The sequence below is a fragment of the Lontra canadensis genome, unplaced genomic scaffold (assembly GCF_010015895.1).
Source record: "Lontra canadensis isolate GAN:19392208 unplaced genomic scaffold, GSC_riverotter_1.0 scaffold88, whole genome shotgun sequence".
Taxonomy (NCBI): Eukaryota; Metazoa; Chordata; class Mammalia; order Carnivora; family Mustelidae; genus Lontra; species Lontra canadensis.
Window position 1 is genome coordinate 816,206 of NW_022631082.1, and position 68,912 is coordinate 885,117.

A 68,912-nucleotide genomic window follows, 5' to 3' on the forward strand; every position below is an offset into this window, starting at 1 on the left:
GGGCCTCCCCGGCCCCCTCCATCTGCTGGCCCTGCCCGCCCACCCCCCATGTAAATCTATGTACTTAGTGCGAGCTAGTCTGAACTCTGAGGTTATGGCTCCCGGGGCCCCTGAGCCCCCAGGCCCTGACCCGTCCTGCGCCAGCCGCCCCTCCAGGAAGGCTGCTTCCTCAGCTTAAATAACTTTTTAAAATAAAACTGCAAATATAAATATCTTTCTTTCTCAAAAAATAGGATTTTTGCTTTTTTTGTTGGTTTTAAATTTTTTTGTCCTGCTTTGCCTTTCACTTTGTCTGGCCTCCTACAATCCCGGCTGCCTGGACTGCCTCGGTCCTGGGGTGGGGTGGGGTGCTCCCCGGGCCCCAACCCCTGCCTGGGTGCCACCCTGTGCCACACATCCGCCACTGCCCCCCCACCCCAACCCCGCACTCCCGCCACCATCACTGGGTCTCAGTAGTGCAGAGATGCCCCAGAGGGCCCTGGAAGGGACTGGGGTCTCTCCCCTCCCACCTGAGACCCCCTTCCCCTCTGGAAGGAAGCAAAGGGACAGCCATGTACAAACGGAACGGGATGAGATGGCCGCATGGGGTCTCCTGGGCAAGCCACCCAACGGGGCAGACTTTGGTACGGCCTGCTGAGCCCGGCTGGGTGCAGGCCCACACCCGTGCCAGGCTGGGCCTGCTCCGGCACTTTACATTCACTGGGTTTTAAGGTTTTTTTCTTTTCTCTCTCTTTTTTTTTTTTTTTTTTTGCCCCTTTTTTTTTTTTTTTTTTTTTTCCTTAATCTCAGAAGGCAGGGTCAGGGTTGGGGTGGGGGCCTAGGCAGGGAGCAGTAGCAAGAGTGTTAACCTCTCTCTCCAGGTCCCATAGGCTGGTGGACAGCTGGGGGTGGGGGGCTCCGGCTCCCCCACCCCGAGCGCCCCCCGGAGCGCTCCCCACCCAGAGCCCCAGGCCAGGACCTCACTCTTACACACGCGCGCACAACACACAGCCACACAACTTCACCAAGATGATGGAAATAACAATTTCGCTTTGTTTTTCTTTCTTTTTTTTTTTTTTTTTTTCCCGGGCATTTAAAAAAAAAAAAAAAAAAACACCCCAAAAAAAGAAAACACCAAAAAAAAACCCAAACAACCAAACAAAAAAACATTTTGCTGTGTCCCTTTTGACCAGTCAGCACGTTCCCCCTCAAATTTTTGTTTGTTTGTTTGTTTCCTGAAACGCGAGGATTCAGCAGTATCTTTGGCAACACTTTATCACGACCTTAATTTAAAGAATAAAAATAAAATCGATCCACGTCTATATACAGTATGTGATTGCGCAGAGTTGGGGGGGCTGGGGTCCCGGCGCTGGGCCCATGCAGACCCTGCGGCCCCTAGGACGGGCTGGCGGGCAGCAGGAGAGGGTTAAGGCGGAATGGGTGGGCAGGGCTGTCAGAAGCTGAGCTCAGAGCTAGGGGCAGGGGTTTAGTGCAATTCCCGAGGAAGTTTGTTAAAAGTGTGCTCGGCGGGGGTTCAGCCCTTGCCCCCCCCCCCGCCATAGTCCCAGAGGCCTTGATCCCCCAAGTCCAGTCGCCCCCATTGGCCAGGACGACAGCTGATTTTTCAGTTGGTTTTATTGCAAGGGGGGGTATACGGGTAGGGGGAGGGGGAGAGGGCTGTTCCCTCAGGGAACCTCTCGGCTGGGGGGGGGGGGGGGGGTCCCTGGCCTGGGTGCTCGAGCTCTCTGCTTGGCCTCCACAGATGGTTCTCCAAAAGAGCTCACTCCATGACACGGGGGTGTGAGTGAGGCCACCCTGGGCTCCCTGCCACCCCCCTCGGGGTGGGGGGCAGTCCTGAGACATTTGGGGGGGCTGATGGGCTTGGGGGTGCGAGACACAAAAACTATCCTGTAGAAACGATGATGAAAGTTGCCTTCTTAAAAAGCTTCCCTTTAAAAAAAAAAAAAAAAGAAAGAAAGAAAAAAGACGAGAAGACGGGGGTCTGTGTCACAGAGCCAAGGGGCATGGGGAGATAGGCCAGCAGCTGGGGGGGAGCAGGGGCCCCTCACCTTGGGCTTCGATGGGGAAGGGTCTCGGCTTGGCAGAGGGTCTATTTACAGGGTCCCACGCTAGGCATTGCATATGCGAGAGGGCGTTGGGGTGAGGGTGCCCTGGCCTCTGGCAACACAGTCCCCCCAGCCCTGGCCCCTGTCCGTGGCCTGTGGCTCGGTCGGTACCGGGCCTTTGGGGAGCCAGGGGCTGGGGGGAGGCAGGTGCCAGCCCCCAGATTACAGTCAGTGCCTTTGAATAAAAAGAGGGGTGCCTGGGGGGGTGTAAGGCCCTGGAGGTGGGGCCCCGTCACCCACCTCGACGGGGATGGCATGTCCAAGATGGCAGCTCCTTGGTGGCCACAAGGAAGGGCGGCCATGCTGGAGGGCGGGGAGCCCCGAAGTGGGCGAGAGGCAAGGGCAGGGGCCGGTGGGGGAGGAGGGGGGCTGGGGGGGGCTGGGCTGCTCTGGCTGGTCGGAAGGCCAGCCCTCTCTCGGGCCCATCCCTGAGCTGGGGAGTCAGTAAGGAGGGTCCCCGCGGACACGGGTTGGCCATCATATGGCTGGCGGGTGACGAGACATCTCCAAATCAGAACCAAAAAGGGACAGAAGGGGGGGGGGGCCGGGGGGGGGGGACACGGCAGAAACACAAAAACCCACGGTCCTGCCTGCAGCACAGGCCCCCGTGGCGAAGCACGAAGACGGCCTCAGCCCCGGCCCGTGCCTTCCTGACCCCCTCCTCACCTCGGGGAACAGAAGTGGATTCTGCATCTGTGGTGGGTTTTTTTTTTTATTATTTTGTACAAAAATAAATTGACTTTTAGGAATTTTCTTTTTGCTCTCTCGCTCTCTCTCTCTCTCGCTCGCTCTCTTTTATTTTTTATTTTTTTTGTCTTTTCGACTTTTCATAGAAGTTGGTTGCGACTTGTAAACATGTTTTTAAATTAAGAATTAAGATAAAGTGTAGTACCCGTTCTGTTACAAAGTGCCGAGACTTCTATTTGTGGTTGGTTGTCTTTTTTTTTTTTTATGTTTTTTTGGTTTTTTTTTTTTTGTTTTTTTTTGTTTTTTTTTTTTCCTTTCATTTTGTAAAATCTTGTTTTTATTGCTTTTGTGACACCGGAACTTCTGGACTCTCTCCCCTCCTCCCTGCCACCACGAGACCCTGGGCTCCCTCTGCTCTGGGCTGGTCTGCCCCACACTGTTGTCTGCTCCTCTGAGGAAAGTATATTTTATATATATATATCTATATATATCTATATATAAATTTTGTTTTTAAGGAGGAAAAGAAAAAAAAATCTAAAAAGTGCTTTAAAAACTTGGGGAGAGGGCAGGGGCGGGGAGGGTGAAGACAAAAAAGTTTCAAATCTCCAAACGTCGTCTCGTGGGGTCTGGGCGGCCTGGTCAGGGAGTGCAGGTGGGGCGGGGGGGAGGGGGGCGCCCTGAGCGGAGGTCCGGGGGGGGGGGGGGGGTCCGCCGGGGTGTAAGTGCCGAGAAGGGAGGCGGCGGGAGCCCCTGGGAGCCGCCCTGGTGCCCCCCGCCCCCCCCCACCCCCCGGGGCTCCCCTCTCTCCAGGCCTGGAAATAAATAGATTTGTGTCACAGCGGCCAGGAGACACAGAGGACCACAGGCAGGAACGGGAGGCGGGGAGGCCATTGGGGAGACGGAGGCGGGGAGACCCCCACTTAGTAAGTGCCCTGAGGAAGGAGGGTGGGGGGTGGGGACAGGGTACATTTTAACGTCCACTCACAGCGGACAGAGAGCGTTTAAGGTCCTGTCTGAAAGACTCGTAGAAACCAGCGAGGGGAGGAAAACAAAAGCCCACCCCCCCGTCCCCAGCCCCCCACGGCCACCCTCACCCCCACCTGGGGCCTAGGGCCCTGACCAGGCCTCAGATGGGACCCCAGACGCCGTGCTGGGGGACATCGGGGGCCTCCGCATCTGTGTCCCACAAAAACCCCAAAGTGAGCCCCGAAACCCATCGACGGGGTGGGGGGATGGGGAGCCGGAGCGGGGGCGAGGGTCCCCGTGGAGGGAGAGAACATCATGAAGGAGAAAAATCTGAGAAAAGCACTACCCTAGATTCTGTGACGTTTCATATATATATATCTGTATATATATATATAGATATAGATATCTGTATATAGATAGATTTTCTTTTTTTGTGTTTTTGGGGGGGTGGTGGGTGATTTTCTCTTTCTCTCTCTCTCTCTCTCTCTCTGTCTCTCTCTCTCTCTCTCTCTCGGGTTTCTGTTTTCTCTTTTTGGTTTTCAGGCAAGTCCGGCCGCAAAGCTGCCGTCGGCGGTGGGCCCGGTGCCCCCGTCGCCTCCCCCTGCGCCGGCACCCGCTACATTCAACCTGCTCAGGCCCTCGGGGCTGGCCGCCTCCTCGTCCTCCTCCTCGTCCTTAAAGTGCTTCTCCTGGCCGTTGCGCCGGGCATCAGGGGAGCCGGGCGGGGCTGGGGCGCCGGGCTGGGCGGCGGCCCCCGGGGAGGGGTCGGGCCCCCCGAGCCCCCCGCCCCGGACGCGGGGCTTGCGGCCGCGGCGCGAGGGGACGCCGTTGCAGCCGTCCTTCTTGAGGTGTCTGTGCAGGTGGTCGGAGCGGACGAAGGTCTTGCAGCAGCTGTCACACTGGTAGGGACGCAGGCCCGTGTGCACGCGCATGTGGTTCTTCAGGTCGTAGTTGTGGGCGAAGGCCGCCCCGCACTGCTGGCACAGGTACGGCTTCTCGCCTGTGTGCTTCCTCATGTGCACCTTGAGCTTGTCCTGCCTGTGGACGGGGCGACGGGTCAGTGGGCACCGCCTGGGGGCACCCCCGCCGCCCGCCCCCCACCCGCGGGCCTGGCTGGGGACGTGAGACATCGGCACTGGAGCAGGGGCAGTGCTGGGCGTTCTGGGGCGAGGGGGGCGCCGAGGGCCCAGAGGAATGGAAACGGGCCTCGGACCCCACTCGCTGTGTGGCCTCATGACAATGGCTGAACCTCTCTGAACACCTTTTCTCAGCCACAGAAGGAGGAATATAAGGGGCTTCCCCCCAGGACTTTTATGGAGTGCCTGCTGAGTACCAGGCCCTATTCCAGGGTCTGAAATATACCGCAGGGCACAAGGCAGAATGTCGGGGTGTTTGGTAACAGATGAGGGGGGGGCAGCTGTCCTGGTTTTTAACACCGGCAGTCCTGCATCCCGGGACCATGAGTCTCCACCCTATGGCCCCTAGGCCCCATCAACTCTCCCAGCACCTCTGCTTCTCTTGGCTGGCTCCGGCCACCCCGGCTTCCTGGCTGTCACAGCAACACGCTAAGCACGTGCCTACCTCAGGACCTTTGCATGTGCTCTTCCTGATGCCTGGAGCACTTTCTTCCCAGATCTTCCCATCTAAATTCCAGCTCAAATGTCACTTCCTCAAAGAGGCCCCTCCACCCCCTACAGTCGACCCCACCCCATGTCCCTCATACCACCACCATCTGACTCTCATGCCAGTTTCCTTGTTCCTCATCTGTCTGCCTAACTGGACCATGAGTCCCAAGACAGCAGGATCGGGGTGATTCCGGGATCTCTGCCTGCCCATCTTGCCCCACAGGGAACAGTGTGGACCTAGCTCAACCTGGGGCCTTTCGGCCCCCAAAGCTGGTCAGCATGTCAGCCTTAAGCAACTTCAGGCCAGCTGCGGCTCTGTCCCCCAGCAGCCACTGCTCGCACGTGGCCCCTGAGCCCTTGAAAACATGTCCTGTCCAAACTGAGAGGTGCTAGAAGTGCAAAATGCATCCCAGATTCTGAAGACTTTATCTGGTTAATGTAATGTAAAAAAAACCTCATTTATGATTTGGCACACTGGTTACATGTTAGATGTATTAAAAAAAAGGATACAAAGTATGATTCAAATTACTTTCACCCGTTCCTTTAACTTTTTTAAAATGTGGCTATCAGAAAATGTAAAATCACAGCAGTGACTCACATGATGCTTTCCCGCACTGTGTTGGTCTGCAGTCACAGGACAGGGCTCCTGCTTGGACCCATGCGGCAGGGGCAGAGACCTGGGTCTCGGGAGCCCTGGCCAGCAACGTCTGAGATACACTGGGTCTCTCACTTTTCACATGTGGCCAGCCTGGTCAGAGCCAGGAGTGACAAACTCCTATTCATCCTTCAAAGCCCCATCTCAAATGCCCTCCTCCTCCAGGAAGGCTTTCCCACCCCTCAGTCAGAGAGTTGGTCTCCCCGAGGTTCCTCTAGCCCCAGGTCCCTCCCTCTGGAATCACCCACAGAGCTGGTGTCCTTACTTGATCTAACCCTTTCTTGACTCTTTACTGCTCTGAGGGTCAAGGCCTGGCCCTCTGCAACCACACTCCTGCTTATTCTCCAGCCTTATTACTTCTAGATGCATCAATGGAACTCAGGCCACAGTGAACTCATCGTTCCCTGGGCTGACCGGGTCTGTCAGCAGTGAGGGGATGCAGCCTCCAAGTTCCCTTCCTCTCACCCCGCCCAAAGTCCGCTAACATAGTCCTCCAGCTGCCTCGTCTGGATCCTAGCATGGGGCCAGGTCCAGATGGGACAGCAGCCCCTCGGACTATACAAGAAGCAGTGCACAGAGATTTCCCCACGTGAGGCCCAGAGAGGGAAAGTGACCTGCCCCAAGTTGCACAGCAGGTCAGGGGCCGCACAGTGGTGGGGTGGGGGTGGAAGCAGCCTGTTTCGTCACCCCCAGCCCTGGTCCGGGTAATTATAGCCCCGGCTGCCACAGGCCCCGCTTACTCAACTCTCTAGTGTGACTCAGAGGGGCCCCTGGGCTCCCTGGCCTGGAGGAAGGCGTGGGGGCTGGGGCCCTGGGATGGGGGCAAAGAGGAGCCAGGTGGGCACATGGGGGAAGAGGCACAGCCCAGGGACCTTCTCCCTGCCTCAGCTTCCCTGAATGACAAACAGGATCAGCCCAAGTCAGGGTGGGGTAACCACGAGTACAGCAGGTCAGAATGAAACTGTGCCAGGCCTGTGGTTAGGGGAGCTAGGGGAGTGGGGCAGGGGTGCTCCAGGCCTCTGCTCAGCCTGGTCACCTCTCCAGACCCTGGCTTGCTGGGCCTCTATCAGGCTGCTCCTGGGCCCAGAGACCCCTGAGGGCAGGGCCCACAGACGCCTTAGGTCTCCTGTCTGGAGAAAGAGGGAGGCCCCAAGACTCTGAGCACCCCAAGCTCACCAAAGGGGTGGGAGCTGGGCCACCAACTAGACTGCCTCCCTCCCACCTAGCACCCTTGGCCCCTCGAAGGGGATGCCGGGCCCTGCAGTCTGGGACACACCCTCTTCTCCTGGCCTGCTGGGGAGGGGGCCAGGGGTCAGCCCCTCTGTCCTGTCCCCATGGGGCAGGGCCGGGAAGCTGGGACAATGGCCTCTTTCTTTAGCCTGGGTGGGCGTGGCTGGGGGAACCCCAGGGCGGGTGGGGGTAGGGGGTGATGCTGAGTCACCCAGCCTGGCCAGGCCCCTGCACGCCAGCCCCCCACCCCCACTAGGCTGGTCCACAAGGCCCAACCAGCCAGCTCTGGACTCTTAAGATCCAATCACAAATTCCCCTAGCCTGGCCTCAGACTCCTCCTGCCTGGGGACCAAGCCCAGTGGCTCGTGGGCCCATTTCCCTCCACAGGTAGCTGCAACCCCCAAGTCCACTGTTGCCTTTCCCTTGCCTCCTTGGGATATTGGCTCTGTTTAAAACAGCTGCCGCCCCCCACTCTGTTCTCTGTAGCTCTGCCAACTCACGTTACCAATTCTGTGGTTTCATCTCAGATGCGCCCCCTCGCCCACACAGGGCCTCTAGCGTGTCTCTGCACTCCTGGGTCCCCACCGCCTAGGACCGGGCCCAGCACCCGGCAGGTGTGCCATAAATGTTGGCCAAGGACAGCGAGGCCCCCAGGGCTCCCAGGAAACTCAAGGAGATAACACGGCTCCCCATGCCCTATGGGGCAGCCACCCCCTCCCAAGGCAAACATCCGCCTCCAGCACAGCGGAGAAGAACTACCCCTGGGAAAAGAAGAAGAGCGACTCCCTGTGCCTTCCCCTTGAGCCTCCTGTGGTTCAGCCCCAGCGCCCGCACACTCCCCGTGGTGAGCACCCAAGCTCCCCCCGCACCCGAAGGCTGTTCCCCGAGGGCCGTAGGGGAGGCAAGGTGCCCAAAAGCGGAAGAAGTGCCCTTCCAGGCAGGACCACGCCACCCCTGCGTGCGCCCGCGCTGTGTGCATGCGTGCGTGCATGCGTGCGTGCGCGTGGCTGGGTCCACACGTCGGGTAGGGGTCCACGCATGCCTGCAGTGGAGGCAAAGGGCCCTAGCAACACCCTCTGGCCACGCCCCCGCAGCAACCCCGCCCCCGGCCACGCCTCCACAGCTGGCTCACCTGGTGAAGCGGACCTTGCAGATGTTGCACTCGTAGGGCTTCTCCCCGGTGTGGGTCCGGATGTGCCGTGGCAGCTTGCCCGCGCCCTGGATGACCTTCTCGCAGATGGGGCACTTCTGGAAGGCCTTGGCCCGGATCTTCTTTTCCACCTTCTGCGACCAGGCCGGGTAAACATCCCCATCGTGGGCGCCGCTGAAGTACTTCAGGTAGTAGTCCACGACGCCCTTGTCGTCCGCCCGCGACTCGTCGTCACTGTCCCCCGCCGCCGCCGCCCCCGCCCGGCCCACCGATGACATCATCTGCTGCAGCAGCGTGCTGGCCGCCAGCCCGTCCGCTTCGGGCCCGTCCCCATCCCCATCCTCGGCCGCACCTGACAGGAAGCCCGGAGAGTCGCCGGGCTCCGGGGCCGCCTCCGACAGCGAGGCCGCCTCCTCCTCCCCACTCCGGCCGTAGTGGCCGTTCTGCGTGGTGGTGGCCGGCGGGGCCACAGGGGGTGGGAAGAGGCCCCCAGTGGGGGCATCCTCGTCCCGCTCGGGCCACAGACCTGGGTTGCTGTCGCCCTCATCCCCGTCCCCGGCTGAGGGCCGATCGCCCGGTGGTCCCGGCCCGTAGAAGTCCAAGCCGTTGCAGTCGCCAGCAGCCACAGCAGCCACAGCCGCGGCCACGGCCTCCTTGGTGGCATCCAGGTCGTCGTCGGACGCGCCGAAGGCAGACCAGGGGAAGGCGGCGGCGGCGGCAGCAGCGGCGGGGGGCAGGCTGTTCATGGGGTTGCTCTGGAAGAACTCGAGGTACTCCTTGGCCCGGAGCAGGTTCCGCTGGTCGGTCTGATCGACGAGGTCCAGCTGCCCGGAGTCGGCGCCCGCATCGGCCGCCAGGATCTGCCGGTCGAGGAGGTCAGCGCAGACGTGGCTCACGGCGGGGATCTCGAGCAGGCGGGCGGCACTGAGGATGTCGCCCACGTTGGCCGTGCTGACGGTGAGCGTGGCCGTGTAGGCGAAGTCCATGAGGGCCGTGAGCGCCTCGGCGCTGACGAAGTCGATCTCGTACACGTTCTGCTGGTCCACCACGGCGCCGGACGTGAACAGCTTCTTGAAGTACTGGCTGCAGGCCGCCAGCACCGAGCGGTGCGTGGGGAACTCCCGGCCCTCCACCAGGATCACCACGTCGCACAGCAGGCCCTGCGTCCGCTGCTCGTTGAGCCCGCTCAGGATGTCGCTGCTGTGGTCAGGGAACGGGATCCCGATGGGGCCGTCCACGCCGCCGGCCATCTTCCGCGCCGAGACCTACAGCGCCGGGGAGGGAGGGGTGCTCGTGAGGGTGCCAGCTGGGGACCCTGGGAAAGGAGCACCCCGCCCCGACCCCCAGCCTCAGTTGCCCAAGGCGGGGGGTGGGGGGGTTGCAGTTCAGCACCATCAAGGTGAGATGACATCGGCAAAACCCACGCTGGATGCTTCAGGGGGCGGACCCTGGTGCCCTGTCCTCCACTAGAGGGCCCACCAGACGACCCATCCAAGAGGTGATCTGCGGTGGGACGAGAGCACACAGTAGGTGCCCAACGAATGCCTCCCGGGACTTGCTTCCTCATGAAGCTGAGCACTGGCTTCTGCCCCTGCCCCCGCCTCTCTAGGAGGCAGTGACACAAGCCACCCACCAGGTGCCAGCACACCCGAGCCCCTAGCCATCCCCCCGGGGCAGCACCATCTCTGCCAGGGAGGTAAGAAACCAGGCCTTGGGGAGGAGACCAGTGCCCATGGCCCCAAAGCTGCAACCATCTCAAACCTAGGGTGCATGACCCGAGGGTCCATGTCCGCCTGGCCACTTGGCCTCCCGGACCCTCCCTCCCACCTCCCAGTGAGGCCCAGTTCACTTGGGGGGCTCTGAGTCAGGGAAAGAAGAGGCTGAGACCCAGAGACCAGGCTGGGGTCACCAGGCCGTAGGCGTGCCCTGGGAGCGCGGAGCCAGGGACGTCACAACAAACCCTGGTGGCCCGGGGAGCCCCCATGGAGCAGTCTGGCCCTGGGACCACTTTCCCCTGCCCGCCACGGATGAACCCCGCAGAGGCGGAGCAGGGGGCTGGGGGCTTCCTGTCCACGTCAGGCCCACCCAGCCCTCCCGAACTCTTGGCCACCCTGGCCACTGCTGTTCAGCCTGGGACTCAGTCTCCCCATCCGTTAAATGGACAGAGGGCTCTGGAAGAGCTGGCCACGGCGGGGGCGGCACTCAGTCCGTCCTGCCCCTCTTCCCCACTCCTTTTTTCCGCCTTCCCCTGGGCTGTGACTCATCCAACTACTCGGGCGCTTGTGCAACCCTCTGGCTCCTGTCCTCACCCCTCCGCCCTCTCTGGGGAGCCCCCAGCTGCCCTGAGCCACCCAACACAACCCACAGTACTCTGGCCAGTCGGCTCCAGGGACAGAGCCCCCCAGACGTCTCCCAGGAGAAGGACGCAGCCGTGCCTTCCTCGGCTTCCTCGGGACCTCCGGAGCGCCACCCAGCTCCAAGCAGCCCAGCACGGCTCGAACCCAGATCCCTCCCACCTCAAGGGGCCAGCCTGGCGGGCCACGGAGCCCAGGGTCGGTGGGGCCGGCCCCAAGGCCGTGGCGGAATGGTCCCAAGCCTGGGCCGCCCTGGGGATGGGGTCCAGGCCTTGGGGCCGACACAGAGGCCTTCGTGTGGCCACACAGGCACAAACTACACTTCCCAGGATGCCTCTCTCTGCGGCCTGCCCTCTTTCCCGCTGACCGCACCAGCTGCTTGGTTCCCCCCTCAGTTCCGCCAGCCGTTGGCAGGGGGGGAGGCTGACAAGTGGCTGCTGGGAGCACGAAGATGGGGCGCTGACCCCTTCTGAGAGGCTCAGCCCCGGAAAGCCTCGGAGGAGCCCCCATGGCGGCTTCCACCCCCTGCCACCATCTGCTGTCTGGCCCCAGGCCCCCGGGAGCAAGTAGGCAGATGGGCCCCGGATCAGACTGGCCTTGGCCCTCCTCACCCCCTCTGATCCGCCTCAAGATGGCCACCCTGGCTGATCTGTCCCCTGCACTGTGGTGCCCCAGCGTCCCCTCGGACCCTGAGGTGTCTCTGGGGGCCTCGAGGTCGGGCCTTGAGATGGTTCGGATGATTCACCGGCCCCCCTTCCCCGGCCACTCCGCCCCCGCCTTCCCACGGGCACTGAGCCCGCAGGGCAAGGGGGCCCGCACAGCCCTACTTCAAGGGTGAGGAGGCCCAGGTTCTCATTTGCTGGAAATCACCCGGCTGGGAAGCAGCAAGCCTGGGCCTCGGAACTGGTGTGGGGCACCAGGCCAAGTCCTGGGGTCTGCGCCGGGTCCGAGAGCATCTCTTTCCCCACGTAACCATAAGAGGTCCTCTGGAGGGCCTGGCCTGGGAGGATGGATACAAGCCAAAGAACCCCCCTGCCCCATAAGAGCAGCATGACTCCCACTGACAGAGGAGAACACAAGAGCCCAGACACACCTGGACCCCTAGCCTGGGGTGCCCGGCGACCCTAACCCTCTGGGTCTGGCCTCCCACGTCCCTGCTCCTGCCACCAGCCCAACAAGCCGTCACCTCGTCGCTCACCCTGGAAACTAAACTGGCTTTGCGGACACCTGGCCCACACCCTCTCTCCAGGAACACAGGCCACCTGCCCGCCACACCCTGGGCCATGGCCCCCACCCAGGCCTCCTGGGGCCCTCCCTCTAAGAAAGAGTTAGAAGACGGTGTAAGCCAGGAGAGGGGAGGCAGCTGAGGCCCTCGCTGGGTCAGGTGGGCTCCTGGCAGCAAAGAGCCGCGTCTGCTCCACACCCACTGTGCCCTGCGTCTTCTCCCGGGAGAGCCTCACGGCTTCCTGCACTCCAACAGGCCTGGCTCACACCTGACGCCTAGTAGGTGCCCCCACACCAGGCGGTTTCCTTGGCAATGACAATCCAATGAAACGCCTCTCCTCCGGGAAGCCCCACCCCCATGCCGGCCAGGCCGGGAGGTGGGGGGGGTCCCTAAACTCAGGCCCACACCCACCAGGCCCATCTTTCATCAGAGCTCCGCCCCCACGCTCGCCTCTGTGGGATTTCCGGGGTGCTGGGTGCTGACTCGGCGGCAGAGGGGCAGGCCTCAGCAGGCTCCTCCCGGGCTAGAGGTGGGGCACCCCTTCTCTCTATGCTCCCCGCCCACCCCCCTCCCGCCACCGCCGCGGGCGCACAGTAGGGGCGCAGCAAACCGGATGAACCGAAGACCACAGAGCCAGGCGCTGGAGAAAGCCCACACCCAGCCCCACCCACCTTGCCACCGGGCTCCCCAGTCCCACCTCCCATCTAACCCGGGGTCGCTTGCCGCACTTCTTCCAAGGCGGCAGAACCCGGGCCAGTTTCGGCCCTTCTGGGGCCTCCTCTGTGCCCTGGACATTTCAGGAACTAATTCAGGCACTAACCCGGCATCTTGACTTCATCCTTCCCGCTGTAACCCTGGGCTTTGCAGACGAAGAGAGGCTCAGAGCAGTGAGGAGACCCGGGCAAGGTGACACAGCAGACCAGCGGCTGGGCTGGGACTCAGACTAGCAGACCCGAGCCGCTGCCACGCAACGGCTAGGGCCCCAGGGTGAGGTCAGAGGTTCATTCCCCTGGTCCCAGGAGGGGCAGGTGCCACCAGGAAGGACCCCAGGACTGTGGGAAGGGCGTCCCAAGCATGGGGGACAGCAGAGGCCCAGGCCCAGAGGTGGCGCCTGGGAGAGGGACAGGGAGAGGAGGCTGCATCTACCAGGCTTCCCAAGGTCAAGGGTGCAAAGTGAGGGCTGGGGCAGGCCTCCTCCTTCTCCCCCACCCCTCAGGAAGGAGAGGGGGCGGGCAGCCCAAGGTGGGCAGGTTAATGGCCATGTGACGTCTTCCTGGAGTCCTGGGGGGGTGCTGGAGACAGCTTAGTGAGGGGTCAAGGCCTCTCCACCCCTCAGCCGCAGAAGAGAATGACAGGAAACCAAAGGGAACTCTAACACCTACTAAGTGCCACACAGAGCAGCAGGGCCCACCCCGGCTCTTCCACTTCCAAGCGGTAGGACTCTGGGCAAAACGCAGAGTCTCTGTGCCCCGGTCTCCTCAGAGGTCACGACAGTGGCAAGGGGACTGCAGCTGCTCTAGGCCCAGGGTCCCGTTCTCACCCACTGGGCAAATTCTGCCTGAGGACCTACTGTGTGCCAACACTGGTCCCCAGAGGCCCAATGGGGCTGTTTGTTGACCCTCTCCTGTGCAGGGGGCGGGGAGGGGGCTTGGAACTTAATCTCTGAACGTTACTGCAGGAATTTAGCCCCTCCCCACCTACTGTGTGTCACAGGAGTGTGTGGGGGCGGGCCCAGGAGGAAGCCAGGGGAGAGGAGCTGTCACCTGGAGGGGAAAACCAGGCCCAGGCCCAGAGAGGGTGGGTGGCCCGCCCAAGGTCACACAGCAAGTCTGGTGCCCAGGTGTGGCTGCCAGGCCCACACCCAGCCACCCCCGCCCCCTCCCAGGCCAGCGGCCTGTGTTGCAAGGTTGGTCCCAATGGGTAACCCCGCCCTGACCTGGTGCCAATCCCTGCCTGGCCCGGTCCCCGGCCTGGGGTTTAATGGGACAGGAATGCAGCGTCCCGATTAGGGAGTGGGGGGCACCAAGGGCCTGGCGTGGCTGCCGGACTCCTAGCCTGCCTGTCCTCATAGGCCTCCCTCCAGGCCAGACACCAGCAAACAGGCCCTCGGCCATTTTATGTGTCCATTATTGCCCTAAATGGGGAGGGGCTTCCTGCCCAGGTCTTAAAGGGCCAGAGGCAGGAAGGCTGCGGGCCCAGTGGGAAGTGTAGGGGGGAAGGGTGACGAGAAGGTCATGGGGATCCCATCTGACCCCCAACTCATGGGTGGGACTGAGGCTCACCCTATTCCCACGCTCTTGAGTGCCGTCACAGGTCAGGAAGTGACAGCCCTGACACCAGTACTGGGTTCCAAAAGGAAGCCCCAGGAAGAGAGAGGCCATTCATGGTGTTAGAAGGAACGAGCTTCCCATCACCTGGGGTAAGTAAAGCCAAGCCTCACAAAATCCCATCCCTGCCTACCCCACCCCTGCTCAGGCTGCACCTGCTTGTACAAAAAGCCGGGAAGAGGCCTGGGGAGCCTCTAGGAGCCAGACTCCTCTGTACCTCCAGCCTCTTCCTCCCTCCCTGGAGGCCTGCTTGTTACCAAGAGGTGCCTGCACCAGCCCCACATCCGCCCCCAGACTGGGCAGGAGGAGGGCTCCCCGCCTCCAAGACCCAAAAGGGAGCACGGCCTATCGGGGCCTATTGGGGGGCCCTAGTGTCCCGTGCCCACAAAGCCGCCAAGTTCCCTCCCATCAAACACATCCTGATGGGAGGTGGGACCAGGCCTTGTTTTCCAGTTAAACCAGAAAGGCGTGGGTGGGGACACTTCCACTGAGTGGCCGTTCACAGCCTGCTGGGGGGACAGATGGAGGGGCTGGTCCTTTGGCCACGCTCCTCACAAGTGCCGGATTCTCCGCGGGTATCTTTCCCGCTTTGGTACTCTGGACTCGGGCCTCGGGCTCCAAGGGCAGGAGCTGCTCCTCCACAGCTTTGTGGGCGGGGGTGGGGGGCCTGATCTCAATCATCTCGACATCAAGCATCACAGGGTCTGTAATCACTGCCCCACTTTACAGGTCAGGAAACTGAGGCTCAAGAGAGGGGAAGGGACTTGCCCAGGGTCACAGGACAGAGCTGACTTTGAGCTCTGCACTGTCTAACTGGTCCTGCCAGGGCTCCTTCCCCCCCCCTCCTCCACACTGCCCCGGGGGCACCAGCAAGGGACTAAATCCCCCTCCCCTGGGGGCCTTGGGGCCGAGGACAGCTTATTCTCACGCCCCCTCAGCACTGCCTTGTGATAGCCCAGGAGAGGGATAGGTTTGCCTGAGGTCACACGGGGAGCCTGGGGCAGGCCTGGAGTCCGGAGCCCTGGTCCTCAGAAGGATGCAGGAGGGGTTCTCCCAGGCCTTGACGCTCCCTGGGAATCACTGACCAAACCCGCAGGCCCAGAGACTCGGGCTGACAGCAACACTGAGGTGGACAGAGGGGTAATGACCTCCCCAGGTAGACCTTGGGTGAGGCAAGGGGTAGGCTGGGACTGGGCCGCCCTGGCCCCCACCCAAGCCTGTTCCTCTAGTCCCCACCGCCCAGGGCTGTGGCAGGGTGGTTTATGGCCCATCAGGTGCCTGGAGCACAAGGTGACAGGTGGGGGCTGCCACACATCTCAAGGCGCTGGGCTGGCTACACACTCCAGCAGAATCCAGGTGGTGCCGTGAACTGACCTAGGGGCTCCCTCAACGGGGGAGGGAAGGAGCGAGAACACAGGTAGACCTGCAGCCACCAACCGTAGAATACCCTATAACACCACTTTACAGGGGGGGGGTGGGGGGGGACTTCCAGACTCCGAAAGGCTGAGGGGCTTGTCCGACGTCACAGAGCGGCCTGTAGGGCGTCATTCGAAACCCCCGCAGACCTGGGCCAGCTCTGCTGCAGAGCAGCCGGCCCCGAGACTCGGCTTTTTCGAGGTCACCTCAGTCATCTTGGGTATAATGGGTCATAAAACCCAGAGCCCTGCCCGTCTTCAGGGGCCAAGGTGCCAAGGTGCGGGACTGTGGCTCCAAGGGGGTGGGAAAGGCCTCAGCAAGTCGTAAAAGGGCCGGCCAGAAAAGACTGGGAGGTGAGAGGCCAGGGGTTTGTGCTGTGTGACCTTGGGCACCTCGCTGGCCCTCTCTGAGTCTCACTGTCCTCCTTGTGCAAAGGGGTTCGAGAGTCCCAGGAAAGCTCCATTTGGCCTCCAGACGCCTGCTCTCAACTCCCAGGCCCTCTGGAAGACAGGGGTGTGGGCGCCCCTCTGCTGAGAGGAAGGAAGATTGGGCCTCATCCTGAGCTGGGAGGCAGGACCACAGTGGACAGACCCTGCTCCAGCGAGGTGACCTTGGGCTGCGCTCTGCTTGCCCCTGAGCCCTGATCCCCACCCACCTCACCACGACACAGGCTCCCACAGGCTCCCAAGGCTGCTGTAAGCCCCCCTCGCCAGGGTCCTTTCCCTGCCTTGGTTTCCTCCTAAGGCAACGGCGGCCGGCCAGGGTGTGGGGGGGAGGGTTGCCACCAGCCTGAAGCAGCCGTGGGTCGGAGGGCCCCGAGGAAGAGAAAGCAAGGAAAAAAGCAAACACAGGTGCTTGCTACTGCCTCGGGAGCCTGCCCTGCTGGACGGAAGCTGAGCTCTGCGGGCCTCAGTATCCCACACGGAGAAAAGGGCACACCAGCTCCCCACCGCAGCCCTAACACTGCTTCTCCCAGGGCCCGCGAGCGTGGAGAGTTTCGTGGCTCCCGGCCCGGGCCAGGGTGCTGACTGGCCACCACGCAGCCAATCAGAGCTAAATAATAAATACCCCCCCAAAGTGACCCACGAATTAAAATTTCAGTGTCCCCGTTGGCTCCTCTTTCCTTCATTAGGCATGCGGATCCCAGGGCTTCGCTCTCCCAGTCACCGGCTCCTGCCCCCCCTTCTCCCCTAGGCTCCGTCGCCACAGCGATGGCTGGCAGTAAACAGAGCCCCGAGCCCAGCCGACAAGTGCCAGGCCCGGTGTGCTCCAGGGGCCCCACTGGGGGGTGGCCCCAGGGGAAATGCCCCCTGCCTGGAGCCCTCAGCCGGCATCAGGAGGGCCCAGCCTGGACTCCCCGGACCTCTCCCAAGACCAGCTCTGCCAATAGGAAGTGATCGGCGGGTCGTGCGGAGGGCCCCCCCAGTGAGGGAGCGGCACACTCAGGGTTACGCCCTGGCCCTGTTGGGGGGGGGGGCTGACATGGAATCCCGGATGCCCTCTCCAGCCAGCCCTGCTCCCGGAGGCAGCTGGCAGTAAGGAGGGGGGAGTAAGCCAAGCCTGCCACCCATGGGTGAACCAGGTGGGCACAGCCGGGGAAGGGGCACCAACACCTCTCTCACTTCCGCCGCCTGGCTAGGGGGAGAGAGAGAGAGGCTAGTTGTCGACCTCCCCCTGCCACTCACTCCACTGTTAGCTGCATTTCCCAAACATTTCGTGGGCGTCCACTAGGTGCCCCGGCCTGGTTGGACGGCAGTCTCTTGCTGCGGTCCACCGGGCTCCCCCGCAGCCAGCCAGCGCGGGCAGTGCCTCCCAGAACCCGCAAAGGCCTGTGCCTGGGGGTGCACCGTCCCCAGCGCTCAGCTCAGGCCCCTGCCTGGTTCCCAGGCCTGGGGCCGGGGGAGGGAGCTGGTTCCCAAGCCAGGGGGGGAGGAAGAGCGAGGGAGGGGGCCGGATCCCACCAGCTCACCCCCTCCTCTGCCGGGGCTCAGCGTTCGCACGTGGTGGTGGCGTCAAGGGGAAGGAGGGGGGTCCGGGCCAGAGGAGACGGGGTCACGCGCTTTGGGGGCGCGGGCGGGGGACCAGGGGTGCTCTCCGCCCCCTCCTCGGGGGCCGGAGCCGCGCGGCCGCGCGCGGGCGGGGCAAGGGGCCAAGCCGGTCCCCCCACCCAAGGCTGAGTCAGGCCCGGGCGGGGGCAGGAAGCGGCCCCCTCCCCCGCCCCGGCCGCAGCGCGCGGCCCCCGCCCCGGCCCGCGGGCCCCCGCCGCGCCGCCCGCGCGGGGGGCTCCTACCTCCTTCCCGGGGCAGCGGCGAGGGGGCCCGGCCCCGGCGGCGGCGGTGGCGGCGGCTGCGGCTGGGCTGGCTCCCTCCGAGGGGCCGGGAGGCGGCAGTGAGCCTGGCCCCGCGCCACCCCCCGCCGCCGGCGGCCAATCCCCACCCGGGCTGGGGGGAGGGCGATGCAAATTACCCCGGATCTGGGTCCGCCCGCCCGCCTCCCCCACGCCCGAGCCCGGCCTGCACTAGGCCGCACATCCCCGGGCTCGCTTGCGCCGCGCGGCCGCTCGGGCCGCCGCCCTCCCCCGGGAGCGCCGGGTGGGTGACCCCCCCCCCCGGGGGCGGGGGGCCGAGGGGAGGGGGGCTGGGGACGGTTACACAACCAGGCTGGGAGGGGCCCCGGGGCGGGGAGGGGGCCGGCCCGTGGGCCGCGCAGCCGGAAGCCGGGGACCGCCACCGGCCCCCGGCGAGGGGAGCCCGGCTTCAGGCCCCGCCCCCAGGCCGCCTCGGCCCGCCCCCGCGCCGCGCCGCGCGATCGGCCCGCGCCCATTGGTTCGCTGGCCCGCCGCTCACCGCCCCTCCTCCGCACCGCCCCTACCCGCGGACCGCGGCTGGCCGCCGGCGCGAAGCACCCTGGGACGTGTAGTCCGAGCCGCCTGCCACCTGCCAGCCGCTAGCGGCGTGGAGACTACGACGTCCAGAAGGCCCCGCGGCCGCTCCCGCCCACCGGGACACTCCACCCCTTCCCCCTCCTTTGCAAAGCCCCCCTCCCTGTTTTTTCAGCCCCCTCCCCCCCATCCCCCATGGAGCTCAATCCTGGCCAACTCCAACGTATGCACGCAGCACCGAATAGGCCCCCGGGGGGCGAGAGCACCCCCAGTACCTAGCTGCAAACTTAGCACGCGACGCGCCCCCCTATCTCCCCACGCCGGTTTCTCCCACCCTCAATGCGGTCCCGCTTCCCCTCCCCCGCTCCCCGCGCGCCTGGGATCCCCGAAAAGCCATGCACTCGCGGGTGGGGGGGCGCTGGGGCACAAGTCCATGCACTTCGCCCCCAATCCCCCTTCCCGGGCGGCGCCCCCTCCCCGCGCTCGGGATCCAGGGTGCCTCCAGCCTCCGGGCAGCTGCCAACCAACCCCTCCTCTGAAACTTGCGGAACGTCCGCGGCTCCGTGATCTCCCCTTCCCGGGAGGGCAGAGGTGGGCGCAGCGCCCCCGGCCCGTCCCCGCCCTGCACCCCGTGCGGGGGGCCGCGCCGGGCGCTGACTTACCTCGCGCGGCCGGGCCGGGGCCGGGCCGGGCCGGGGCGCGAGGGGCCGGGGCCCGGAGTTGGGACTGGGCTCCTCGGCCGCTCGCCTCCGGGGTCCGCGTCTCTCGCTCTCCGCCTCTCGCGCTCTCCCCTCGTCGCTCCCTCGCTCCGGCGGCGGCGGCGGCGTCACTGCCCCTACAGTAACTGTACAGTACAGCCAAAGCCCCGTATGATGCTCGCGACTCCCTTCCTGGTTTCTCCGAGGGCAAGAGGGGTCCTCCCTTGTCTTAAAGGTGCCGCAGCCGCCGGCCCCCCCCCACGCCCAGCCCGCCCCCCCCACCCCGGCCTCGGAGGCCAGAACAGGCTCGGCAGGTCCCCTCTTGCCACGTCTCTGCCCTCCCGTGGGGCTTCGCCCGCTGCGCCGGGGAGACCGGGCTGTTATTAGGTTTTGTCAAGTTGGGGGGGGGGTCCAGCCCGCCCCCGGCGCGCCCCCCCTCCTCTGACCTCTCCGCCCCGCTGCGCGGCGCCGTGCCAGCTTGCCAGCTTATCTGGCCCCAGAGCTCCCCGGGGCGCGGGGGGAGCGGGCCCCCCGGGGTGGAGGGGGGGTGGGGGCCTCCAGATAAACAGGCCCCCAGCCTCTGCGCAGAGGCGGGCGCGGGGGGGCGCGGGCTTTGCCCCCGACGCCCGGGGCGTGGCAGGATGGCAGCGGGGGCGGGGAGGGCTGTGCGCACTGCGAGGACCGACGCGGGCGTGGGTCGCGGCGGCCGGGGCTGCTGGGGGTGGGTGGGGGCGCGAGGGAGTGGGGACCCTGGGCCAGGCGCCGGCCCTCCTGGGGCCTCAGTTTGCCCAGCCGCAGAAGGGACCCGGGGGCGGGCTTTCGAATGACGGCTTGGGTCCGCTGGGCTCCTGGGTCCCTAAATGAAGCAGCCAACCTGCCTGCCCGCGATTATATAAAAGAGTCGCCTCCGCCCGCTGCGCCAGGGGCGTAGCGGGGGAAGGGGTTGGCGAGGGGCGGGCTGGGCGGTTGTTTTCCAGGCTTTCCGAGTTCCCCCACCAAACTGCGGGCCGCGGGGCTGGACGGGGACCGGGCCCCGGACGTCTGGGTCCTGCGGGCCGCTCGCGCCAGGGTCTGCGTAGCTCCGGAGAGGCAGAGATGGGGAGTGGGGAGGCGTTGGCTTAACCCAACTTTTTTCCCTGTCCATTTCTCCCACTTCCTCCCCGGTCGTGGGAGAGGTCCGGCGGGGGACGGGGGAGGGGACGAGCGGTGAGAACAGCCTGACCCGGCCCGGCCGGCTGCCCGCTGCACACAGTAGGCGCCTGGGGAGGGCTGGCGGGTGCGGTCCGCCGCGTGGGGGGCTCAGGGCCGCAGTTTTCCCTTCCTCCTTCCCTTGCACGGAGAGGGCCGGCACCTGCTTGATAGTTGCCTTTTCCAGAGGGCTTCTCGAGTGGCTGGCTCTGTCCGGGGTCCTGTTTACCTCCATTCTAACATCTAATCGCATTATACTCATTTATTGCTATTATCATTACCACATTACCTTCCAGGCAGGAAACTTGCGCTGCCATGGGTAAGGCGAAGTCAGTCTGTCCTTCTCTGACTTCAAAGCTTCCCACCGCCCCTTGTACTTTATTACTTCTACGCACAACATATTAAAGGCGCCTTTCAACACCCAAACGGGTTGAATCGGCTTTTGTAATAATAATTTGGCTTTAAGGGGAAACCCGGGAGGCCCCCAGAGGGGAAGTGACAGCCCCAGGACTTGCAGCGTGAAACCAGCCCCTAGTAGGTGGGAAGGGACTGAGGGAGGGGCCACGTGGGTCCCGGCTGAGGGTGGAACCCAGGGACTTTGCTCTAACGACCCTGCCTGGGACATAAGCCCTTCTTCCTTCCTTAAACCACCCTGCCATCAGCCTTGGGATTAGAAGGGCCAAGCAGAAAGACAATTTGCAGGTCTCAGGGTTGGGTCTGGTCTCCCGCAGATAACTAGCTCGGTCCTTATTCCCCGGTGGTCTCACCGCCCCTCACCCCAAGCTCCACCCACTCGGCCAGTACAGGGGTAACTCCGTTTTCCCTCCTGTACCACCTAACCTCGAATATCCGGCACCCTTTCTCTTCCGTTGATAACCTGATTCAGAATGGGAAGGGAATGCATATAGAAGGTTGGCATTGGATCTTATTCTCAACACTCCCTGAAAAGAGGCAGGAGTTATATAATTTCCATCTCCCGTATGAGCAAACTGAGGCCAGAGGGGGAACCCCAGTCTAAAGCTAATAGGGTTATAAAAGACTGTTACTGTGTGACCTTGCACAGGTCTCCTTCTGACTGTTACTGTGTGACCCTGCGCAGACTAGTTAACCTCTCTGATCCTCAGAGTCCTTTCCAGAGAATAATGATAGAGACTTCCTAGGGTTCTAACAAGGGAGGTACAGGATGGTACCTGTAACATTTTTTTTTTAAAGATTTTATTTATTTGAGAGAAAGAGACAGAGACAGTGAGAGAGAGAGCATGAACAAGGAGGAGAGGGAGAAGCAGGCTCCCCAAACATGGGACTCAGTCCCAGGACCCTGAGATCATGACCCGAGCTGAAGGCAGACACTCAACCGACCGAGCCCCCCAGGCGCCCTATATGTGACATTCTTAAACAGCACAGGAGGGCAGGGCAGGAGAGAAGTGTTCCATACGAGAGAGATGTTACTCTATCGATGTTACTACTACCGTTTGGGCCATACCCCAGCTCCTATTCCTGGCAGGCCAGTGACGAAACCCACATTTCTAAGACGACTAGTTCACACACACACACTCGATGCATTTCTTACGTCATCGACAGACCCCCATAAGGTGCTCACCGAAAAGGTTCTCGGGGTATGTCTAGACCAGCTCCGTCTTAGCAATAAAATGACACGAAAATCAACAAATGCTTGGCACTTGCCTCAGAACAAATTTGTTCCAGGATAGGCAGGAACATCGGCTCTGGATTTCTGAATTCCACCTTTGAATGCAACAGGATGATGGTGCAGAGACCCAGAGAAGGCAAGTAATTTGCCAAAGACACACAGCGAGTGGATGGACGGACTTGAATTCGAGGTATGTTGGCCAGGCTCCCAACCGATATATTTTGAGCAGCTAATCCTTGTCGCCATAAGCAGGGGTTGCTGCTGGGATGGGGGATGACCCCCCCAGAAGGGGATGGGACCAGGGTTAGAGACCCTGTGTTTACTCTCTTTGATCTTTTGAATTTTGCATCATGATTTTTTTTTTAAAGTCATCTCTACACCCAACGTGGGGCTTGAACTCAGAACCCTGAGATCAAGAGTCACACGCTCTCCTGACTGAGCCAGCCAGGTGCCCCGACGCACATATTGTTTATAATGAAATTTAAAATAAAGTCACATTTCTTGACTTCTGCGCTTCAGAGAATACCATCAAGAAAGTGAAAGAAAAACCCACAGAAGGGGAGAGCATATTTGCGAATCATAGCTATGGTCAGGGTCTGCTGCTCAGAATAGGTGAAGAAATCTTAAACCTACCCATAAAAACAAAATAACCAATTGTTTTAAATGGGAAAAGGATTTTAACAGACATCTCTCCAAAAAAGATATACCAAAAAGAAAAAAAGATACACACCAAAAACTTGCCCAACATCACTAGTCATTAGGGAAATGCAAATCAAAACCACGATGAGACACCACCTCACCCCTGCCGGTGTGGGCTGAGTTAAAAAGGCAGAAGACAGCAAGTGTTGGTGGGTATGGGGAGAGACTGGAGCTCTCCTGTCCCCACAGGGGGAGTCCACGATGTTGCAGCTGCGGTGGCCGGGCCGGCACTTCTTCCCAAAGTTAAACAGAAGTTAACTTCCCCAAGTCAAACCTCTAGCCCGGCAAGGTGTGTACCCAAGACAAATGGCATCTAGTCCATGGCGAAACGTGCAGAGGCAAACCCACGGCAGCATTATTCCTAAGAGCCGCAAATGAAAACCAGTCCTAACGTCCATCCACCGATGGATAAATGCATACAGCGCGTCCGTCCACACTGGGGAGTATCAGCCGCGAGCAGGGCGAGGCCTCCACGCGCCGCCTCTGGACGGACCTGAGCCCACGACGCGCAGGGAGGGAACCAGACACAGAAGGCCCCACGGGGTGTGAGTCCACGCGTGTGACACGCCCAGACCAGGCTCCTCCATGGACGGGAAGGGGCTTGTGGGGCAGTGTGTGTGGGTGATTGCTAAAGGGGACACGTTTCCTTTAGGGGTGATAAAAATGTCCCAAGATTAGATCATGGTGATGGTTGTACAACTTTTGAGTACACTGAAAACCACTGAATCATAAACTTTAAAGAGTGGATGTTTTGGTACATGGATGACATAAATTTTTAAAAAGCAAAGCAACACCCGTATTCACAGCAGCATTTTCCCCAATAGCTGAAATGTAGACACAGCCCAAATGCCCATCAACAAATGGACAAGGGGCACCTGGGTAGCTCGGTTGGTTGGGCATCTGCCTCCGGCTCAGGTCACGATCTCAGGTTCCTGAGATCAAGCCCCCGGTCGGGCTCTCCGCTCAGCGGGGGTCTACTTCCCCCTCTCCCTCGGCCTCTGTGCTCTTTCTCTCTCTCTGTCGCTCTCTCTCTCTCTCTCTCTCAAATTAATAAATAAAAATCTTAAAAAAAAATCCCACACGAATGGAGAAACACAATTCGGCCTCATTCATACACTGGAATATTACTCGGCCTAAAAAAGGAAGGGACCCTGATCCCTGCCATGGTGTGGAGGGACTCGGAGGACACGGGGCTCAGCAAGAGGAGCCAGACCCAGAAAGACCCATCCCACAGGACCCCACTCCCAGGAGGGCCCCAGAGGAGTCCTGTCTGCACAGACAGAGAGGAGAGGGTGGGAGCTGGGCCTGGGGCAGAGGGTGGGGAGTCCGTGCTTCGTGGGGACAGAGTCTGTGTGGGGGGATGGAAAGTTCTGGAGACAGAAGGTGGGCATGGTGGCATGAGAACATGAATGTGCAATGCCATGGACTTATATACTTATAGACTTATAAAAAAGTAAAAAGAAAAAGAAGTGTCCCTGTAGGAGGCTATGAGGGTGGCCGTGTTCGATCTGGTTCCAAAGTCTGGGAACTTGTGCGGTCCCTGCTGGATGGCACATTCCGTTAGTATCTACGCGTGGTTATTGAGGAATAAAATTTTTTCTTCCAAAAAATTAAAATTAAAGGGGCGCCTGGGTGGCTCAGTCGTTAGGCGTCTGCCTTCGGCTCAGGTCATGATTCCAGGGTCCTGGAATCGAGCCCCACGTCGGGCTCCCTGCTCAGCCGGAAGCCTGCTTCTCCCTCTCCCACTCCCCCTGCTTGTGTTCCCTCGCTTGCTGCCTCTCTCTGTCCAATAAATAAATAAAATATTTTTTAAAAATTAAAATTAAAAAATGGAAAGGTGCCCCAAAATGGTGTGAGGGGAAGGCGTTAGCACTATTTTAAGCAGATGATGGCCCGCCTTCATGCTCCCTTCGTCAGACCCGTGGCTGAGTGAGAACCCTTGAGCAGGGCGTGGAACTGCCCGCTAGGGACCTGGCGTGGGCATCTGGGGAGCACAGATGGAAATAGCGGTGGCAGAATGAAGAATGGGTCTACTTTGAAGGTCAAGTCGAGAAGATCTGATGCTGCATTGGATGTCGGCGGGGGGCAGGGGATGGGAGGCAAAGAACCCCAAGGGCTTCTGGGTTTCACAGGGCGTGTGGCAGGCCGGGACACACGGGTTTGGGAAGACAATGAGCGCGAGGTATGAGCCGTGACCCCGTTTTTCCTCTTCACCATGGAGACGTGTCCATCGGGGGTCTAGAGGCAGTGGACAGATGAATCAGGAGTGTCAGGGAGAGGGTGGGCTTGGTGCTAGGGGCGCGGGGGTTGGTCTTCCCTAGCTTGAAGGCTGCGTGGCACCCCCAAGGGGGCATGGACAGAGAGGGCGTCCCCGGGCACCCTGATGCCAGAGTCCAGCAAAGGGGGCAGAGAAGGAGGCCAGCGGGAGACTAGAAGCGGGTCAGGTCCCAGCCAGCAGTTTCCAGGGAACAGGCCTGGCCACTCACTGCCTAATCCCCGGGGCTCAGGATACAGTTCTGCCGAGCGAGCCGTGCCGCTAAACCCTTGCTTGAAGAATGAGCAATTGTCTTTAAACACACAGACGACAAAAATGGCAAGCATCAGGAACCCTCCCGCAGTCAGCAAGGACAAGTCACAGCCAAGGGGACGTCTTCGTTGGCTTCTTAGATCAAAGCATAGAAGGAGACAGGCGGAGGGTACCCCGAACTCCAGCAAGGTCAGGAGCCGGATGGTGCCCAAGAGGGAGGAGGAGTGTGGGGAGGGCAGCAAACGGAACGGGGTACACATGGCCTGTTCCTGGACCCTCCTTTGTGTGTGTGTGTGTGTGTGTGCGTGCGCATGTAAACATTTATTTTTACTCTTGATCTCAATTATATATAAATAATATATAGACGATTATTTTTTTAAAAGGCTCATGATCTCTTTCTTCCATCTTCAGAACCATCAGCATGATGTTCTTCCAAGATCTCACTGACCCTCCCACCCTCCTCTTGGAATGGACCCCATAAAATATATCAGCCGCTTTTTTAGGGCTGCCGTGATGGGCTCCCCAGACCCGGTAGCCCAGATCTCGGTTCTGGGGCCGGAAGTCCCAAGTCAAGTTGTTGGCGGGGCCATGCTCCCTCCCAAGCCTCCACGTCCTGACCTCTCTCTCCTGGCTTCCAGGAACCACGTAGTCCTGGATGGCTTCCTTGCGCCCTTCCTCCTTGTAGGTCTGCCTCTCCGTGTCCAGATGTCCCCTTCTTATAAAGCCAGCAGTCCTGTTGGATTAGGGAGCCCACCCTCCTCCAGCATCACCTCGCGTTAACGAACCAGATCGTCTTCCATAACCGTCTCTCCAGAGAAGGTCACATTCTAGGGTCCCGGATGGAGGTCGGGACTTGAACGTGACGTGGTGTCTATGAATGCGTGCGCGTGTCCCCATGTGAACACATCTACCTATCCGGCCAGCTATCTACCCATCACCTGTCAGTTTTACCAGTGGCTTGAGCGAGGTGTTGAAGGCGAGCTTATCGGCCGTTTGGGAGTTGCGTTTGGAGGAACAGAGCGATGTCTGAGATTGAGGGGGACCACACACAAAAAACCACCCGCGTGAACACCAAGTTTTCTGGAAGGGCCGTAAAGATTCCGTGCAGGCTCTCAAAAGCCAGCTCGCTGCATGGGGATGGAGGTCCAATCTGGGAGGACGAGAAAGTTCTGGAGAAGGGTGGTGAGCGGGGCCGAGCCCCAGCGTGACACTGTTCAAGGCCACTAATCTGCACACCCAGAAAGGGTTAAAATGGTAATAGCTGTGCAATGTATACTTTACTGCAATTATTTTTTAAGATTTTATTTATTTATTGGACACAGAGAGAGAAAGACCACAAGTAGGCAGAGAGGCAGGCACAGGGTGAGGGGGAAGCAGGCTCCCCAACACAGGGCTCAATCCTAGGACCCTGAGACCATGACCTGGGCCGAAGGCAGAGGCTTAACCCAGTGAGCCACCCAGGTGCCCCAAGGACACTATTTTTTAAATTCACCTTCTAGGGGTGTCTGGATGGGTCAGTGGGTTAAAGCCTCTGCCTTCGGCTCAGGTCATGATCTCAGGGTCCTGGGATCGAGCCCCGCATCGGGCTCTCTGCTCGGAGGGAGCCTGCTTCTCCCTCTCTCTCTGCCTGCCTGTCTGCCTACTTGTGATCTCTGTCTGTCAAATAAATGAATAAAATCTTTTTTTTTTTTTAAGACTGAAAAGAAGGAAAGCAAAGAACATCAGGGTCCAACTCCACAGAGGCCGGCCTTTTTGGTCTGACAAGTAAGGACATTAGGAAAAAAGAAGGGGCACCTTGTTGCCCCCAAGTACAGAGACAAGCCCCCCGCCCCCACGGCCCGCCAGCCCCAGACTCTGAGTCCCGCTGGGGCCGCAGCGCTGAATCTGTGGGCCGGGACGTTGCAGGCCACGGGTGCCCGTGGATCCCAGGATTGTGTGCGGGCACGAGGAAGGCGGGCTGCCGCCGGGAGCCCCCCACCACGCTCCCCTCCGAGGGTGAAGCCGCCTCCTGCCCGGGCTGCTCCCAGGTCCCCGGGCTTCACCCGCTCGCACTCCGGGGCAGAGCTAACATTTAACCAGCAGCCCAGGGTGGTCAAACCAGGTGTGCATGTCTGAAGGCGCTACCTGCTCGGCAGACACAGCTGTCGGAAGCGCCCGGAAGCCTCTCACTAGGACAGCACCCTGTAGCCTCCTAGCCGCCCGCCAGCCCCTGGACCCACGGAGGTCCCACGGGGAGAAGCCTGGCCTCAGTGTGCCTGGGGGGCTAGGGCGCCCCACACAGGCTGTTTAGACTTGGCCCACGAGGTGGAGGAGGGGGGCTTTCCAGGCACCGCTGCGGTCCTGACTGGACTCTGCAGCTCAGGATTCCTATCTGTGCAATGGGCCTTGCGGCCCGCCACTCCCCGAGGATGCCTCCCACTGGCCCCTCTCTCTGCCTGCGGCCTGGATGCCCCCGCACTCCCAGGCTGGACGAGGACCCTGGGGGCTCTCAGAACCTGGACGGGAGCTCCAAAGCCGGGGGGCCGGCTGGCTGGGAGCTCTATGCCTGCCCCTCTCTCCCCAACCTGGCTTCACATTGTAAGAATTTGCTGAGGGCCATGGGTTACATGAGAGAGGCTGATTCCCCCCCTCCCCGGGCTCCCTCCCGGGACAGAGGCTGCCATCTGGGGACATCAATAGGGGTGACACTAGGGGGTGTTCCTGGCATCAAGGGGTTGGGGCAAGGATGCTGCTAGAGCCCCCATATGCCCAGGACGCCCCCCCACCCCGCCCAATGATCAGGCCCCAAATGGCCACACTGCCAATGGGGAGAAAGTCTGGCCTGGGTCTAAGGTCAGTCCTGCGCGCAGCTGAGCGTGGTCCTAGCTTCTCCCTCTCTGCGCCTCTGCAGGGAAGGAAGACTTGCCCCGTGGCCCAGGACAACCCAGGTCTTGAGCCTCCCTCTGCCCCCTACCCACTGTCCTGCGCCCCCAGGCAGCCGGTCTCCACTCAGGGCCTCAGAGATGGTCCCGGGGGATCCGCTTCGCCTGGGGGGACCCCAAAAGGAGCGGGTGGGTCCTGGTCCCGGGGCCGCAGCCCAGCTGGAGGCAGCAAGCAGAGGAGACCAGGCCGGGGGGCGGGACGGGGGCGCTGGGAGAACGCGGCTGCATTTCTGGTCCCGGTTCTTTATTTAAAAATCACCGCAGTTCGCGTAGCCACTCCTCCCTCCGTCCTGCGCCTGCCACGTGGGCCGCCGGCAGCCGCCGCTGTCCCCGACCCTCCCTGGGCTGGGCCAGCGGCAGGCGCTTTGGTTTCACTTTCCAGCAGAAGAAAAGAGAGGCAGAGCGAGGGACGGAGGGCGCACCGGAGGCTCAGTCAGCCACGGGGCCGCTGGCAGCCGCCGCCCCCGCCGCAGCCCGGTCCCAGGCCCCGCCCTCCTCCTGGCCTGGGGATTCTCCTCTCTCCTGGAGTCAAGGTCAAGGGGTCAAGGTCAAGTATGCTACTTGACTGTGGGCGGGGCCAGCCACCTCCTTCCTCTGAGCTCCTTTTGGCAAGCCCACCCCCCGTGAGCCAGGCTGAGAGTCCCTCCGCAGGCTGACATCAAGGACAGTCCCACCGCATTCCCAGTGGGAGCGGGTGGGGCAAGGTGCAGGGCAGAACGGGATGTCGGGTCAGCTGACCTTCCCCGGCAGGGGACCCTTTGGCCCAGAAACCACTAGGAAGTTGGTTCCGTGTGGTCTGAGTCAGGGCCTGGATGTGCGTGTGTCGGTGGGGGACAGGACAGTGTCCCCGAGGCCACCTGCGTGGCATCTCTCTGGCAGACCCAGGCTGGAAGCCCAGCTGCTCCGCCGGCTTTCTGGCACACCTGCCCCACTCTGGGACTCGGTGTTTTCATCTGTGAAATGGGCGTGGCCTTGTTCCTTGCCCCAAGTGCTCCCCCAGCCCTGGGGCAGCGGTGGGTGGGGGGCGGTGCGCGTCCCTGCTGCCCTTGTGCGGACAGGGGATCCACAGCCTTCCGAGCCTGGCTGAGAGCCACGCCAGGGCAGGACCCCGGGGGCCTTTCCCCTCTCTCCGCAGCACAGGCTCATGGCCTGAAAAGGACCTGCCAGACAGGACTGGGGAGTCATGCGCGGCCTATGTTAATATCGTGGCGCGGGCAACACAGGCAGCGTGTGTGCTGATGGGACAGGGTGGCTCGTTGTTTTTAAGAACAGCTTTATTGAGATATAATTCACTTACTCAACCACGTCAAGTGTCTAGTTCACTAGTTGCTAGTACATTCACTCAACTGTGCGACCACTACCACTACCAATTCTGGAACATTCCATTGCCCCAGCACAAGGCCCTGTCCCCATCTTCAGTCCCACCCTAGCCCCAACCCCCACGAGCCCCCTTCCCGTCCATGGGGGAGCCTGGTCTGGGCGTGTCACACGCATGGACTCACACCCCGTGGGGCCGTCTGTGTCTGGGTCCCTCCCTCCCTGAGCTTCATGGGCTTGGGGTCTGTCCCCAGGGCAGCGTGTGGCGGGGGTGGGGGGGAGGACACACTGTGTGCCTGCTGCTCAGTCGGTGGGCATCTGGCCTGTTTCCACTCTGGGCTCCCGTGAGTCACGCTGCTGTGAACGAGGGTAGGCATTAAGGTGCCACCGCAGGTTCTGGCCAGTGTGTCCACCTGCAGTAAGTGATGCTTGGGGACCTTGTGTTTTGGGGGGTAACAAGCATCACCAAGTACAGGGAGAGGAGCGCCTGCGGGGGACTCTGGCACCCAGGCTCTCCAGGTCTCTGCTGGGCTCTGGAACCCCTTCCCCAGCCCCTAGGTTGTGAACCCGGAGCCCCCAGGGCTCCCCGACACTCAAGGGCAGCCCTCAGTGCTGGCTGACAGGGCAGGGGCCGGGCACACTGGGAACACAGGTCTGCAAAGTGGTCCCTTCCCTTTAAAGGGGAGGACCCCTGGGCTGCTGTGGGCAGGGAAGGGAGGGGAGAGGCAGGGAGGGGAAGGAAGATGGGGGAGTCGGAGTCACACAGGGAGTCACTTCCTACTCTTCAGTGTGGGGTGAAGACGGGAGACAGCACACCTAGGGCTTCATTCAAGCATCCCTCCTGACCCTCCCTCCAGGACCCTGGGCCTGGGCCTTGCCAACACACCTCCCAGGTCCTGGGGCCGGGACCCTGCCCCTCTGTGGACCGGCCAGAAATCCAGCCCAGATCTGGGTGTCCCCTTGGGGAATGAGGTCCAGTGTCCCCGTCCAAACCCTTGCTTGCTTTGTAACGGGGGCGACTGTCTTTGGGTTGCTGAGCTGTAAGGGTTCTTTATGCACCCTGGACGCCAGACCGGTCTCCCCCTGTGGCTTGTCTCTTGGTGGGGCCCTTTCATGCACCTGGGTTTTTTGTTTTTTTTTAAAAGATTTTATTTATTTATTTGAGAGAGAGGTAGTGAGAGAGAGCATGAGCGAGGAGAAGGTCAGAGGGAGAAGCGGACTCCCCATGGAGCTGGGAGCCCGATGCGGGACTCGATCCCGGGACTCCGGGATCATAACCTGAGCCGAAAGCAGTTGTCCAACCAACTGAGCCACCCAGGCGTCCCGCACCCGGGTTTTTGATCAGTCCGAGCGCACCTGTGTTTTCATCTCCTATCCTGCTGCAGAGGCCACTGCCAAGTCCAAGAGCACGGAGATGGGGGGGGGGGGGGGGGGAGAATCCAACAATCAGTGATGCTGAAGGTCCCTGGAAGGTCTGGTGGCCCTTGTGGGGGGGTGGAAGGGGAGGAGCAGGCTGCCCTGAGTTGGGGGGATGTCTGTCCTGAGCCTGAAGTTTGAAGAGAAGTTGGGGGTGGAGAGGGGCAATGACAGAGAGAAGCTTCCAGAACAGGGAGCAGCAGGTGCACAGACAGGGAAGGTAGCAAGCGTGAGACATTTGCATTTCCCCTGTACCCCTCCCCTTTCTCCCCTCTCCTCCCCCAACCCCATGACCCCTGGGTAGGCCCTAGGTCTGCACCCTGGGTCCTGGGGCCAGTGGGCACGGGGGTGATTTGACTGTGTTTAGAAACACGGGTCCCTGTGAAAAAATCCAAGCCTGTCCCTGGAAGGAGATGGGGGTCAGGGCAGGGGGATGGCCAGTGCCCCCCGCGTGAGCTTGTACGTGAACGGAGGGGGTGACTGCAGCCACACAGGACGGTTACAGGGGTGAAGGAAGTGGAGGTGGCCTCCCTGAGAAGGCAAATCCTGAGCAGATGCCCACCTATCAGCGAGCAGGAGCTCGGCAGGCGCAGAGGGAACAGAGTGTGCAAAGGCTCAGAGGCAAGCAGAATGGGACATGCGCAGGGAGAGGACAGCCAAGTCAGGTGCGCTTGGTCCTTTGGGGGAAGAGGGGGCCCAGGACGGCTTCTCAGGGGCTAGCCTTTACCTCCACAAGAGGCAGGCCCCCCAGCTAGGGTCTCTGTGGCTCTAAGGGCTGGACCCCAGAACAGGCCATGCGGGGGTCACCATGGGGTCTCCAGGCCAAGGCCTCGCTCTGCCCTTTAGGACCCAGCTCTGTGACGTTCTTTGCAATCTGAGGTCTGCTTCCCCGGGGCTCCCTCTTGAACCTGGACATGTGCTCCTGCATCACCGGTGTGGCCCCAAAAGAGGACAGCCACGGTATGGGCTGGACCCCCGTGCGGGGTAATCTGTGCGTCCTGCTCCGTATGAACTCAGCTTCCTAAACCTGTTTGTCTGAGATTACTGCCTGGCTCGTGGTCGGCAGCTGTCCCTGGCACAAACGACTAGTTTCTTAGCCAGACGCCCAACTGACCTGGCTCCCAGCGCGGCCACCACCCAGTCCTGCACCTAAGACCGGTGGGGGGTTGCAGCATTAATAGGCTTCTGTTTCCCCTGCTGGCCAATGTCCTGTCCTGTTTCCCACTGTGACACTTGAAAGGGTCGGTCGACACAGGGCACAGTGGGGGGGGAGCCGGCCCCCTTCTGAGCCCAGGTCCCTTCCCACGTCCAGGGGAGCGCTGACTGCTCTGCGGGACGCCTGGTAAATATTTTGAGCCCCATCCCGCCTCCCCAGCCCGGCAGATCTCCTGCTGGGGACGCCCTCTGCCAGGCACCCTCGGCGCGGCCCTCCGAGCCCAGGCCTATGCGAGTTCCGCTGCTGGGGTGCGCTCTGCCCGGCCCTCGGGACCCCCTTCACGGTTCCTGTTGCTTTGCCTTTAGCTTCAAGGGCTCTGTGAGCTGTGTTCAGACTCAGGCCGGGCTGCGGGCCCCGCCATAGGGCACCAGGGGACAGAAAAGACAGTGGGTGACAGAGTCAAGAGGAAGCATGGCTCAGGCGAGGGCAGGATGACCGGCGTTTGTCCTGGGGGAGGCGGGACCCTCTGGGGTCAGAGAACTGTGCTGCCCACATTCCGGGCTGTGGCTAGGGTGGAGGGAGAAGGGATTCGGGCTGCCCCAGAGGGTCTGCTCCTTCCGGGGGGAGTGGCTGGCGCCATCTCTGGGCTCCAGGGAGGACCCCCTCCTGCTGGCGGGGGGCGGGGAGGGAATGGGGCCACAGACCCAGGGGGACTGTGATGTGGGTGTCCCAGGGGAAGGGGCAGGGCTGTGGGCCCGAGTCCCTCCCTCACCTGAGGCCCCTGGTTCTCCAAGGGCTGCTCTTCGGCCTCCCTCTGTCCCCTGGGAAGCCCGAGCAGAAACCCGAGACAGCCGGGCCTCTGTTCATGCTGCCGCGGTGGGGCCCAGGCCTCTCCCTCCAGCCCTCCTTCCTCCTCCTCGGTTGTCATGGGGACGGCCGACCAGGCCGGTCCTCCTCTGTGCACCTGGCTGGGCAGCCCCTGGGCTCACACACCTGGGCAGCTCCGGCCCCGAGAGGGGTGGCGCCTGGAGGGCCCTCTATGCTTTCGTTTTGAGGGGGCCCCCTCCCCACCCCACTCCTGCTTGGACCCTGCGTTCTGGGAAACCCTGTGGCAGTTTCCTCTGACCTCTGTTAACCCGGAGTCCGTGGCCCACAGAGAGAGGCCGGCTTCCGCCTCTGACCTGAGGCTTCCTGCCCAGCACATACCTCCGCCCCGAGGGCTGGCTGAGCACACTGCTCTGGACTCCCCACCTTCCAGAAGGTTCCGGGGCCCCTCTGCCCACATCCCTCCTGCCGCACCGGGCCCCAGGCTCCGGCCACCAGAAGTCCACTGGCTGGGGCACAGAGGCCTCTGCCTCTTGGGGCATTGAACTGGGGTGGGGTTTAGAGCTGGATTGTCCTTGGGGCGCTGTGGGGGCGGGGAAGCACCCCTGGCCCCACCCCCTCAACACCAGGAGCTCTCCAGTGCAACCACCACAGAGGTCCCCAGACAGGACTGTGTCCCCTGCGGGGCAAGTCGGCCCCAGGTGAGACCCTGGATTGGGGGTTCCAGCAACCCCCCAGGTCACTGCCTTCCACGGTCATCTGACTGCAGAGGTCCTGGGAGCTGCACACATTTAAAGGCGAACACTGGGGGCGTCTGGAGCACGGGGCTCTTGACCTCCAGAGCTCGAGCCCCATGTGGAGCTTAAACACACACACTGAGTCGGGGAGAGGGGGTGACTCACAGACACCAGGGTCACCTGGGCTGTACCCCCGACCCCTGGGGATTTACTCCGGTGTCTAGTGTGTACAGAGTTCCCCCCACCCCACTGCCGCCACGGGGAATCCTTCTCTGCGGGGCCACCCAGGATGCGGTGGGGGCTGAGTAGCACCCCTGGCCCCCATCCACCACAGGCCAGGAGCCCCCATGGTGACCACCACAGATGTCCCGGACATGGCCCTGCGTCCCCAGGTAAGGCCCAGCGGGCGGACAGCCCGAGCGGACACAGAGCGGAGCAGAGCTGGGCCTGTACTGTGCAGTCCTGGCCACGCGTGGCCCCTGGGCCCCGAGGTGTGACCACGCCGGCCTGAGAGGTGCTGTGAGGACAAAAAACACGCCCGATTCCAAAGGCTCCGTGGAAGAAGAAACACAAAAGAACCTACAAGACCACACCGCTCATCTCTCGTGTCGGTTACAAAATAAAAGCGTGGTAATTTGCTGCTACCGGGGCGAATAAAACATACCATCAGGTTACGTTCCCCGATCGTTCCCTGGCCTAGACGTGGCTGCCGGGAGGTCAGGCTGGGGCTGGCACGGCGTGCTGTGACCTTGCCCGGGTCTGCAGGCCTGTGCCCTGCGGAAAGGGAGCGCGGGCCCACACAGTGCAGGTGGGCTTTCCTGGGAGGGCCAGGGGCCCCAGCGGGCCATCCGGATCCTGCCCTCCGGGGACGCAGGGAGCAGGATGAGAAAGGCTGGTGCAGACGGAGAACCCATCCGCTGCACAAGACTGCGGGGCTCTAACGCCTTCGCTGGTTGGTTGCTTGGACAGAGGGCAGAAAGGGGGGGTGCCCTGGGTCACAGGTGTGTTTGCAGGGGCCCCCGAACGTGGAGGCAGGGGGGCTCCCTTGGGGCTCTCATACTTGATGGTGTCATGATTCTTCAAGAAGAGCCGAGAAACCTCAACGTGGCCACACAAAACGCTCCCTCTCTCCCAAGGGCCACCTTGTGCCCTGACCCCCAGGTCAGGAGACCTCAAAACCACCAGCTCCTACAGGACTCCCGAGAAGCCTTGCCCCCTCGCCGAGGAGTCCCCGCCATCAAGTCTGGCCGGCGGAGAGCCCGGCGTGTGCAGGAGATGGCAGTGGGGAGGAGACCCCGGGAGGCACTGGCCTTGGTCCCCGAGGCTCTCCCAAGCCCCTGGCTTCCCAGGAGCCTGGTCTGGGGCAGACATGGAAGAGAAAGACCCACTCTCTGCAGTCCGGCCCTGCAGCAGCGCGGAGCGGAAGCCTTAGGGTGGCACCCAGACCTTTCTGGGGTCCTGAGCCTGGAGATATCCTGCTTTGGGATTGGCCTCCCCATCGATTCCCAATCTTCCCCGAGCCCTCAGGACCCAGCCACCATGGTCTCTCACTCCTTGAAAATGGCAGCCCGTTACTGGAGGCTCAGCGGCTGTGGCTAGGCGTGGGTGGGACAGGCCCCAACATGTGGCCCATCCTGGTGGCTCGCGCTGGACCCCACCGCCCAGATGCTGACCCACCTTCCCGGCCCCACAGAGGGACAGCGGCAGACTTCAGGATCTTCTTTATTCTCCTCTCAACCAGGTGAGACTTTGGGGACTAGCAGTGGTGGAAACCTGGGAAGCTGCCGCAAGGAGCCAGCAACTTGTCTCTTCTTTGGCGTCCACAGGAAACAAGGCAGGAGACTAGAAGGGCCGCCTCCAGAAACAGAGCAGCTGGACCCCGTGACCTGTCACGGTGTCCAGGGAGTGGCTCCCCCGTCTCCAGAGGTGGCCCTGCTTTCCAGCCGCAGTGGCCCAGCCCTGGGTCCTGGGCCATGTGCATGACCCGATGGACACAGGAACCGGGACCACCACACCCTCACCGTTTCCCTGCCCGGCAGCTGTGGCTGGACGGCTGGAGGGCCTGAGGGATGCGTCCTGGGCGAGCAGAGGGGGCGTGAAGAGCCACGGCCTGCAGGCGCGGGGACGGCGCAGGCTCACTGGTGGGTCTGCGGGGCTTCTCCACCACACGGACAGCCTGGAAGCCCGCTGCTTCCTTTCTGCCAAGTGCCAGCTCAGCACCTGCCACTGAGAGCCAGGAGGGTGGCCCGGGCAGCAGAGGAGGTGGTGAGCAGGTCCCTCCTGGGGGCACGTGACAGGCGGGTCAGTGGCGTGACAAGACGGGGTCAGGGAGTGGACCCCATGACCAGCAATGGGCGCTAGGGCCCACCTGCAGGGGCGGGCGCCGGCGAGGGGGGCGACACAGGAGTGCGGGGCTGCGGCACCTCCCTTTCTCTGGTGAAAGACAGACACCGAGGTCTAGAGGGCCCCCCTGACGCTGCATCCCTTGGAAACAGAGCGAAGCCAGTTCCCGGCGCCTCCCTTACCCCATGATGCTGCCCCAGGTGGGCAGGGGGCTCATGGGGAGCTCTCCCGGCCTGGGGCTAAGCCAGAGGCTCATCCCCCGTCCCCCCGCGACAAACGGAACAAAGAGTACACTGGGCACGGTTTGCATTTTCTTTCCCTGTTTTGTTTTAACCCTAAGAAGCAGGTCTGAGAAGACCCCGCAAGCAGCGTCACCCGTCACCCTTCCCCGGGGACCAGAGGCCACACCAGCTGGGACAGGCGGGAGCAAGGCTCAGTGTCCCTGTGGCTGTGCGGGTGGCTCCGCAGACGGTGGAGGGAGAGGCGGGCCGGGGAGGGGAGGCACTGGCCTGGCCTGGGCGGGAGGGGCGGGGCGCGGGTGGGACGGCGGGCAGGTCACCCGCAGGACCCCATCAGACGGCCGTGCGCGTGGGCGTGCTGGGCTGCTTCAGCCGCAGCGTTTTACACAACCAGCCGGCAAAATCCACTTCTTCCACCTCGGACCGCTTGATGAAGGTGTGGCTCTGGAGGGAGGAGAGGCGCGTCAGGAAGGCCACGGCCCGCCCAGTGGAGCTCACGGGGGTGGCAGGTGAGGTGGGCTCGTCAGCCCTGGTCACGCTCTGAGGGGGACGGCACTGTCCCCGGCCCCTTGACGCCCAGAGCACCCCCGTTGTGAAGCCCGCAAGGTCCCCAGACACCACCCGCTGTCCCCCACAGTCGCCCCTGGGAGAGAACACCGGATCTGGAAGGAGAGAAGCGTCTGCGAGGACAGTAAGTCCCCAACACGTTCTGTCTGGTGCGGCAGCCACGGGCCATGAGAGCCTCCCAAGACCCTGACACTGGGCTCCCGGGGCTGAACAGAACTCGGCATTCTGTTTCGTTTCCAGAACTGTGAGAGCCACATGAGGCCGGTGGCAACTGCACAGGACGGGACACTGGAAGCTCCCTCCTGAAGGCTGGGGGGCATGAGCAAGGCTGTCCCCAAGGGCGTGCAGGGCAGGGGCGGCTCTGGGGGCTTGGGGGGCACGGGAGGGGTGCAGGCCTCCACGAAACGCCCAGCTGGGTGGCAGGACTCCCACGGTCTGGGGCAGCAGGCCCCACAGTAAGTGGTTTAAGTTGGGGCAGAGAGACCGGGGTGCCCTATGGGGACCTCAATACTAGGAGCTCGTCTAGATCACTTATCTGTACACCTTACACCTGACACATATTAATGACGTCACACGTGCCTGTAACACGTATAACTGGAACTCTCTGCTGGAACTGGGGCACACAGACCCTTCCCACGTGGTGCCCTTGGTGGCGCCCATGACCAGGAGACACTGGCTGTCACCGAAACTAACAGACGAGGCAAGACTGGACGAGGTGCCTGGGGACACCTCACAGGAGGTGCCAAAGCAGAGACCCCAGGATGGGGACAAGCCAGCTAAGAGGGCCACAGGAGGTGTCCCCTGGGGAGCAGGACTGTCCTGTGCAAAGGCCCTGAGGTGGAGACTCTGTAAAGGAGGCAGGAAGGCCGAGACTCCCTTCCTGGAAAGGCTGCGTCCTGACACTGAATAGAAGGCTCACGTTCTGCCGCGCCACAACGGGGGCCCAGCGCCCGGGACTCACACGGTCTCCCGTTGTGGAGGTGGGTGAAGGGCGGGCTGCCGCAGGCGTGGCAGGGCCGTGGGGATGAGAGCAGGCAGTGGAGGGGACTGAATGCGCTAGTGGACTCACTGCCCCATGTCCCCTGCCTTGCCAGGGGAAGGGGAGTTTCGACGCCCACCCTGGTTCTCAAGGACATCAGATGACAACCCTGGGACGGACAAGGAGGCTGGCAACCCTGGGTCTCCCCAGCCTGTGGGGCCCCACCAGCCCCAGGAACACCCCTGACCACGCCTCCAAGAGCCAAGAGCGCCAGGGCCGCTCTAGACCCGCCCACTAGTGGAGCCAGGAGACCACAGACAGGTGCTCTCTGGGGGGACACGCCGTGCAGGACGGCAGAGCCTCTCGAGGGCTGCCTGGGGTCTCTCCTCTCCCCGGGGCGAGCCAGTGCCCTGGGGTCACTTACCGTGAGCATCTTCAGATCTGCTCGCTCTGCTGGGTTCTTTACTAGGCTGGAGAGAAAGAGAGAGAACGGGGGAGACGACGCAGGGCAGTTAGCCAGCGGCCACGCGACCCCACATTCTGAGCCATGACAGGTCACCCCCGTCCCCGAGCCTGGCCCAGCTGAAGCCAGTTATGGCAAGGAGCAGGGGTGAGGACAGGACCCCTGGGGAGGAAAGGGCAAGGGTCTGACACCAGGACGAGAAGGAAGGGGAAAGGCTGTGGGGACCCCTGGCCACTGCTCAGTCTGAGGCCTAGCAGCAACAGCAAATAAATCCCCCTGATCTGGGAGTCTGAATGCCAAAATGGAACTTTTTCCTTTAAAAAAGCAGAACTGCTCCTGAAGACAGTTGCTCAAACCAGCCCGAAGTCAAACAGTGGCTGTTCAGAACCAAAAAAAATGCAAGGTGTAGAAAAACATTTACACACACCCCTGGTTCGTGCGGCAGTGTGCTCGCCAGTGGTGGCGCAAAGGGCCAGTGGTCCCTTCACCACCGGGAGTGGGTTTGCTACCGTGTGGGATGCAGTCCCCAGGCAGCAATGAGGCCGGCAGACTCCACCGCCCTGACCTGGAGGACTGCCCTCAAGGTGAGGGGGTGGCCCCAGGCCCCGTTCTACGCCAGAGCCTGCTCGCCCCAGGCCCATGCTGACGCACTGAGAACAGCTGGCCACTTGCCAGAACCCGACTTGGAAGGCTTGTTTGGAAGCTAGTGGGTTACAGGGCTCGAGGAATTAGGAAACTGGGATGCCTGCTGGCAGAAAGCAAGGCGGGAATGGCGTCATTTCCAAAGAGCCTGAAATCCTGGTTCTGGGCTTTGGGGACAGGATGGGGACAGCAGATGGACATCACGACTCAGCAGTCTTGGAAAGGGAACCTATCTGGGTTCTCAGGTGAGCTCCAGGTGCCCCCTGATGCCACCGCCCATGGGCAGTCCTGCCATTGATCCAGGAAGGGGGACCCGGCCCAGGACCAGGAAGGAAGTGTGCACCTGGGCCGGCGGCCGGGGTGTGGGAGCTGTCCCGGGAGGCAGGCGGGACCTCTGGCGGCATGGCATCCTGCCCTGGCCCGCCCGGAGACCACGCTGGGGGCGGTGGCACCTTACCATTTATTTACAAACTCCTGGAAATCCTGGGTGAAGACCCCACTGGGGAGCTTGGGAGGCGGCTGTGGGAGAGAGCAGAGAGGTGGGGGTTAGATGCTTGAAGAAGGTTCCAGAATCCTGGGGAGGTGCTTCTGGGCCTGAATCCATGAGGACAGCCCAGCACTTTTGGGGGGCCCTCAAAAGGCATCTCTCCTGGCCTTAGTCCCTTTCCCTTGCCAGAGGCGGAGCCCCCCCCCGACCCCTGTCTTCTGGCAGCTTCCACACAGGACCTGTTGCCCGTCTTGCCAATTTGGTCTCGGGCTCATCTGGGGTTCTCTTTGGAAAGTTCTGGTTTTGGGATCACAGCTGGTTCCAGGGGGTAGGAGAACAGGGCCCACCCATCTCCAGCTGGGGGTGTGGACCACTGGGGGAAGGGGTGGGGTATGAGGCAGCCGGTTCCAGAAGCCCAAGGAGCCTGGCCCCATGCGTATGTGCTGGGGTGGGCACAGCCGGGTGCAGGGGCAGGCCCCTGTCAGGGAAGGCAGTGGGCAGACTGCCCGGTGAAACCCGAGGGAACCCCTCCAGGCAGGGATGGGAGGTGGCGGCAGGCTCCCTGGGAGGACGGGCTTGCTGGGCCTAGGTGTGGCTGCAGGTGCAGGGCGAGCTGTGTCACCAGAGCCTGCCCGTCCTGTTCTGTCACGACCAGCCCTGCCCCAGGCCACTCACCCCACCACCCTATGCTAAGCCAGTGCCACACGCCATCCCCTTTCTCTGCCCTGACTCCAAAGGGCCCTTGGAAGCATACTTCGGCCCAAAGGAGGCCTAGGAGGGGCAACACGGCCAGGCGGGGAGGGCGGGCTTTGGGGACAGGTCCCACTCTGTCCCTTTCCAGCCGCAGGCCCGAGGCGGCTGCTCCCATCCTGCGATGTCTACGATGGAAACAACCCCACTACCAGCTTACGCGGTGGTGAGGAAGATCTGGGGGGTCGGGCCCGCCATGCCTCCTGCCCCGAGCTTCCCCTGGGGAAGGGGGTCATTTGTGACTGTGCGTGCAAGGACTCCGAGATGCGTGGAGAGCTCCCAGGGGTGGGGGGCAGCTCGGGCCGGGGGTGGGGGGTGTTCCGCAGCAGGACTATGGGGTTGTCTTACTCCCTCCATCCCCACACGTGCACACACACACGCACACACACGGGCACGTGAGCTCCTCCTGGGAAGTGGCGGACTCGTGTGGCACAGCAGGAAGGCTGCACTCCTACCCCCGACGACTGGCCATCGGGAGGTCCTGCCCGTCCCGACTCCTCCCCAACGCAGTCCGGTTTCCGTGCAGCTCTGGGTAACGACTTCCTAGTCCAAAGGCTTCACCCGCCCGCATGAAGACAAGCCAGAGGGGCCTCAGGTACGCACCTCATTCACAATATAGTCCAGCAGCTCGAAGATGGCCATGGCAGGCCGGCTATCTGTCCCGTGACCTGCGTGGGCCAAGACAAAACCAGGGTGAGGCAGGCGTCAGCGGAGTATCCTGCCCCTGACACTGGCCCAGAGCAGGGGAGGAGGCCTGGCGGGCTCCCTGCTGCTAGGCTCGCTTTCTGGGGAAAGCGGCTTCTCTCTGAGCCTCCGGTGAATTAACAAAACAAAACAAAGCAAAATGCCAACATGAACAGGAGCATTTTTTGAGAAGTCACACATTTGGCACGGTGCTGCTTCCAGGCTGTGCCAAAGTCACAAGCCCTGCCGTGCAGCTCCTGGGGAGGCTGTGCGGGTGGCGCTGACCAGCAGCAAGGCTGGCGGCATGACCTTGCGCAGAGCCGCGGGTGAGGGCAGCGTCAGGCCCCAAGTGCTGTCCGGACTGGACGGCCAGCGGAGGGTAGCTGACCCCTGTCTTCGACCCAGCTGGACTTTCGCCTTCTGTCCCCTGTCCTGAAACGGGCATGAGGGCCGGGGCTGGGGGAGGTGCTGGCAGGCCAAGGTGGCCTGGCACGGCCCGCTACTCCTCCCTGCTGGGACAGGGCCACAGCTGAACACCCACGATGCCATCTGGGAGTTGGTGCTGGGAGGGACAGGGCCAGGGCCCGGGGACACAGATGGCAGTGGGGGTGGGGTGGGGTTTCTCCCCTTGGAGAAAATCAAGACACCCCAGCGGTGAGGGTCTGTCCCTAAAAAAGGAGGAGCTGGGCATAAAAATACTGTGAAAGCTGCTGTCGGATGGCCCCGTCCGTGAGCCGCAAAGACAACGCGGTCCACTACACTGGGACACACGGCTGCAAACAGGAGCAAAGTTTTGACCCGTGCCGTCCCGGGGACAGACCCTGAGCCCACGACACGCAGGGAGGGAACCAGACACAGAAGGCCCCATGGAGTGTGAGCCCACACATGCGACATGCCCAGACTAGGCCCCTCCACAGACAGGAAGGTGGGTCGTGGGGGCCGGGGGAGGAGATGCGAGTGGGTAAGGGGCTTCTTTTGGGGGTGATGGAACGTTCTGAAACTAGACACTGGTTATGCCGGCACAACCTTGTGAAGACACAGAATTCCACGAACCGTACACCTTCCACAAGTGAGGCCTGGGGAGCATGAGGCCTAAGGGCTCCACAAAGCTGGCAGCAAACACGCCCAGCTGCGCTCGGCCGCACGCTCCCTTGGCCTCGCTCAACTCCCTTCCTGTCACTTGACTTCAAAAATGGAAATCAGAGTCCGAAGCGCTGTTTCGTAATTACGCTGCGTCCACCGTAACCCTTACTCTCCCCACCTCCAGAATGTGCCCGGCGGAGCCCCCACCTCCCGGGGGATTGTGCTGGCCTGCAGAGTCCCCCAAAGCCCCCGGCCTCTTGTCCCCTCCCACGCTGTGTGTCAGGACCGAATCGGACACGCCGCCCAAGGAAATTCTGAGCCATCGCTTCCGGGTTCTGCAAGGCCCGGCCCCACACAGCAGAACGCGTGCCGTGCGGCGGGCACGCAGGTGGCTCGTGGGGCCATCCTCGTGCGATGAAATGCCGGAAAACCCGCCAACCAGCAGCCCGGCTGAGGTCGTTCCAGAACAACTGCCCCCCCCCCCGCCCCCTAGGCTGGCCACAACCCGCGCAGCTGCCTTAGATGGCAGCAGCCTGGGGAACCGTCCCCAGAAGCCTCAGGACCACCCGGGGACGCTGAGCACAGTTAGCGCGACCGGGGACAGCTGGTGCTGAGCGGGGCCGGAGCAGAGGCAGCTGCCGCCCCGCGCACGGCACTCCCCATGTGCGGCTCGCGGCCTGCCCCAGCCCGAAGTTCCAGAGTCAGGCCGTACCGCTGATGGGGCGTCCGGGGGGTCTCGGCCGCGGCGAGATGCTGTGAGGCTCTCCTTCTACCCCGTCCACCACGGGCCGGCCAAATATGGCCTCCAGCTCCTTGGCGTCTGGCGGGGGGATGGGGTACCTTCCGATGGACAGCTCCACCAGGGACAGCCCCATGCTCCAGATGTCTGACTGCACGGAGTAGTGCGTGCCCTGCAGCCGCTCCGGCTGTCGGCGAGAGAGCAGAGAGACGCCCGATGGGCGCTGGGACCTGGGAGCGCGCGTGGCGCTCCTCCTGCAGCCCCATCCGGGCCTGGGCCACCCTCCAGAGACCCAGCCACGGAGAGAGAGCGCGACTCCCTCTCCTCCCTGCCCCTGCAGCGGGACCACGACGCTCCCGGCCGGGGCTGACAACGGCGCTCAACAGCCAGACCTCCGGCCCTTTTGGAAAAGGGTGGCCGCCCCAGGAAAGGCAGAGGGGTGCCTTCTCTTCCACGACAATCCCAAGACTAGCTTCTCAGAGTCTGCTCCTGAGGTCACCCAGATGTTTCCTAAGCTATCTGGGGGGTAGACGCTTGGCCCAGAGGCTGCCTGACTGCTCTCCTGGACGGGGCTCTTCCTGTTAGCGGGAGGCACCGGGCGGGCACTTCCAGAGAGAGCCCGGCGTGAGCAGACAGCCACAGCGAGAATCTGGACGGAAAAGAGAAACCAAGCGGAAACGGCAAGTGTACTACGGAGAACTGCAGGCTTTGGAAAAGCTTCTGGAAAACAGAACAGCTGACAGGCCGGGGAGGATCCAGACCTCCTCACGCCACGACGGACTTACAGACATGTAGGACCGAGTTCCCACGAAGGAGTTGGCCATGGAGTCGATGAGCTGCCCGCTCACCCCAAAATCGCACAGCTTAATCTCCCCTCGGGAGTTGACGAGGATGTTGGAAGGTTTCACATCTACGGGCGGGGCCGGGCAGGTGAGGGGGGAGCCAGGCCTGCCTGCCAGCCCCGCCCAGCCCCCAGGCACCCCTGCCCGGCTCACCTCGGTGCATGATCTGGTGCTTTTCCCGGAGATACGCCAAACCCCGGAGAACCTGTGGGGGAGCCCCAGGCTGGGGTCAGCGGGGCAGCACCGTGGGCAGACCTAAGGGCCTGCTAGTCTGCTAGACCTAAGGCCCACGAGCTCAGGGAGGAGCCCCTGTTGAGGGGCGGGGGCAAGTGAGAAGAGCAGCAGGGACGGTCATACTGTCCCAGGTCAGCGGGCACACGCCCGGCTCACCCACCTGCACGCACGGCCCACTGGCCGGGCAGGCGCTCAGCAGAGACTGGCCAGGCCCAAGGCCCAGCAGGAGGGCCGCCCTGCCCCAACGGGGATCGTCTGGGGAGTGCTTCTGAGCTGGGTTTGCATGGAGGCCCTGCAGGCGGACGGCCATTTCACCAAGGGACAGTGGCACTGTGGGGTCCTATGCAGCTGGGGCCCTTGCCACTTGGGCCCTGGGCACCCCGACACCTGAATGGGGAAGGGAAGCATCACTCCCATTTTATAGGCCACAAGATGCCACTGGCCAGGCCTGCAAATGGCAGAGATGGGTGTGGGCTGCAGTCCCGGGCTTCCGGTGGCTGCTCTGACTCTGGCCACGTGGAAGGGGGTGGGGAGAATAAACCCGGGCAGAGCACTGGGCCAGAAGCATGCGCACGGCCCCCAGCACTTGCCTGGCCAGAGGGGCCGGAGCCACTTACCGCAATGCTGACCTTCCCCAGGATCTCCTCGGGAATTCTCTTGGCTTCTTTCAACACCTGGTCCAGGGAGCCACCATCCTAGGGTCAGCACAGAAAAAAAAAAAAGCCAGCCGTGCTGAGTGGGCGGCCGGGCAGGGCAGAGGATGGTCCCGAGAGGGACACTGGAGCAGCAGGTAGGAAGGTGAAGCATTTCCCCGGTTCCCGGCAAACTGAAGCCTGGCTTCCTCCACAGGAAACAGAGGCCAGACCACTGCCAAGTGCCACCCGCTGGCCCAGAGTGGGGCCTCCTTCAGGCCCCAGCAGCTCTGGGGTTCCCGAACAGCCCATCCAGTAAGGAAGGACAAGGGTGGCAGTACGCTCCCTCAGCAGCCTGGCCTTCCGGGAGCCCAGGCCTCTGACTCAGCTGGCCTTCCCAGGTTGCCACGGCAGCGGCGGGCGAGGCAGAGAGCCAGGCTGGCAACCGGAGCAACCACGAAGGCGCCAGAGCTCCACCGCCCGCTTCTGGGGCCTGGGTTCCAGTCCTGCCAGCCCGCGGCAGCCCCACTGCACCGGGGTCGGAGAGCTGGGAAAGGAGGCCAGGAGGCACCAGGGGAGGAAGAGGAGGAGGGAGTTGCTCCCCTGCCTCTGGCCAATAGGTCTGGTGCTGTGCTCCCTGCACAGGTCCTCCCGCTCAGCTCCCCACCCCAGGCCTGGCCTTAAATCCACAGGTTGCCTGACAGCAAATCTGGAGACCAAGCCCAGGCCAGGGTCCTCACTGGGCCCCCGGGATGCCAGGTGGACACGGCGGGGAGGGCCGGGGCCTGCTGTCTCCAGCACTTCTACCCCAGCCTTGCTCAGCTAGAAAGGCCAGCGGCGGGAGCTCTAGAACACCCAGTGCGCTGTGAAGCTTCTACAACCGGCACGGACTCCGGCCTAGCTTCTGCTGGGGGGGTGTGCACAGAGAGAGGCCGGGCCCCGGGAGAAACCCACGGGCCGGCCTTCCTGGGTCCGCTGCAGGACCAGCGGGAAGGCCTTCTAGGGTCAGCTCTCCCCTCTATCACCCGACCGTAAAAGCATACTGAAAAATTCCTAAACTAGGACCCTGCTTTGCAACACAGCTCCTTTCGCTCTGGACTTTTTCATGGAGCCGCGGCAGGTTTATAGATGAGGACGTCTGGGGAGAGCACCCCAGAAAGGCCACGGTAGGCCAGACGCCGTGCGGGGACCTCGTCAGCGGCTCTGACAGTTCGGGGAACGGACAATTCTGTCCTCTCTCTGGCTGCCGCTGCTTCACCCCATGCCCATGCCCACCACAGACGCCCGCAGACACGGCCCAGTGTCTGCTGGGGCAGGATCGCTTCCGGACGAGACCCCGGTCCACGCTGAGAAGACGGTAAGTTGCTCAAGTCATGCTGACAGGAAGTGGTGCAGGAGACAGCACAACTGAGTCCCTCTGACCCCAAATGTCACACCCTGTGCGGCATCACGCGCTTTCGTTTTGTGTGTGTTCTCAGTGTTCCGGGAACGGCGCTCTTACTAAGCAAGCGCCGCTCGAATACCGTCTTAGAAAAAGCTCAACTGTAGGTAGGGGCGGCCGGGTGGCTCCGCTGGGGCAGCGCCTGGCTCCCAGCTTCGGCTCCGGTCGTGATCTCAGGGTCGTGAGGTCAAGCCCCGCGTCAGGCTCTGTGCTCAGCGTGGAGCCTGCTGGAAACGCTGCCCCTTCCCCTGCTCACACTCTCTCCCCCTCTCTCTCGCTCAAAACAAAAGCAATTATAGGTAAGCGACACTCTCCTCTCCCTAAATTTCCACTCGCCTCCCCTGAAATGTGGCTTCCAGATCCTTCTGTGTATTTGCATACGCTCCCATATGCGCTAGAAAACACAGCGTTTAAAAACTGAACGGAAGTGGGCTCCCATTATGCGCATTTTCTCCCGCGGCACATAAGCACCATCTCCCCGCCTTGCTGGCAAGTGGCCCGGTACCCATCCTTACCCCTCCCCGGGCAGCGGGTGTGTGATTTTCACGGTCACAGAACAAGAGAGCACGTGCTTCAGACACGACCAGACGCCCAAATACCAAGAGGTACCGCTGGACGGGCAGCAAGCCGCCCCCCACATCCCCGGTCTGCAGGGTCTGCCCCGAGTTGTCGGTGACAGCCCCAGAAGCCGGCAGGTGCCGCCTGGAGAGCCCCCCCTCCTGTGCTGAGTCTGGGCTGCTCATCCCCCACTCGGGGTCTCTGCTCGCAAGCCGGGGCTGGAACCAACCCGTCGGGAACAGGAGCCGATTCACACCCAAACCTACATAGAGACGACGTCTCACCCTCTGCTCCCTGCTCCAGACTCTGCGGGAAGACTGGATCCCTCCACCCCGACCCCGGCCCCACGGGCAGGCACTGCCACCCCTCAGGTGGAGGTGGGGAGAACCTGGTCCCAAATCACGCCTTTGGGAGGTGGGCGATGAGTACAAGCCGACCCCAAGCTGTCCCGCAATGTGGCACATGAGCGAGCGTGGCAGGAATGTCCCGCACACTCAGAAAGGCCCTGGGCACACGGGGCGGTTTTGTGCACAGGTCACGTGACGTGGAAACACCACGAAGGCCAATGGGACAGCCTCCCCCTTCCGGTACGTTATGACCCGGTATTTTATGATGCGTCTGTTCTCACCCTTCCTTGCTGGCAGCGCCCCCTCCCAAAGGCTCATGGCTAACTTGCAAACTGCGGCATCGGAGCTCGGCGCGCTGCGCCGGTGCACACCTCACCTGACGGCGTCTTTGCCAGAGGGAGCCGCTGCCCTCCTCCTACACCCAGCAGGAAAGCTCACCGAGAAAATCCAACCAAGAATAAGCAGCGGATGGCCACGACACACCCCTGGGACCGCCAGCACCTCCCCCCGCCCCGCGTCACAGCAGCTCCTCCTCGTGCTGCTGGGGGCAGACGCCTCACGCAGGAAACCTCTGCTTAGGTTCACCGACAACTGAGGCAGAAGGCAGGCCAGGCTGAACCACTCCCCCTCCTCTATGAGGGCAAGAGGCACCTCTGAATTCCCAGTGCGTTCAGGGAAAACAGGGAGAGGAGGCAAAGGGCGCCCCTTGGACCACAAAGGGACGCCCGTCCCTTCTCGCGCTAGGTGCCTGTTTGCAGTGACCGCCAGGTGGGCGGCGGGTTTGACCTCCCTCTCCTTCTGCGCTGGGGTGCTGCCGGGCCAGGAGCCTGGGGGCCAGGTAGGGGCAGAGCGGGAGGGCGGGAAGTACCTTCTCCAAGGCAGGGTCACCCCACGCGGCTGCTCACAACGCACCCCTCCCGGCTGCTTGCTCAAACTCACTTCCTGCCCCTGTTACAACACCGTCAGGGAAGAGGGCGCTGTGCCTGCAAGGCGTAGCCAAAGCCCCCGGGCCCAAGGTCACCGCATCCTGGTTTTGCAAGGGCCCCAACGGGCGGGAGCCCCGACGGCCCGGCAGCAGGCAGCCCCGTACCGGACGGATCAGGCTCCCCCCAGGGCCCTCAGCGTTGACCACTTCTGCTTTCGTTATCCCCGATCCCACCCATTTCTGAGGTTCAAGACTAGCGTTTCTTAACAAGGGGGCTCATCAGAACCAGCAGGACGGTTTGAAACAAGATCAGTTCCCAGGTTCCACCCCAGAGCTCTGATTCCACAGACCCGAGCTGGGTGGCAAAGCTGGGTCTCACCCTGAACAGAGTGCGCAGATTGCTGCCCCCTGCTCCGGGGCCCCTGGCCCCAGCAACTCCGCCTCCGGGACCTCACCCCACCTCTGGCCCAAGGACATTCCTGCGCTGCTGCTCCCGACAGGGGGGAAACAACCTGTGTCCGCCACCCCAGTGGCGCTCGATGAACTACCTGACAGGCTCTCGCCGTGGCCGGGACATGGACCGTGGGGAAAGCGGCGTTGGCTGCCTGTGTGCCAGTGGGGAGCGGCTTCCACTAGGTATGCGGGCGGAGGCCAGGCTGCAAGGGGGGCGTCTTGTGCACACAGAACCGGGGACCTAGGTGTACACGGCCGCGCGGCACGGAGCGCCTCCAGGGACCGCTGGCAGCGGGCGCGCTCACCATGTGCTCCATGCAGATGCTGATCTCGCCGTCGCTGTAGAAGGCCCCGTAGAAGCCCACGATGTACGGAGAGTTACACTCGTGTAGCACCTGCAGCTCGCGGATGATCTGGTTCCGGATGGCCGGCTTGATCTCCAGGTGGATCAGCTGCGGGGGGGAAGTGAAGGGGGCTCACAACCAGGCTTCTAGGGGGCCCAGGAGGCGGCGGCTTTGGCCCCCGACCCTTAATGTGCTCACGGCAGCTTTCGACACTGTGCAATCCGCGCCGAGGCACTTACCTAGAGAACAAAAACCACACGTCCACACACCAACTCCTCCAACTGTGTCCACACAGCAGGACTCACAACAGCCAGCGTGTGGCAGCTGCCTAAGTGTTCCCCGCCAGGTGAAGAGATATGCGCGCGCCCACACCCACACACAGGCACGCCGCTCCACCGGGACAGGAGCGGGGCGCCCCACGCGCTACCCTGGGGGTGGGCCCCAAGCGCACGATGCTCAGGCAGGGAACCACCTGGAGGAGGCTCCCGGCTCCCCTTCCACCCGAGTTCAAGTCAGCGGAAGGGGGGCTCCCCCACGACATCCCGACGTTCACACGGGAAGAAACCGAGGACTGTCTGGAGAGATGCAGTCATGGCTGACAACGCCGACAGCCCGACAGGAAAGCGTCGAAGCCGGGGCTCCACGTCCGGGCCGCTTAGAATCCCAGCTGCTCCGACCATTGCAATAGGACAACAGAACGTTATTTCCACCTGCCTGTCAGGGGCGTCTGAACCTATCGCCAGAGGTCCCACATTTCATTGGAGCCCTGTGACAGGGAGAGGGAGCGGCAAAGACTTGCTCGAAGGGGACCCGCGCCTGGAAGGACAAGTGGGAGTTGGCCGGATGGATGTGGTGGCCAGTGGGGGGCAAAATGCTGACTGAGGCCACCAAGGCAGGAAGGGGTGTGCGTCAAGCTCAGGGAGGTACACAGTGTGTGTGGGGAGAAACACCTGCTCCCCGATGACTCCGGCCACCTTGAGAACAGCAGAAGGTCGTTGTGGGATGGTGCCTGGTACCTGTTGCCCCTCCCCGGCAAAGCTTCATGACTCCACTTGGGAAGGCTCTGGCCACAGGTTCCAGGCCCTGTGCTCCCCGCCACGGCCACCCCCAGTGGGACCTGGGGACGCTCTCTCCTCTGGGGGGACCGCACCTGTGACATGACATGCCAACAGGCACACACGAGATGCTGGTCTGAAAATGAAGTGTTGCCGTCTACGCGGAAGGCAGGAGGTCTGCTCTCAAAATCCCGGAAATTTTTGAGGCCGAAGGATGTGCCCCACAGGGTGACAGAGGCCAACATCAGCCACAGAAATGCAACCAGGCCTCGCGTTCAGTTGTAGACCCTCCGGCTGCCGCATCACCAGAGTGCAAAGAAAAAGAAGTGACTCTTTTCACGTATTTTAACTCAATGCAGCATATCAAAAAATGACTGTTTCAGGGGCTCCTGGGTGGCTCAGTGGGTTAAGCCTCTGCCTTCAGTTCAGGTCATGATCCCAGGGTCCAGGGATCGAGCCCTTCATCGGGCTCTCTGCTCAGTGGGGAGCCTGCTTCCCTTCCTCTCTCTCTGCCTGAGTCCAAAAAAAAAAAAAAAAAAAAAGACTGTTTCAACTTGCAATCCATGTAAAAAATATTCATGCAACGGTCCCATACTGAGTCTCTGAAACCTGGCGCCGTGGTTCTCTGCACAACAGAGAACCGGTCGGTCTAGCCGGACCGACCGCGTCTTGGGGACTCCATGCACACGGCTGACCGGGCTGGCCGCCATGGACACTGCAGCTCTCGGCCAAGAACTTCAAAGGAGCCACAGATGAGCGACTGAGCTGGGGAGCAAGAACTCCAGGCTTTGCACCAGAGGAAGGGGCGGACAAAGGTGGGCGGCACTGGACGGAAACCCAGAGGTCACAGGAGCCTGGAGTTGGGGCCTGGCATGGGAAGGACGGCCACCGGAAGTCAAGATGCTTCTGGGAAAGATGCAGGGAGGACGCAGGGGCTCATGGGCCACTTCCACCCGGGCCTGCAGGGTGGGCCTTCCAGGTCCCCAAAGAGCCACACTGAGAGCATATGGACAAAGAGCAGGCACAGGAAGGGGCACACTTCTGAGCACACATTTCCACAGCAACCTGGGTTGCAGGTTCTAGAGGCTCGATCCTGTTTCAGGGGCACGTGGCTGCCGAGCGGTCAAGCGTGTGTCAGGGCCGGGCTCCCGGATCACCCAAACCCATGCTCTCTCCACGCCACCCCCTGGGGTCATGCACGCTCCGGGAGCTGGTGACACAGGGACGGCGCAAGCCATTCAAACCCAACACCAGGCCCGTCCAGGAGTTTTGGCGACTTCTACGGCGGAATGGGGCTGCACACAAGAAAGAGAAGGGAAGACATTCTGGAGGCAAAACGCTGACAGCTTCCTCCAGGCCCAACAGGAAAGGGCAGGCCCGAGAGGGCTCACACCCAACTCGGACGCCGACCCACCTTGGCCCGTTTCCTTGTGTGTAAAATGGAGCTTTTGCTCCCCGGAGACCAGAACAGGACACCAGCTCTGCCGCGCAGCAGCCACTCGAAGGATGGCAGCCAGGACCACGACGCGGCCTCGCAGGGGCCACAGACCCCCATCAGAGGCAAGCAAGCGCTCGGGGCCCACACAAATGCGATGCCCAAACAGGCTCCTCTGCCCGAGTTCTGGGGAGCCCAGGAGAGCACGTGCCCAACACACACCCTAATTCATCCTATGGCTCCCGGGGCCCGGGCAACGCAGAGGTCTTGCCCCAGGGCTCGCAGAAGGATGCAGGAGTCAGAACACAACGTGTGAGTCAAGAACACACTTTCTATCGCATGTGATTGTAAACCTCAAGACCAGTTCCCTTGGCGCTTACAGGACTGCTCTCCCTGCTCTCTCCCAGCAGGTCATACTGGATAGGAAAACCCTCTGCCGATCCAAGGGGCCACAGGGATGCTGGCAGCAAACGGTGCTGCGCGGGGAGAAGCCCCGCCCCAGGCTGTTTCTGGAGATCTGGTGACCTTATGTCCTCACAAAGCCATACGCAGCACCCGTTGGTGCCCCTGGTGACCGCTCAGCTGGCCTGCGGGCTCTCCGAGGTCCCCAATGCCGACCTGGGCCAGCACGCTGTTCGCAGGGTCCCCCCTCCCCACCAGCCGTGGAATCTCACATCTGCCTTTCTATCCCTGTTCACGGGGTGACAGCAGACCCGAGATTTCTGGGGTCTCCAGCTCAGCAAAGGCTGCCTGCGTGGAGGGGGCAGAGCCAGGTCTCGGAGGGCTGGCGTGCTCCAGGGGCAGGAGAAACAGGCCAGGGGTCAGCCAGCCAGCGCAGCGCTCCCGGGAAAGGCAGGACAGCGGGCACCACGGAGGCATGGGGTGCCCGGGTTTCTGAGCATGCGAAATAGGACCTACGGGGGAGGGGATTCCAGAAGAGGTGATTTTCCCTGCCTGAGAGAACGTGCCTACAGGAGCAGAATAATTTGTCACACAAAGTCCCCTGGTTATGTGAGCCACTATCCCCAAAGGGTCACATCCTCCTCTTCTCCACCCATCCAGCTTGCAGGAAGGACTCTAGACCGCTCAGCTAGGAGGGTGAGGGCGCCAGTCTAGAACGATCCGGACGTTTCTGAGCACGGGAGTTTAAGTTCTGGAAGGCAGAAGTCAGGGGCGGAACGGAAGAGATGCTCAAGGCAGAGGGGCACTGCCATGTCCTAACCAGATGCCGGTTCTCCCTGAGGACAGGGGAGGGCTGAGCATGCCAAGCCCAGGGGCCAATCAGAAAGCAGAGGCCTGGGGTGCCTGGGTGGCTCAGTGGGCTAAAGCCTCTGCCTTTGGCTCAGGTCATGATCCCAGGGTTCTGGGATCGAGCCCCGCATCGGGCTCTCTGCTCGGCACGGAGCCTGCTTCCTCCTCTCTCTCTCCCTGCCTCTCTACCTTACTTGTGACCTCTGTCAAATAAATAAATAGAAATCTTAAAAAAAAAAAAGGAAAAGAAAATTAAAAAAGCAGAGGCCTGCACCTTTCAAACCTCCCTCTTATTTCGGGGGGGAGGGTGGTGGTGGGCGGGGGCTGCCCCACCACACACCGCCGCAGGGCACAGGGATGGAGGGCCCGCCCTCACCGACCACCCCTCACCTTTCTTGCCATGATGAGTCCGGACGGTCTGTGCTGGACCTTGGTGACCACCCCGCCGTTCCCAGCTCCCAGCTCCGAGATCCGTTCAAAGTCATCATCCTTGAGCTCCCCGACCTTGGCCTTCTGGGTGAGGAAGGCTTCTAGTCGCTTCTTCTGCTGCTCATCCAGTTCTAGCTCTGCCAGCTTCTTCTGGAGGTCCACCAAGTTTGCTCTGCAAAGACCCAAAGGGCAAGGGCCAGTGAAGACAGTGCAGGCTGTGGAAAGAGGACTGGACCCGGCCGAGCTCAGGGTGAGGCCGCGGAGTGCCAGGCCCCAGGTGCGTGGCTGCAAGGACACTGGGATGGATCAGACACCAGCCCCTCCCTCAGGACCGGCTCTGGCTCACTGGTGCTAGTCTCAGACCCAGGAGCTCCCGTTCCTGACACGAGGACTCTAGACCACGTGGGAAGGAGACGTGGGAACAGGGAGGGGATGGGCTGGTGAGGGAAGCCACGGGTCAGGTGAGGGAAGGCTCAGGCAGACACAGAGGAGGAAACTCGTTCTGAGCGGGGTCAGGGCCAAGAACAAGAACTGTGGGGCAGAAGACAGAAGTTGCAAGATGCCTGCCTTTAAAGTACACGAATGACACAGGGGCACTTGAGGGGAAACGGAGAGGGGCAGACAGCAAACAGTGCAGACATTTCCAGGGCGCGGCTGCCCAGCCAGCAGGCTCTTAGGACGTTACTGTAAACACGAAGCATTTATGTGCACAAACGTTCCTGCAGCCGGTCATTAAAAAACAACCGGGGCGCCTGGGTGACACAGTCGGTTAAGTGTCTAGTTCTTGATTTCGGCTCAGGTCATGATCTCGGGTCATGGGATGGAGCCCCACATCGGGCTCCATGCTCAGTGTGGCGTCTGCTTGGGGTTCTCTCCCTCCCCTGTGCTCTCTCAAATAAATAAATAAATCTTTAAAAAAAGAAAAAAAAGGAAAGGAAAAAAACCAACACCCCACCATATACACCCCTTTATTAGGTGATATGAGGAATTTCCCAAGGAATTTTGACTGAAAGCTATTCTCACGAATGCCTTGACTTTGACCCAAACCTGGAGTCAACAGCAGGTCCCTGTAACAGGTGGGCAGACATTAGCTCAACGCACCAAAGGACTAACCCAGTGCTGTCCCAAAGAAATAGAATAAAAGTCACGTGGGCAAATTTTTTTTTTTTTAACACATGTACAATTAAAATTTTTCTGGCTATGTTAAAAAATATCTATCAGGTGAAATTAGTTTTACCATATTCAATTTAACCCATCAAAAATACAAATTTCACGGGGCTCCTGGGTGGCTCAGTGGGTTAAAGCCTCTGCCTTTGGCTCAGGTAATGATCCCAGGGTCCTGGGATCAAGCCCCGCATGGGGCTCTCTGCTGGGCGGGGAGCCTGCTTCTTCCCTCTCTCTGCCTGCCTCTCTGCCTACTTGTGATCTCTGTCTCTATCAAATAAATAAATAAAATATTTTAAAAAATACAAATTTCAACATGAAATCAGTATAAACAAATTAATGAAAACTTATTTTTCCTTTTTCTTCATATAAAGCCTCTGGAATCTGGAAGACATATTATACATCCAGCTCCCCTGAATTCGGACCTGGGACATGTCAAATCCCGGTGGTGGCCTGGGGCTGACTGGACCAGAGAAGGTGGGCAGCTCAGAGAGTCTCTAAAGGTCCCGGGGTGATGCCCAGCCACCGATTTCTGAGGGTTTTTAAGAGGCTGACCCCCAACTTGGGGAAGACCTGCCAGGGGGATTAAAGCAGGGAATGAAGCGGGGGACTGGGGCTCTCTCAGGATACTTCCAAACCTCAGATTTGACCCTAACTGGGCTAGAACTTGGAGGCTGAGCAAAGGGGCACAGCTGGGAATGAGATGAGGGAAGTCATCGGAGCTGCTACATCGAGAAGCTGCTAGAAGGCAGGGGACTAGGTGCTACTTCCTGAACACACACCAGGGCTTACGAACACCACCCTGTTTCACTCTCAAGATTTTCCTGGGAGGTGGGTATCTTGTAGTCCCAGCCCACATAGGAGGGAACAGGCTCAGAGAGGTTAAGTAACCTGCCTGTGGGTCGCAATGCAGGGAAGTAGCAATGCCTGGAACCAAACCCGTGACCATCCTCACTGCCAAGCCCTGCTCATCACGGCACGGTGCTGAGCCGGGACCGAGGGCCTACCAGGCACTCCCTGAAAGCCTGGGTAACAGAGACCTGGTCGAGGAAGGGACAGAGGAGGGAAGGCAAAGGAATCAATGTACACGACAGGCTTCTTTCCTAAAGGGCTGAAGAGGTGGTTTTGAGACCAGACTCTGCAAAGTCGTCTTCACGGGACCCTGCGATCTGAACATGCGTCCTGGTAGTCAGCTGCTCCATCCACTTTCCATGCAATAGCAACCCAGCTGTGGCTACAAAGAAACCCTGGAATTCCAATGGCTGGCTTCCTCTGCAGGGGGCAGTTCTGGAAGGGGTGGAAATCAGAAGCAAGTAAAAGAAAGCGGAGAGAGAACGGAGAAGGCGCTCTCCTGCAAGAAGAGTAAGCAGCGGGCTTTTGAAAATAAGGACCCCGTCCCCATGTCGAGCTGCCTGCTCCGAGACAGAGAAAGAGGTCAAGTCGCACACGCAGGCATCAGACCCTCTTGCCCGGGCACAGGGGCCGGGTCCCCTGAGTGGGGCCACACACGATGCTCCCCCATCGCGCCTGGTTCTCAGGGGGTCACGCCACACCCACAGCAAACAGACCCCAGCCCGGGGCCTCTGCAACCATCCTGCTCCTCTTTACTGTGAGGGACAGTGGGGAGATCCCAGGGACGTCTATGGCCAAGGGATCACCCTCGCTTGACCTCGCAAGTGTGTGCCCCTCCCACAGTAGGATTCCCCTACTCAAGACCCCACTGTCCCAGATGCTCCTTTCTGTCCCTTCCCCCAAAGTCCTCCTCTCTGCTTCCGTGCCTGCCTGCGGCTCCATCCTTGTCCTCCTCCCTGCCAGGATCCTGCAGCTGACCTCACCGCTCAGGGGCCTCGCCTGCCCCTGTGTCCTTAGAGACCCTCAACTAGTCTTCTCCCTAGGGGGTCCTGGCTCATCCTAGCCCTCTACCGCCCTTCCCCTCCAGGGACCCTTCCCCCCACTCTTTGGTATGCAAGCCCCCCCAATTTCACTACTGGGGCCCCATACCCCATCTTCTTCCTCAGGGACCTCCCCCTGGCTTCATTCTCCACTGAGACTCCTCCCCCCCCTCCTCTCCGGGCAGGAGCCCTCCCTCAACTCCATTTCCCTCCTCCAGAACCCCCACCCCGTCCTCTTCTCCCAGAGACCCTCTCCCCAGAACACACGACTGGGACCCCCTCTCCTGACTCAATCCTCAGGGTCCCGCACCCCGTCCTCTCCATTCAGTGACCCCCCTGCCCCAGTCTTACTAACCAGGACCCCCTTCCCCTCAACCTCACTACCGAGAGCGCGGCACCCCATCCTCTTCGCCAAGGGACCCGCTGCCCCGACCTCACTACTCAGGGCCCGCACCCCATCCTCTCCACTCAGGGAACGCCCGACCCACCTTTTCCTCTCAGGTCCCCCCTCCTACCCACCTCACTACTCAGGCACCCCCGCCCCTTCCCCACCCCGGCCAAGCCCGGCCCACTCACTCGGAGGCGCCCTCGCTGGTGGGGGACGGGCCCTCGGCGATGGCGGGGTTGATAGTGAGCGCCGGCAGCACCGGCTTCCTCCGGGCCAGCATCGGTGCTCCGCGGGCCGGCGGCGGCGGCACCTCTAGCCGGGGCCCATAGGGGGCGGGCCGGGAGCGGGCGGCGCCGACGCGAGCCCGGGGCTGCGGCCGCGGCCTAGGCGGGCGCCGGGGCGGCGAGTGACGGCGTCGCTGCGGACCCGGGCCGAGGGGCGCCGACGGGCACCGGGGCTGAGGCCGAGAAGCCGCCGCCGCAGAAGAGGCCCTTCCGAAGCTGACGCTGCAGCCCGAGCCCGGGAAGCAGAGGGCAGGGAGGGGGAGCGACGAAATCGCGCGCCGGCCTCTCGCGAGAGCCAGCGCCGGGAGCCGCGAGGCCCCGCCCCTCACCGCGGTGCGTGCGCACCAGCCGGAGGCCGCCTTCCAGTGGTGGGGCGGGGGAAAGGGGCGGAGATCTACCGAGACGCCGCCAGGAGCGTGCACCCTTGCTCGCTTCCTTCAGCTGGTTTGCGCATGCGCCTGAAGCTCTGGGCGGAGGCGCGAAGGAGGCGGAGCCGGCGGGAGGCGCCTTGGGAGCTGATGAGAGTGGGCAGGTGCGCGGTTTCGAGGCCAGACCCCCGTGAACCCTGTGGGTGCCGACTGGGGCTGCGTGAGCCATTAAGATCCCCAAAACGTGTGGGAGACCACTCAGAGTCCATTGCAGTCTTTTTGTCGTTTATGGACACACAGTCCCCGGAAAGAAAGCTCATTTCCAAACTTTATTTTTAAGTCGTGCTAAATACATATGGCCTAAAATTTACCACTTAATGTTCAGAGTGCACAGCTCGGTGGCATGAAGCACGCTCGCTCGTCCTGCGACCACCCCACCCGCCGTCTCCGGAACTTCCATCTCCCCAAACGGAGGCGCTGTCCCCGCCAAGCACGGACTCTCCAGCCCTTGCCCCAGCCCCGGCCCCACCAGGGCTCCACTCTGCCTGGGTGGACGGGACTCCTCTGGGGACCTCAGATAATTGGAGTCATATTGTTACACAAGAACAGGCCCCAAATGGATTGACTCATGTTAAGCCCCAGGTCAGCAAAGCAAGTTTGAGACCGAACCTAACTGTGGTTTTGAGCTTTCCCAAGAGTGGGACCTTTAACTAGCCAATCTGGAATTCCTTGGTCCTCCCTATCGAGGCCATCTGCCTGACAGACCCCCGAAGGAAGGAGAATCCTGCCTGAAACAATCCACTCTTTGCTACAAACTTCTTTATGCTGCTTGCTTCTGCCTATAAAAACCTTTCCATTTGTACAGCTTCTCAGCGTTCCAGAGATGGGATGCTGCTCATTTTTATTAATCATTAAATAGAGCCAATTTGAACGTACATTTACCTAGTTGAATTTTGTTTTGTTTTTGTTTTTTTTTTTTAAGATTTCATTTATTTATTTGACAGCCAGAGATCACAAGTAGGCAGAGAGGCAGGCAGAGAGAGAAGAGGAAGCAGGCTCCCCGCTGAGCAGAGAGCCCGATTGGGGGCTTGATCCCAGGACCCTGAGATCATGACATGAGCCGAAAGCAGAGGCTTAACCCACTGAGCCATCCACGCACCCCTTGTTTGTTTGTTTGTTTGTTTGTTTTAACAGTATTTGTTCTTTTGGGTCTGCCTGATTTCCCCAAGCATCGCGTCCTCAAGCTTCCTCCACGTTTTAGCAGGTGTCAGAATTTACTTCTTTTTTAAGGCCGAATCATATTTTATTGTGTGGATGGACCCCATTTTGTTTAGCCTGTCATCCATTGGTGGGTGTTTGAGTTTTTTATCTTCTGGACGTTACTCATTGTTGCTGTGAACACGGTGCAAAATATCTGTTTGAAACCTGCTTTTATTTTTTATTTTATTTTATTTAAAAAAAATTTAATAATTTTTTTAAAAGATTTTATTTATTTATTTGTCAGACAGAGATCACAAGTAGGCAGAGAGGCAGGCAGAGAGAGAGGGAAGCAGGCTCCCTGCTGAACAGGGAGGCTGATGCGGGGCCCGATCCCAGGACCCTGAGATCATGACCTGAGCCGAAGGCAGAGGCTTAACCCACTGAGCCACCCAGGCGCCCCGATGTGACGCATTTTAAAGTGTAATTTGCATTATTAATTTTTCTCCATCACACTTTTATTATCATTATTACTTTTATTATTATTTAAAGATTTTATTTATTTCAGAGAGAGAGAGAGAACACAAACGGGGCGTAGCAGGCAGAGGGAGAAGTAGGCTTCCTTAGTGAGCAGGGAGCCCGATGTGGGACTCGATCCTAGGCCCTTGAGATCATGACCTGAGTTGAGCTGAAGGCAGAGGCTTAACATACTGAGCCACCCAGGCGCCCCCTGCTTTTAATTCTTTGGGGTATCTCTCCACTCAGAAGTGGAATCGCTGGGTCGTATGCTAATTCTATGTCTAATTTTTTGAAGAATCATCATACCGGTTCCCACGGCAGCTTTGCCATCTTACAAGAAAGGACACTTTAACACCAATTTAAAAAAATAATAATAAAAGGAGGAAGTGTATGGCACAGAATAAAGAACAGTCATGGATAAGGGAAAAAAGTTGACTTCGCAAAAATCTCACCAACCACACTCCGCTTCTTTTTGTCCCATCCCCGAGCACCAGCATATAGCATGGCGCAGAGCACCTTTGGGAACCACACACAAAGAAACAAAGAGGGAAAGGGCTTATCAATGCCCTCTGCCAGGGGCCAGCCCAGGTCCCTCCGTCACCCTGACTCAGTCCTGTCCCCTTCCTGTCCAGCTGCCTTTCAGTCATTCTTTTTTTTTTTAATCTTTTTTTTTAGGAATCTTTTTTTAAAGATTTTATTTATTTATTTGACAGAGATCACAAGTAGGCAGAGAGGCAGGCAGAGAGAGAGAGGGAAGCAGGCTCCCTGCTGAGCAGGGAGCCCGATGCAGGGCCCGATCCTAGAACCCTGGGATCATGACCTGAGCCGAAGGCAGAGGCTTTAACCCACTGAGCCACCCAGGTGCCCCTCAGTCATTCTTTTGAAGGTTGGGTTGCCTAGCTCTTTATGTGACAGATACTGTGCTGGGCACTAGAAATACAATGCTTAAAAAGTAGATACATGATAAATATATGCATAATTGCAAAATGTAACAATGATCCAAAGTGCCATGTTACTATGGTTCTCCCCGATTAAACTGGTATGCATGCGTGCTTCTCCATCTCTAGAAGATGAGCCTTTTTGGTTTTTCCTCCCACTGCTCCCACCCACTCACAGAAAGTTAGGGAGAAGGCTTATCTGCCTTCAAATAATGCCAGAACCTTCCCCAGCTCTGCGTGTTTTTCTACCTTCCCTCTGTTCCGCAAAGTGATCTCTCCATCACTGTATTTTATTTTAGGCTCCACATACATATAGTCTTTTTATGGAGCTGTAACATCCATATAATAAACCCACAGGGGGCACCTGGGTGGCTCAGTGGGTTAAGCTTCTGCCTTAGGCTCAGGTCATGATCTCAGGGTCCTGGGATCGAGCCCCGCATCGGGTTCTCTGCTCAGCAGGGAGGCTGCTTCCTCCTCTCTCTCTGCCTGCCTCTCTGCCTACTTGTGATCTCTGTCTGTCAAATAAATAAATAAAATCTTTTTAAAAAATCATTAATAAACCCACAGTTCTTGGCTATTCCATTCCTTGAGCTTTGACAATTGTATATGCCCATGTAAGCACATCCATGTACCAAACAAGATGCAGAGCCCATCCATCACCCCAGAAAGTGTCCTCCGTACCCTTTTCAGTAAATTACCCTCACTCCTATCAGCGGTCGTGTGCTAGTAAATGTTTAACAATGTGTTTTTTATTTTATTTTATTTATTTATTTGACAGACAGAGATCACAAGTAGGCAGAGAGGCCGGCAGGGGTGGGTGGGTGGGGGAGCAGTCTCCCTGCTTAGCAGAGAGCCCAATGAGGGGCTCGATCCCAGGACCCCGGGATCATGACCTGAGCCGAAGGCAGAGGCTTCAACCCACTGAGCCACCCAGGCGCCCCTAACAATGGGTTTTGAAATGAGAGATGGATTGGCGGAGAGATGAAAAAGAGAGAGAGAGGGAGGGAGGGGGAGAGAGAGAGAGACAGGCTGATTTGGAAAGAATGGTAGCGACCGGTGCTAGTGAGGCAGGACAGGCCGCTGCACACCACTACCCTATAGATAGCCTAGAGTCTGATTTCTATCCCCATAGATTAGTTCTCTGTGTTCTAGAACTTTATGGAAATGTACAGTAGGTACTCTTTGGCATCTGACTTCTTTGGACCTGCACGATGCTTTGCCATCCATCCACGTGGTTGCATCTAACCGTGATGGGCTCTGTTGCCTCGCTCCGGGATATGTGTCCTCTGGGGATTGCCCTTTCCTCTTCATTGAGGAGGATGAAGCGATCACATCTTTTCTAATGTTCAGAATTGTTGGTTTCCACTAGTTCAGACTTGAGGGCTCAGCCCCCAAGCCCCCTTTTCCATAAACTCTATAAGTATAAATTATGGATTCTGCCAGTGGCCTCTGGCCCCCTCCTTCTGGAATTTCTGATATACCCTGCCTGTTTCCGGCTTTTAGCTCTTGTCTTCCAACCCACCATAGTGCTCTTGGATTATGTCCTCCCCACTAGTGATGAACGTTCTGAGGGCAAAGAGGTTCTTGGGTCTGTGTCTTTCTCCTCAAGCCCTGCTCCTTGGAGATAACTAAAGCTTCCTACACATATGCTGGTTGAATGAATGTAATGGCTGTTGCCGTCCGGAGGGGGACAAGTTTCCTGCTAGTCACGTGATTCTCAGCACTTGATAGAGACCAATTTATTGTTGAGATAACAGTGTGGATTCGTGCCCTCTACCCTCTTCCCTATCTCTGCTAGCAAGCACATTCTGCTCTGAAGCCTCTCCCTGCTACCTATCTCTGTAGTTATCATTGATTCTAATCACAGCTCTCTTCGAACTTCTGTTCCCTGGTCCCAGAAACTTGGGTGTCTCCTGAATCTGTCCCCCAGCCCAGGAAATAAATTTCTAATAGCTTTGTTGATAGATTCAATCCAACGTGACATTTATCTCTTATTTATGCACAATCCCATATTAATAAAGCATGTGTACACTCTTCTATCTCGAAATGCACCCTGAACGTTATCTTTCTCACCTGTACAACGGATTAACAAAAACAATGTGGAAAGCAGTTTAGTACCATCTAGATAGAACACATACAATCCAGCAATTCTACTCTTAGGCATCTAACCTAGGAAACTCCTGACTTGTATAACCAGGAGCCATAGCAACAAATGTTCTCAATGGCAGGAATCTGGAAACTACACAAGAACAAATCAATGGAAAAAATATGATCTAGAATAGTCCCACAAAGAGATACTAAGCATCAGAAAACTCACAAATTAAGCAACATTAAAAAAATGCCTTGGCAATAGGGGGTGCCCACTGGCTCACTTGGTAGAACAGGCAACTCTTGATCTCAAGGTCATGAGTTTGAGTCTTGCATTGGGCATGGAAGCTTACTTAAAAAATTAAAAGCCTTAAAAATATAGAATTACAGAATATGTCTTTATGATCAAAACCCCAGTAAGGTACTGCTACTGGTGCATCCCATTAGAATTGCTAAAGCAAAAAGGTTGACAATACCAAGTGGTGACAAGGATACAGAGCAACTGGGACTCACACTTTGCTGGTGGGAATGTGAAAATGGTACAGATTCTCTGGAAAAATGGTTTAATGGTTTCTTAGAAAGGAAAATAAACACTTCCTCTACGACATAGCAATCCTACTCCTGGATTGTTTACCCAAGAGAAAGGAACTCTTAGGCTCACCCCGGATCTGAACATGATTCTTCAAAAAAAAGCGTGATGGGCAATAGACGAAAAACTGGAAACAACCCAAGTGTTCTTCAATGGGTGAACTGATAAACAAATTCTGAATTGAATGAGTAAAAAAAAAATTATGGGTTAACTGCACACAGGGAAATACTACTCAGTAATGGAAAGGAATGAACTGAGTACATACATGAACTTAAAGGCAGTTCAGGGGCAGTATGCTGACAAAAGGAAGGTAATCACAAAAAGTTACATGATGCAGGATTCCATGTATGTGAGGTCCCTAGAGAAGTCGCATACGTGGAGACAGGAAGTAGATGGTGGGAGCTGGGTGGGGAGGGGGATAGAGAGCAGTTGTTTAGTGGATACTGGGTTTCCTTTTGGGGTGATGACAGTGTTTTGGAACCAGAGAGAGCTGACGGTCACAGAACATTGTGACTGTTTTAAATGCAACTGAATTTTTCCCTTTGAAAGAGTTAATCTTTTTGGTTTTTTTTTTAAGATTTTATTTCTTCATTTGACAGAGAGAAAACAGTGAGAGAGGGAGCACAAGCAGGGGGAGGGAAAGAGGGAGAAGCAGGCTTCCCGCCGAGCAGGGAGCCCGACTCGGGGCTCGACGCAGGGCTCGATCCCAGGACCCCGGGACCATGACCTGAGCTGAAGGCAGACGCTTAACGACTGAGGCACCCAGGCACCCTTAACTGTGTACCTTTTCAACTTGACTTCATTGACATCATATTGGCAGCCTGAAGTGGGCCATGGTGGGAGTATTTACATCATGGGAATTAGTAAATGTCACAAATGAGGGCTGACTGCATGATGTTATTGGTTCTCTAGATCGAGGGTCAGAAACCTCTTATGATAAAGGATCAGGTAGTACATGTTCTGTTTTGTGGGCCCTTCCCGTCTCTGTTGCATCTGCCTAACCCTGTCGTAGTGAAAAGCAGCCATAAACCACATAACCCAATGGGCGTGGCCATGTGCCAATAAAACTTTATTTACATAAACAGGTGGAGGGCCACAAGCATGTCGGCCCCTGGTTTAAGCTTTAAAGAGTGATGGAGAGGGAGGCCAGGTGCTTCAGCTGGTTAAGCATCTGCCTTCAGGTCAGGTCATGATCCCAGGATCACGTCCCACATCAGGCTCCTTGCTCAGTTGGGAGCCTGCTTCTCCCTCTGCTCTCTCTCGCTCTCTCTCTCTGGTAAACTAGTAAATAAAATCTTTTAAAAATAATAAAAAGAAAATAAAGAAAAATAAAAAGTGATGGAGAGGGACACCTGGTTGGTCAGTTTGTTGAAAATGAGTCTTGGTTTCAGTTCGGGTCATGATCTCAGGGTGGTGGGATCAAATCCTGCTTCGGCTCCGTGCTCAGTGTGGAGTCTGCTTGAAATTATTCCCCCCTCCCTCTACCCCCTACTGCTCCCCGCCCCGCTCCCCCGCCGCTCCACCCCACTGCCACTCATGCTCTCTCTCTTTCAAAAATAAATAAGTAAAATCTTTTACTTATTACTTAAGTGGGGTGCACCTGGGTGGCTCAGTTGGTTAAGTGTCTGCCTTTGGCTCAGGTCATGATCCCAGGGTCCTGGGATCGAGTCCCACATCGGGCTCCCTGCTCACTAAGGAAGCCTGCTTCTCCCTCTGCCTGCTACGCCCCGTTTGTGTTCTCTCTCTCTCTCTGAAATAAATAAAATCTTTAAATAATAATAAAAGTAATAATGATAATAAAAGTGTGATGGAGAAAAATTAATAATGCAAATTACACTTTAAAATGCGTCTCATCTAGGAATGCCTGGCCGGCTCATTGGGAAGAGCCTACAACTCTTGATCTCAGGGTTGTAAGTTCGAGCCGCATCTTGGGTGTAGAGATTACATAAAAATAAAATCTTAGAGGCACCTGAGGGCTCAGTGGGTTAAAGCCTCTGCCTTCAGCTCAGGTCATGATCTCTGGGTCCTGGGATCAAGCCCCACGTCGGACTCTCTGCTCAGCGGGGAGCCTGCTTCCCCACCCCCCGCCTACTTGCGATCTCTGTCTGTCAAACAAATAAATAAAATCTTCAAAAAATTAAATAAAATCTTAAAAATAATGCCCTGTCTCTAGTTGTTAGGTTATGAAGAGCGCAAAAATAGTGGGGCAACGTTTTTTTTCCAGTATTCCAAAACTATTAAAGGATTCATCAAAGAAGACATTCAGGTTATCAACAAACAAGTGAAATTCCAACATGTCCTCACTTTCAAATTACTTTTTTCTTAAGATTTATTTATTTGACAGAGAGAGGGAACACAAGCATGGGGAGTGGGAGAGGGAGAGGGAGAAGCAGGCTCCCCACAGAGCAGGGAGCCCGATGCGGGGCTCGAGCCTAAGGCAGATGCCTAGTGACTGAGCCACCCAGGCACCCCTCACGTTACTTATTAACATAAATGAAAATATTGTGGACGTTCATGTCAGAACTACACTTGTTCCATTGGCAAGAACCAGCAAAATCATATTGTGAGAGTCAGGGGACTATCACAGTAGACTTTATAATGAAGCGTTGCCTATTTTATTATTTGTAAATGGTGTGCTGCACATCCTTTATGTCAGTGACACTTACAACACATACATGTTCTAGACAGGCAGTATGTACGCTGCATTCAACACATAGAGATAGTGTGGTCCCCTCTCTGTAGAGGGGTTGATGCTAAACATTGACCAGGACACCGTCACCTTCCTACACTTGAGAGTGGAGTTTCCCTTCAATACCATGTTCATTCATTCAACCATCATTAATTTCGTGTCTGTTTCCTGCCAGGCAGAGGGACGCATCCCTGGGGATATGGATATCCAGCAATTACTTCATTCAGTGAGAGTATCTTGTGACCCTTCCCCTCATTGCCATTAGTCCAAGGGCCCAGCTAGTCAGAGGGAAGGAGGGAAGGGAACAGTACGTACCAGCTTGGGAACAGGATGTGCAGAAGCCCAGAGTCCCCCTTGTGTTGGGATGGGGTGCCTTTCTTAGAGCGTTTTTCTTTTTGTTTTGTTTCCTCATCTGCTTTTTTTTAAATTACTTTTTCGTCGTTCTATGGTTGGCCTGTAATATCTTGTTAGTTTCAGGTGAGCAGCACAGTGATTCGACGTATGTGTATATCGCGATGTGACCAGTGCTCAGCTAACAAGCATCACCTCACATAATTACAAACTTTTTCTTTCCTTTTTTTTTTTTTAAAGGTTTTACATTTATTTATTTGACAGAGAGAGACACAGTGAGAGAGGGAACACAAGCAGGGGGAGCAGGAGAGAGAGAAGCAGGCTTCTCGCCGAGCAGGGAGCCCGACATGGGGCCCAATCCCAGGACCCTGAGATGATGATCAGAGCTGAAGGCAGACGCTTAACCACCTGAACCGCCAAGGGGCCCGCAATTCGATTTTTTTTTAGCATATTCTCTGTCTTGTGCAGTCATCACCACAAGCTTATTCTGGAACATTTCCATCATTCCAAAAAGAGACTCCGTCCCCATCAGGGGTCAGTCTCCATTCCTCATGCCCCCAGCCCCTGGCAACCAGGAAGCTGCTTTCCGTCTGTGTGGACTAGGAAGATAATCGCCCCACATGCCTCTCGCTACCAACTTCTGACTGTGTTAACAAAACACCTCCTCAGGGAGCAAGTCAAAATGGGGTTTTGATATGATGTAATCACTGTGATCAAAGTCCTAAACTCAAGGTTTCTAAAAAGACCGATGACTTTTTTTTTTTTTTTTTTACAGGGGCAATTAAAAAATCTCCAGGGCTTGGCAAGACCAGGTGGGTGTGTACAGATTTCTCTGTCAAGGTCGGTATCCTACATGACCTTCTCTTTATGAAGGTACTTACTCGTGGGTCCAATTTCTGTGTTTCTTGTAAAAAAAAAAGAAATATTTGAGGTATTGTTTGGATAATTTGGCAAATGAAGAATCCCTCAGAAATGTGGAGTCTTGAAAAACTCACTTCAACCAGCGGGGCCTCAGTTTCCCCTTGGGGAACCTGATATTCTCCTTTGACACGAAAGCAGGGCTCTCCAAAGGTTTTCCGTAACAAACAGGATAGTAAATATTTTCTGCTTTGAGGGCCAGACGGTTCCTGCCACAACTACTTCCCTCTGACTCGTAGCTGGAAAGCAGCCTCAGCTGATACACGGACAAATGGGCCATGTGCCAATAAACTGTATTTATGGACACTGAAATTTGAATTTCGTATCATTTTCAGTGTTGGAAAATAGTCTTAAATTTTTTTCAGCCATTAAAAAAAATGTAAAAATCACTTTTAACTTGTAAGCTTTGCAAAAACAGGTGACAAGCTGGGCTTGGTCCCTGGGAGGAGTAGAAGGCAGGACTAGGACAAGGCTGCAGTTTAAAACAGGATGGCAGGGAAGGTCTCATTGAGAGGGTGACATCTGGTCAAAGACATAGACAGTGGGAGTGTATCCCGTGGATACCTGGAGGAAGGATTCTGAGGCAGAGGACATAGCCTATGCAAAGGCCCTGGGGGCAGGACTGGGGCTGGTGGATTGAAAGAGCAGGGAGGAGACCTGCACGGCTGGGCAGAGTGAGAGAGCGGGAGAATGGCATAGCACACAAATGCAAGGCATGCAGGTAAAAAGCACAAATTAAGAGTTTGTAGGTTTATATTGGAAGGGCCTTTGGAAAGTAATAATTGTTCAAATTTGTTGGCATCCTTGACATTAGCTGAGTGTGATTGAATTCGAGTGTGTCAAGCATGGCGGGATAGTGGGAGCATGATCCCAGGTGGGGAGCCTAGAGACCTTGCCAGGGGCAGGGGGCAGAATCAGGGCGAGGAAGCGGCGCGAAGATAATCCCCCCACTTCCCGGGTGTGGGAATGCCCTACGGAAAGGAGGCTGGGAAGCAGTTGCCAATGGCGTCCACTAGAGGGCGCCAGGGACAGGGAAGCCGATCTCAGGGTCCCCCAGCCTCAGGCCTGGCCTGGGTGGAAAGGGAGGGAGGGTCCCCCACCTTTGCTGGGCGGCTGGAAGAGGATGAATCTGGACGGCCTTTTCTATGCTTCCAGAGTTGGGGTTTGGAGGAGAGGGTTAGACAACTTAGGGCAGGAGTCCGCAAACTTTTTCTTAAAGGGCCACATAGCCAGGAGTTAGAACAGAGTGTGTCTAGGTCAAACTGCTCACCCCTACCCCTCCAGCTCCGTGACCGCCCCACACCACACCTCAGCAAAGGCGCCCGGCTCCGTGCCCATGAAATGTAGTTTCTGCAAGCTGAAACGTGGAGTTCATGCAACTTTCCTGGAACACGAAATAATTTTTCCCCTATTTTTTGAACCACTTAAAAATGCACAAACTGGGCATGCCTGGCCGGCTCGGTGGGTAGAGCACACAACTCTTGATCTCCGCGTCGCGAGTTTGAGCCCCACATGGGGCATAGAGATGACCTTAAATAACTAAATAGTGAAAAATATAAAGTCCAAAAACTGTTCCAAGTTCTCCGGTTGTACAGAGGCAGCCTGGGCGGCGGGGCGTGGGGTGGGGTGGGTGCGCAGTGTGTCGGTGGGGTAACTACGGTAATAAATGTTTGTTTGACACTAAGTTCCAGGCAGTAAGTACTTCAAGGCAGGTGCCATGTTAACAGCCCTAAATCTACATCTTCAAAAGCTTCAGGAATAATTACAAAAAGCAAACCCATAATGGGGATGTACAGCAAAGAAATCCCGAGTGAGGATCATGTGGGTAATCGTGTCAGCAACACAGGTAAAGTAAATGTTACGGTGCAAAAAAAGGGGAAAGAGTAATGAGTGGATACCTTTTCATTCCATTCCTTTCTTTTTTTGTTTTTTAAGATTTTACATATTTATTTGAGAGAGAGAGAGGGAGAGGGAGAAATAGGCTCCCCGCTGAGCCGGGAGCCTGATGCGGGGCTCGATCCCAGGACCCTGAGACCATGACCCGAGCTGAAGGCAGATGCCCAACCAAGGGAGCCACCCAGGTGCCCCCCTTTAACGACTGTCTTTTAAAGAAATGTTATCCTTCCGTCCTGTTCTGTCCCAGTGATGAGTAATAGCATGACTGATAACTGGGAACAATCGGATGAAAAGATCAATTTAAAGGAAGGAGATACTTTAATGTAAAGATATGGCTCAAGTCTCAGTAAACATACTCTGTGTTTGAATGAAAATCTGAGCTGACCCTACAAAACTGGCATAAATTGCAGGTCAGCCCACTGTCAAAAATTTTAGATACAATGAGAACCTACAGGTGTTCAGATATAATAAACGAAGTTAAGTGGTCCAAACCCTATTTCTTTGTATTTAAAACAACTGGGTTAGCATTGTTTCTTTTGAATCTACTGTTTAAAACTTTTCTTTCTTTCTTTCTAGGGGGAGAGACAAGCAGACACCTCTCTGAGTGCAGAGCTGGAGGACCCAAGCTCGACCCCACAACCCTGAGATCATGATCTGAGCCAAAACTGAGAGTTGGGGGCTTAACCCACTGAGCCACCCAGGTGCCCCAAATGTACTGTTTAAACAGGAGAATGTGTTAGCACCACAAAGGTGCCCAATGAGGGCTCAAAAGCTTTGGGACAAGATGGACACATGTAGCTGGGTGTGGGTTGAGACCAAATGCCCAGCACTGGGCTCTCCAACGTCCTTTCCAAATAGGATGATATAACGTTTACCAAAGGATAAGCAATAAAAACGTGTTAATTCACAGCTTCTATTAAATATCATGAGTACAGGCATGAATTAGACCAAGAGGT

General features: G+C 59.1%; 2 protein-coding genes across 3 annotated transcripts; both read right to left on the minus strand.

The window, feature by feature from the left end:
* Positions 1–777: 777 nt before the first annotated feature.
* On the minus strand, positions 778–20,007 carry ZBTB7A (zinc finger and BTB domain containing 7A). 2 transcript variants are annotated; one of them, XM_032883570.1, is made up of 3 exons: positions 19,284–20,007; positions 8,401–9,683; positions 778–4,796 (listed from the first exon to the last, which is right to left on the minus strand). In XM_032883570.1, exons 2-3 carry the CDS (start codon positions 9,666–9,668, stop codon positions 4,298–4,300), a joined length of 1,767 nt encoding a protein of 588 aa, XP_032739461.1. In that variant the 5' UTR covers positions 9,669–9,683; positions 19,284–20,007; the 3' UTR covers positions 778–4,297. The 2 variants fall into 2 exon arrangements, with proteins under 2 accessions (XP_032739461.1, XP_032739462.1); XM_032883571.1 differs by lacking the exon at positions 19,284–20,007 and adding an exon at positions 18,031–18,375.
* Positions 20,008–36,608: 16,601 nt separating this feature from the next.
* MAP2K2 (mitogen-activated protein kinase kinase 2) lies at positions 36,609–56,594 on the minus strand. Its single transcript, XM_032883572.1, has 11 exons — positions 56,308–56,594; positions 52,637–52,847; positions 48,467–48,613; positions 44,423–44,500; positions 43,725–43,776; positions 43,515–43,639; positions 42,703–42,916; positions 40,827–40,891; positions 39,444–39,505; positions 38,306–38,351; positions 36,609–36,779 (listed from the first exon to the last, which is right to left on the minus strand). The coding sequence occupies exons 1-11, from the start codon at positions 56,397–56,399 to the stop codon at positions 36,669–36,671; spliced, it is 1,203 nt and encodes a 400-aa protein (XP_032739463.1). The 5' UTR covers positions 56,400–56,594; the 3' UTR covers positions 36,609–36,668.
* Between the last annotated feature and the right edge of the window lie 12,318 nt (positions 56,595–68,912).

Excerpts from the sequence above, each read along its gene's own strand:
- ZBTB7A (XM_032883570.1), bottom strand. The coding sequence starts at position 9,668 with ATGGCCGGCGGCGTGGACGGCCCCATCGGGATCCCGTTCCCTGACCAC. Across the intron at positions 4,797-8,400 it reads TGCAAGGTCCGCTTCACCAG|GCAGGACAAGCTCAAGGTGC; the intron begins GTGAGCCAGCTG and ends CCCCGTCCACAG.
- MAP2K2 (XM_032883572.1), bottom strand. The coding sequence starts at position 56,399 with ATGCTGGCCCGGAGGAAGCCGGTGCTGCCGGCGCTCACTATCAACCCC. Across the intron at positions 39,506-40,826 it reads TGGACTATATTGTGAATGAG|CCGCCTCCCAAGCTCCCCAG; the intron begins GTGCGTACCTGA and ends TCTCTCCCACAG. Across the intron at positions 36,780-38,305 it reads CAGATCTGAAGATGCTCACG|AGCCACACCTTCATCAAGCG; the intron begins GTAAGTGACCCC and ends TCCTCCCTCCAG.